This window comes from Melitaea cinxia, chromosome 6 (genome assembly GCF_905220565.1).
Source record: "Melitaea cinxia chromosome 6, ilMelCinx1.1, whole genome shotgun sequence".
Classification (NCBI taxonomy): Eukaryota; Metazoa; Arthropoda; class Insecta; order Lepidoptera; family Nymphalidae; genus Melitaea; species Melitaea cinxia.
This window is the reverse complement of record NC_059399.1, coordinates 7,313,337-7,385,425: the sequence shown is the minus strand read 5'-3', so window position 1 is coordinate 7,385,425 and position 72,089 is coordinate 7,313,337. Positions and strand designations below refer to the sequence as shown.

The following is a 72,089-nucleotide window of genomic DNA, read 5'->3' as shown; positions in this document are numbered from 1 at the left end:
GTAGTTCAACGTGTAGTTTGGAATATTTTCAAGGGTTAATGACATCTTATATTGAAAGTGAATATATAAATATGTCAGCGCTTGATTATCTAAATAATATATCAGTAAACTTAATTACTGTCGAAATGAAACATTTTTAATTCTAAACATATAGTTCAAATTCTATTAAAATATTGTAAAACGAAAAACTAAAATTGAATAGTTGATATTTCAAAACAATTTAATGATAGCTATTGTTTCGCAATACAAAATTTATTCCTTCCCTCACATAAAACAATAACATTGCTTATCAAACATTCCCCTTATTTTTCTACCAATCTCTTCTAAATATGTCTACCCTATACAGTAAAGGCAATAAAAGATATATCTTCTATAATAAATAAACTATCACGTCCAGAGTGACAGCAGATAGGGTGGAAAGTGGCTTCAAAGACTAGGGTCCCTGGCATATCTTGATACAAGTGTCAGTAAACAGAACTAAATAAACAGTGGAAGAAATAAAGCTTATTCAAAATGTATGAATGTTATGTACGATTAAGAATTCGTCATACTTTTGCAATAACAAAAACTTTGCTGTTTATTTTTAGTAATAAAGTGACGCATTTTAACTTTGAAATGTTGGCAATTGTGTTCACTATTAATTTTATAATCTTAGTCATGTAGTCCTAATTTCATTCCTTGAGTAATAATAATTCTTATTTTAATTAAGTTGAAACACACTGAAAACATAAAAACGCAAAATATACTTGTAATAAAACTGTAACAGGATACTGTACAATAAATATTCGTGATAAAGTATAATTATGTGGAAGACATTCTGTGATCAACACCAAAGCTAAATTAGTAATTTCTTCGTCTGTATTATACCCGCGCATCACGGTAATATTATTGGCTGAATTGAAGTGAAACTAGGCATGAATGTAGTTCATTCCATTTTGTACACTAGATACTTTTTACCCCGAATTATCAACACGGTTCACGAGGATTTCGAATTGTTAGTTCAGAAAATACAGACATTATAACCTTTAGTAACAAGTCCAAAATAAATTGAAACCCAGGATCAAGACTAACCTTCGACCGTACGGTTTAACTTAAGCCGGCATTTTAGCCTTATCTTCCAGGCTCAATGAAAGAGCTGGCAGGAATAGTAGCCATAAATGTAAATGTGGGGTCGTCTTATAAAAAACCGATATAGGTAAGTACAACGTGCGAAAGAAACTTACATATTATCGTTATTATTTGACCCTTGGTTTTTATGCACTTCACTAGGGACTTAGAGCTTAAAATGCAGAAAATTATGGTTTATACATATTCTACTTCTGAAAATTGTCTTTGTTATTTGAAGTATCAAAATTTTCTATATTAAATGTTTGCATGTGAGTATGTATTACAAAGAAATGTTAACTTAACAAACAATATTATGACAGAAATTGTTTCATTGGAAATTACCAGTAGTAGTTTACATAAAAATGCTTCATACTGCATAATAACCTAAATTAATTGCATACAGTTTGCGTCAATAATGACTAAAGAAAGGAAAATAATTATTTATTCGTGTACAGTCACATTATTTTTATATTTTATTTCACCAATTCTAACTGTATACCATAAGTTTAGTGGGGAACTTTTTTCTATTTATATTAAAAGTTTCTACATTTACCACTTTGATATCCTCGAGAATGGGACGATTCAGTTCGAACGAGCCTGGAAACGTAGTAAGATAACAATCGAGACAGGATGCTGCAATCGCTTTGTAACGACCCTAGCACAGTGCATTATAAAAACTGTCAGCTCACAATTTCAGAGAGAAAATAATGAATATTTCGAAACGATAACCCTTTAGAAATAAGCAATAGATTTTATTGAACATTTTTATGTCTATTCGATTTAAAATTGGAATGTTCGTTATTCTTCTCTATATACTTGGATAAAATTATTGTGAATCAAAAATAAATTAGTATAAATATAAATATGAATAGATAACTCAACTCGCTTGGAATAGACAGAATTGACGGTAAACGTTTTTGCTTCTAATGGTCGTAGCTTTATGCTTTATATCCTGTTATATTATTCAAAAAACATAGTAGGTGTATATTTTCGGTAGGAGGACGATGTTCTAATAAAATGGCTATTACAGTAATCACTACACTATATTTAAATACAGTACAATCGTTTAAGTTCACAAAATGATAATAATCACAAAAATTAATTTAAAAGGTAACGATACCAAAAACGTAGTTGCGTGCGCACTGCTTGCAAACATTATTCTCTGTTATTTTCATAATGTGCCTAGCCAGTATTCGGTGTTCGTTATGGTTTATTATATAATTCTGACGTTTGTATATGATGAGACATTTAAAGAGGTGAGGAATTTAAATTATTTTTGTAGACGCACTACAAAAATAATTTAAATTCAGAAAGCAAGTTTAAAAATCGAATTTCTAAACCTTTGTATAACGTACTTAAATAAATAAATTAAATCAATAAAAAGATGTACCTAACATCTCTATTATATGAATTCTGATTTTTTATTTAAAAAAGCTCTCATTGATATTTCATTTATTTGTATACATTTTGCTAGCCCAAAATTTTTTTTCTCAAATTATGATAAACTAAAACTCTATTGCTAATATTGGATTAGGTGTAAGCGCACTCATGTAAGATATCGCGTCTGCTCCATTAAAGCTCATTCGCTCGAAAAATTTCCATTACCTACAAACTGTATTGCGTGTGTTTTATCACTCTTCGACCTGAGACTGGGGTGTGAGTTTTACAAGTTTTTAACTTTACTCCTAAATTTTCTGTATCAGCTCGTACAATGCTTTAAGGGGAACTTATTCAAATTAAAAGACTAAGTGTAAATTAGATTATCATAATTTTTTTTATTTTCTGTTAATTTTTTTATCTCCAACCAATCAAATACCAATCCAATACCAATTTTTCAAAAAAGTAATTATTACTACTTCCGCTTATTTAGTATTTTGATGCTTTAGCTTGAAATATACTTCTAATAATTAAAATTTCCATATGAATGGAGCGAACTTCCTAGAATTCCTAGATGAAAAGTTTTTCTATGATTTTTTTATTATTTTCTTTTATATTTTATAAGAACGATGCCTGTGTATAGTAATTGAAGTTTATGTACAAGCAGAAGTACCTTTGCTAAGTCGTCAATTATACTTCGAGTATCATATAGGTACTATCATATACTAAGGTTTATATTGTTTGTATGTAATTCACATACTTAATGCTGTAATCTATAGTCAAAGTAAGATTATCGACTTACTAAGTTATATTATTACCATTGCTTATTTCTTCTGCCAAAAGTCATGTTTCGTGAAACATGAAATATTTTTAACCGACTTCCAAAAAAGTAAAATTTTCTTAATGCGATTTTTTTTTCATGTTCATGCTCAGAACCTGACTGGGTGGACCGATTTTGATATTTTTTTAATCGAAAGGTGGTGCATGTATTTGGTCTAAATTTAAATTTAATTGAGATCTTATAAGTACTTTTATAGGTATATTTAATAATGCGTTTTTACTTGACTATTTTTCGACTATGTTGTCGACCTATGTTGTATTATACCGCATAACTTTTCACTGGGTGTACCAATTTTGATGATTATTATCTTAATCGAAAGCTATTTTTTCATGTACCTACGTTGTATTTCTTGTCGATGTAATTAAAGTCGGTTTTTTTTCGTTTACGAGCAAAAACAAAAATATATTAAGAAGGTAGCAAAAAAGCGTACGTTCCGCCTGATGGTAAGCCAATACCATAGCCTATGGATGCCTGCAATACTAGAACCATTGCAAACATGTTGCCGTCCCCGACCAGGACCCTGGACCCACCACTCACCACAGGAACAAAACACTACTGGAGAATTTGAGGTACTTCCTTAGTCAGCCTACTCCAAATTTCGAGCAAGATATTTCCTACTATATCCTACCTACCTTTATAAAAATATATTTATGTAATCTCCAATCGCTTTTTTGTTGTAATTTAATCTGGATGGCATCATGATCATGCAAATATCGCACACGCACACGCAGGGGTCGACAGTTTCCCGGTCATTCTACGCAAAAAAGCAAGCTCACTTTTAAGGCGAGTGCGCGGCAGCCGCACCAATGTCTCGAGAGTCATCGCCTATAGCGGGGACTCTCCGCTAGTCGAGCATACGTGTTACATTACGAGGTCACTTTTAGTTATTAAATACTAACACTAGTTATCAAACTTTTATTTTTAACTTTTTATTTTTATTAACATTTATGATTCTTTTGCTATCCGAGTAATAAACATTTCTATTTTTTTTAATATATATAATTATAGAGTTCGATTAGCATCAACAAACTGGTATAAGAGAATATTTTTTTAATATAGTTTAAAAACATGACAAGACAAGTTTAAATTAATATTTCTTAACGTACCTATAATTTAAAAAGTATCCCGACTCTTCTAATTGTTAAAAATCATATATCATTTCATCGTATCATAATTATCATATCATTTCATCTTTATATAACTTCCCTGATTTATTTGTTGTTTATTATATATATATATATATATATATATATATATATATATATATATGTATATATATAAACAACGTAACTTGAGCAATGTAACGGATATTATTTGCGTCAAAAAAATAATAATCTGCCTTTATATATTAATTAATAAACAATTGAGGAAAGTTTCCCCAGAAAAGTACCTCACCTTTCTTGGAACATATATAAAGATAAGTTACGTTACAAAATATCAAATTTCATAGCAAGACTTCGAGGTAATGTTCGATGTTTTCCGAAATTAAATAACTATATAATATGGTGAAACCTTACTTCAATATCTGATTGAAATTTTAGACTCTTATATGTACGTACTAAAAACTACTTCAATAAGTAATAAAACAAAATAATCATGAAACATTTTTTAGTTTATGATTAATATTATAAGGTGTGTAAACGGAGAAGCATGGTTATACAATTACTAACCAAATAGCGTTAAAAATGAAACTTGCAAAACTTGGAAGGCACTAAAGTTATTTTATATTTACACCTATGTGTATGTTTGTTCAATTCCTAATATATATTTTTAATATTAATAAATTGTTTTGTTATATTCCTTTTACAAAATGTAACTTTTGAATTGGTTAAATATAACTTTAAACTTAGTTGCAATTTAAAAAAAGCTATTACAAAAATAACTCGATTATACAAACGTTGCGAATTTTTGTATCTTTGTTTTATTGTAATAAAATTGCTTGAGCTGATATTTTTAATAATTTATGCCTTTTTATGTTTATTTTGTTACAAATATTGAAAATAAGTTGTATTGTTTATTTTCTTTTATTAAAAAAGATGTTTAAATTCTATATAATAAGACGAGTTGATGAAATGAAATTATTTTCTCAATGTTACAAAATAACATCAATCGTATTACTGATATTGTTAATTAAAAGTTCACAATTAATAGTCTACATTTAATCGAAATATAAAGTTAAAGTTTACATCTTAGCAGCTATTTCGAGGAGATTCCACTTTTAAGAGGGCGGCAATCAAGCTGAACTTGAGATGAACGGTGCGGCTGAAACGTGATGTGACACAATAATTATTTGATTTAAATATACGGACGATGTTAGTTCTAGTTGCGGTAAAAATATTTTATAAATTTACATTTCTTCAACAAGTGGGGCAAACAATTAATTAACAAATATAATTTTTTTTAATATATTTTACATTACGTCCACATGAGTAAGAGTGCTTGAAAATGGGTTTCACTCAGCATGCTACCATACATTATCGTCATAAGGATTTTTTTTCATTTTATAACAAAATATATCAATAACTCACTAACCGCAGCCTATCGCAGTCCACTGCTGAACATAGGCCTCCACAAGTTCGCGCCAAAAATGTCACGAACTCATGTGCGTTGCGCATAGTCACCATGCTGAGTAGGCGGGTTGGTGACCGCAGAGCTGGCTTTGTCTCACCGAAGACGCTGCTGCCCGTCTTCGGCCTGTGTTTTCAAAGCCAGGAGTTGGATGGTTACCCCGCCATCGGTCGGCTTTCTAAGTTCCAAGGTGGTAGTAGAAGTGTGCCCTTAATTGCCTATTACGAAATCCACGGGAAGAGAGGGGTTGGCTATATTCTTCACTGTCGTAACCACACAACAAATTATATGTAAATATTTCACACACTTCAGCCTATCGCAGTCCACTGCTGGACATAGGCCTCCCCAAGTTCGCGCCACACATCCCGGTCTTCCGCAATCCTCATCCAGCCTACACCGGCAATTTTACGTAGATCGTCGGTCCAACGGGCCGGAGGACGTCCCACACTGCGTTTGCCAAGACGCGGTCTCCACTCTAGGACCCGTCTACTCCAACGGCCATCGGTCCTGCGACACAGATGACCAGCCCACTGCCACTTCAACTTGCTAATTCTGTGGGCTATGTCGGTTACTTTCGTTCTCTCGCGGATAGTCTCATTTCTAATCCTGTCTTTGAGAGAGACCCCAAGCATAGCCCGTTCCATTGCACGTTGTGCGACTTTAAACTTGTGGACCAGTCCCTTGGTCAGTGTCCACGTCTCGGCTCCGTATGTTAACACAGGCAGGACGCATTGCTCGAAAACTTTTGTCTTCAAGCATTGCGGAATCTTCGAAGTGAAGACTCGACGGAGTCTGCCAAACGCCGCCCAGCCCAACCGAATCCTCCTATCGGCCTCCTTCTCGAAGTTGTTGCGGCCTAGTTGGATAGTATGGCCTAGGTAAATATAATCCTGAACAACTTCGAGAAGGGTACCATCGACCGATACCGGTATCGGTATGACTTGGTTGTTAAACATAACTTTCGTCTTATCCAAGTTCATACAGAGACCGACACGTCGGGAGGACTCGTTTAGGCCGGCCAGCATTTGGCCTAACTCATCCAGCGTCTCCGCAAAGATGACAATATCGTCGGCGAAACGAAGGTGAGAGATGAATTCACCGTTGACGTTGATGCCCCGTTCCCCCCAATCCAAGGTCTTAAAAACATCCTCTAGCGCAGTGGTAAACAGTTTCGGTGATATTACATCCCCCTGTCTTACCCCGCGCCGGAGGGAAATAGGTCTTGTTCTTTGGTCATTGACATGAACGGTCATCGTCGCCGCGTCGTACATAGATTTTAGTACTTCGATATATCGCCAGTCGATATGACATCTCTGCAGAGAGTCCAGGACAGCCCAGGTCTCGACGGAGTCGAAGGCTTTCTCGTAGTCCACAAATGCCATACACAGCGGTTGATTATATTCTTCCGTCTTTTGGATAATCTGACGAACAGTATGGATGTGGTCCACGGTGCTGTAGCCATTTCGAAACCCAGCCTGCTCTGGTGGTTGGAATTCGTCGAGTCTTCTGGCGAGACGATTCGTAACAACCCTCGAAAACAGCTTATAGACGTGGCTCAGAAGTGAGATCGGTCTGTAATTCTTTAACAGAGACTTATCGCCTCTCTTAAAGAACAGCACCACCACACTCCTGGACCACGCCTCCGGCGTGGTACCTCGGTGGATGACGGCGTTAAATAGTCTTGCCAAGGCTTTCAGGACAGGTCGCCCTGCGGCTTTAAGGAGTTCAGTGGTAACTCCGTCATCCCCCGGGGCCCTTCCGTTTTTAAGCTGCCCGAGCGCTGCACCAATCTCATCCTCTTCGAAGTCCGGGATACACTCCGAATAATGGCGCAACAATGGTGCCCGTGGATCTTCGGTGTCCCAAGTCGCAGGCTTGCGTGCGCTCGACGAGTACAGCTGTCCATAAAAATTCTCAACCTCTTCTCGGACCTGAGGGCGAGAGCAGACGGTTCTGCCATCTGCTGTTTTAAGCTTCGCAAGAAGGCTTCTCCCCAATGGTCTTTGGAAAACTTTGGACCCCCTATTCTGCTCAATCAGAGTAGCAACCTCTCTCGTATTTGAGCAGCGGAGGTCTCGGCGAATAATTTTCCGTACCCTCTTGGAAAGAGCCCTCTGTTCTGGCGAAGCAGCCGGCAACTCGCGCCTCTGCCGCATCAGATCCAAGGCTTCGGGAGAAAGTTTGGACTGCTTCGTTGGCTTTGTTGGTGGAAAGTGCCTGCGACCCAGTGTACACACCGTCTTCACCACGTTGTCGGTTATCTCGTCCACGTCGCTAGTAGTTTCCAGCGAATCGAATCGGTTTTGGAGTTCCAACTGAAACTGCTCGGAGCCACATAGTATTTGGGGCAGCGTAGGTCGGAGAGTAGATTTCATCAAGCGGGTCCGCTCCTTTCGGAGACATATATTCAGAGTGCCCCGTACTAGCCGGTGGTCGCTGCCGGTGTTAAGCCTGTTAACCACTGAGACATCTCTGAATATATGCCTTTTATCCGCTATGATGAAATCTATCTCGTTCCTCGTCACAGTATCGGGGCTTTGCCATGTCCACCTCCTTTGGGGCTTCTTCTCAAAAAATGAGTTCATCAAGAAGAGCCCCTCCGATTCGAGGAAGTTGACAAGCGTCTGCCCCCTGTGATTCCTGTGCCCCAATCCGTGTGGTCCGATGCTCGATCCGTCGCGGCCTTGTACTCCCACTTTAGCGTTGAAGTCTCCCATAACAACGCTGTAGAAGGTCGAAGTAGTGCCATGTATGGCCCTTGTAATATCTTCATACAAGGCTTCGACTTCATCGTCAGAGTGTGCCGAGGTCGGCGCATATACCTGTATCACTTTCAGGGAGTACCTGTCGGTGAGCTTAAGTACAAGGTACGCTACCCGGGTCGACACACTACTGACTTCCACAACGTTGTTAGTGAGAGTCTTGTGAACCAGAAAACCGACGCCACCTTGGGAAAGCCCATCACCTTCACGGAAGTAGAACAAGTGCCCGGAGTCCAGGATCATCGTGTCCTCTCCCTCTCTTCGGACTTCAGACAACCCCAGTATGCTCCACTTAATGTGACTAAGTTCTACCTCAAGTTCGGTGAGGTGATGGTCCAACCGTAGCGTGCGTCCATTATACGTAGCCAGGAATATTTTTCTATGGCAGCCTCCCGTACCCCGGTGATTCTTAGCACCCTCTATGTAAATATTTAACGAAATAATTTTATTAATAATAATTTCTTGGTGTAAAATATCGTTATTATAAAATTATATTCATTCGTATCAAGTTGACTTACTCTTATATAAAATCCCACGAGCTCACTCGGGATATAAGTTTAAATTTCACGCCTGCGGCATTTGAGCAGACTAATTAACTCATGTCGCATTAGCTTTTAATTTATATTTATTAATTGATGAATGTATATCACTGCATAGCATGCTACAAAAAGGCTTTATACATAAATACATTTTTATATATCAACTATTTTTTTTTTCATATATTAATTCTTTTACATATACTAATACTATAGTATTAGTAGATATAAATATAATATATATTATATTTATTATATTTATATCTACTAATACTATAGTATTAGTAGATATAAATATAATAAATATAATATATTATAGATTATAGAACAATAAAATAAAACTAATTTTAAAAACTGGTAATTTTTATTTCACGATCCTTATTTTGTAGTAACAGTTACTTAAATTATGTTTTCTGAAGCAAAATGCTACTAACTTCTTAGATATATAATAATTTTAAAAACTATGTATAATTTATATACAAGTACAAAATTTACTACTTTTAATCACTTCACTGATAAAATCGTTTCACCTGTCGAAATTCTTGATACTAATACCCAAAAATATAGTGGAGTATGAGACATCTATACAAAATTAATATATAATACTTATGCCATTATTTCTTTGAAACATTATTATTTATAAATGACAGTACGCTTACGTAAACCGAGTGTTGGTAAAATTCGCCATTACGTATATGCTGAAATATACGTAATATGATGATGATGATGATGAAGTGACTCGGTAAGGTGAAATGGTGTATTTGTTGAACAATGAAGAACATATACTCAACTATAAATATGGGCGTATATAAGTCTAACACCGACTTTATATAAGAAAATTGAACTTATAATTTGAAGTATTTGAACTTATAATTATTCCTCATCGGCCTTCCATCATCGGATTATCCTGAAAAGAAACATTTTTTATAGCATCAATAAATATTAATTTTATAACTTAATGTCAATGTATTAATGCTACTTAATTTCTAACCATTTAATTTTAATTTTTATATTTTTTTGTTATTATACAAAATATAATAACAAACTATTTTAATATATTTCATTTATTTAAGTAGTCACGACAAAATAAAATTTCAAGTTGTATGATTTGTATCTCGTACTACGTTATCCTATAAAAAATGACTGGAATAATATTTTTATTATTATTAATTGATTTTACTCGTATGAAATGCCTAAACACCCACATTGCTATTGCTGGTAAATTTTAAAATAAACCCATCGGAACTAGTGCTTTTTAACTGTAGACTTTTAAAATTTAAAAAAGGGTATTTAGTAGAAGCAGTCAAAACAGTCATTTTTTAATTGCTGAATTTCAATACTCAAATAAACTCACTGGTCGGAGCTCTACAGTATTATACATAAAAGTCTAGCTGTCGCGATAGTAGAGAATTTTAAATTGCCAGTTTGCGTTAAAAAGACTTGTTTTTTCATTATTTCTATCCGGTAGAATACGTTGCCGAATTCTATCGGTATTTGCGAATTGTTAATCTTTTTGACAAAAATTCTGCGTTGCTAATATAAAAATTCTCTTTTATGTTATAAATCAGGTTCAATTTTATACTACTTTTATGATTATTATTGAAAAAGAAAGAAAAAAAAACAAGGTGTCTGGGGGGTTTTTTTTTTGACGATTTTTTTATTTCGCCAGTTCTTTTTTCTACATACTTGATGAGATATCTATTTCCCTTTTCAAATCAATTACTATCTAGCTCATTTTTACAAAGTAATTTATTTAAGTACTAAATGCATTTCTGTTACGTAAGCTGGTAATTACTGATCGATAAATTATCACCTTGACGTCAGATTCAAGCAAATGGTACAAAAGATCGATATTGAAAATAATATTTTCTTAATTATAGCAAGAAAATATACTAATACTGAAAATAGAACAACAAAGTTGTCATATGTCGTCTTAAATATAAAACTGGGTGTATATCGAATTAAAAACTACTTTCTTTCTCGTATTTTAGTAATAGATGTTTATATACTTTAAAAATATCAAAATATTTGATAGTTTTTAAGATCAACTAAAAAATACGCAAAACTATTTAATGAAAAAAGATTTTAAATGATAAATAAATTGAAGTAAACGAACATAATTGAACAATTCTACTTTGTTTTTTATAATATAAAACGAAAACTGACAATTGAAAATAGAAGATGACGGTCATTAAATTGTTTTGTACTCAAATGATAGTTTAAATATCATAGAGAAAAAAAAATAAGCAATCTAATTGTGGTTTAGATGAGAGTAAGCTTATGAATATAAAATAAATTTTCATTTACATGTTATTTACATATACTCGAACTTTATTTATTTTGATGTGTTCAATATTTTTAATTCGAATTCTTACCACGTAATACTGAAGATTTAATATACACTAACCAAAAATATTTTGGAGATGAGTCAGAAATATGTTCACATTCATTAAATAAATTTTTATAAGCTTACTTAGCAACGAAAACGGATAAATTTTGTGAAGAATAAAATATAAACTATATGATTGTATTAAAGCGAAGAACAATATATACACATATTATTTACGAAATTTCAAATTCTTTACAAGCTAGAGGACTTTAATAAATGTGCCAAATTTCGTATATATGTAAATCAAATATTTAACTAATTGTGAAGGGTTTAAAAGTAGCTTGAAATGTTAATGTTAAAATGTTAAAATGTCAGTTCCTTTTTTTGACTAATCTATATTTTAAAGTTATAGTACTGCAATTATTCTTCTAGATGCCATGGATTTGATTTTATAGATTGATTTTGTGTCCATTTATTATTTTAGGTAATATCAAAGAGTTAATAATATTAAAACAAAGTAATAAATTAAAAGCGTCCTTTTCATGTTGAAGAAATAAAATTAAGAAAAAGGTTATTTTGAAACAAAATACATTCCCAATTACACACAAATACGAGTACAGGTAGTATTTAAAAAGGAACTTTTCAAACTTTTAAACAGACTGTCCTATATTCGTTTTCAACACCGCTAGTTGTCTGTTTTCCCAAAGTTTACGAATACGGCTTTCGTATGCACATAACTTATGCACTAAACTTGAAACGAGAGCAGTTCTCACCAGTGCTTATACAGTAAATAGTTTAAAAGCGCCAAGACGTGTGATGTGGAACAACGAGGACCTGAAACAATGAAGATATGTTTCAAAAACCCACTTTCATTAATTTCTAGACACACTAAAATTGAAATAAGAAAACTGATTGTTGTTTGCGATATCAAGATTTTTTTTGTTTCAAGATGACATTACTAACTTTACTTATTACTTTCTTATTTATATAAATATATATTACTAAATGAACTTACGTCATGTACGATCATATTCTAAGAAAAGCTTATTTATACATTAATGTTACTCATAAATAATATCGCAGCTATATTATAAAATTGTAATATTAATTTACCGTCTTACAATAATTAGTTTGAATGAAATTGTTTTATGATCATTTTAAATAAGATTATAACAAAAGAAAAGATATTTTTCTAATAATCGTTCGTCAATCACTACCGCCTTATTTACATAATCGGAAAACGTAATTGTAATGTAATAATATAATACATTCAATTCGGTCATCATCCCGCCTGCCCAGTGTGGTGACTATAGGCAAAACACATGAGTTCGGGCTATTTTTGGCGTGAACTTGCGGAGACCTGTGTCCAGCAGTGGACTTTGTAAGGCTGAAATGATGATGATGATACATTCAATTACAAAATTAATGAAAATGTATGTGTTTATTGTTATTTAACAAAAGGCATGTATGTGTGTAGGTATTAGCTATAATTGTCCAAAAATATTTATTACATATTAAACAAAATTATCATTACTGCCAAAGATAACTTTTAAAATTTAAAAATAGTGCGTAAAAAGTACACAAGTCAGAAATGAAACTTCTTTGGCAAACTAATTTTTAAGTCTCGTTTATATTTATACAAATATAATGCTTTGAATCCGTTCCAGCGCCATCGACAAAAACGTTGCCGTTTCGTCAAAACGTTGCCGTTTCATCCGTAAAAAATTTACCCTCATGCGCCTAAAGACATTGTAAAAATATTTATTTAAATAATATACAAGGATGAGCAATTTATTAGCTCATCCTAATTTCTCAAGAGCAAACAATTCAGAATTCCCTGTTAAATTAATTAATCTGTAGGAGTGATTTTGCGCACAGATAGTTTTAGAATCTCGTGTTATCGCTTACTTGGCAGAACTAAAGCTTCTTACAAATTATACGAAATGTATATGGAGCGGGTCGAGGTGGAACTTTTGTAGATAGTCCTTACACTCACACCTTCGTCCGTATGGTTTATTAAACGTATATTATATGAATAGCTGTGCCCGCGACTTTGTCTGCGTGGAATTTAACAAGAAAGTTATTGTTCATTTCGCAGAGATATAAAATAAATAAATTTCTAAAATAAAAGTATTAAAAATTTTATACTTAAATTATTAATTAAATCGGTCCAGCCGTTACAGAGATTAACCAGAACAAACAGACAGACAAAAATACTAAAAATATTATTTTGGTATATGTACCATGTATACATCCATATTGCATTTAGTAAAAAGCATTTATTTTAATATTACAAACAGACACTCCAATTTTATTTATTTGTATAGATTTAATTAAATTAGTGTTAAGCGTCGGTCATTGTCATGGACTAGTGTTTCTGCACTTAATTTGGTTGTTTAGTCTCATTTTATTAATATTTTGAGTAAATTTTTCAGTTATTTTTTTCTAAAATAACTGAAAAATCTACTCAAAAATCTGTATACATGCATTCAGCGTCGTATCTACTAGTGGTCGTTAAATAAATACAATCGGGAATGGTCACAAAGTGTATACCAAACACCTTTTGCTGTTAGTGTGTCTTGTTATGGCCACTAATGAATTTAGTGGATTAACTGCAGTTGTTGAATTATGTACAGAAACATGTCGAATTAGTGATAATGTCAGTTTAAACATTTTTTTTTTTGTAAGTTAGACGCAACGCTAGCAAACATTAATGAGTGAATTCGGGAAATGAGAAACATTGAAGATAGTAAATCTGACACATTTGTCAGCTAAAGAGTGTCCTCTTTATTTGATAAATGTAAGGGTTGGAGAGATTCTCGGTTCAAAGTCCTTAAGACTTTGGAACTGATCAAGAAGAGCTTGTAACGTGAAGAGATGAGGCGGGAATACATTTGAATTAAAAACTAGAAACAGTTTTAATGGTCGTTGTTGTGGTCTTTTTTATTTCTAACCATATAATATTTAAACATTTATACCCTTAACTTCACTGCTTATGCGTTCCTAGGGCTTAGTTTTTTAAATACAATTAAAAGTAATAGAGTAAAGTATAAATAAATTATTTTCTTGAGATAGATACTTAAATTAATAGTAAAATATATCTTAAACTAAACTATGTCAAAATAAGATGCATTTGTGTATGTAACAAAAGGTATAAACTACTTGTTATTTCATTTCTAGTCTTCAAACACGTTCTGAGAAACGTATACTTAGGTATGACTTCAGAAACTTCTTACCGGAGTTCGTATCCCGACTGCCCATGACAGGAGCTATTTGGGGACGCTCCTCGTCTAGTAAAAGCACTGTGCTCGCCGACCAAACTGTCAATATGCGAGCCACGCACGTTACATTCATTCGCCCCTGTGCAGAAATTTCGAAATTTGAAATTATAGTTTAAACATTTTCCTATAAAATTCCTATAAACTTCAACGTATTTATATTCTTACTTCTGATCTCTAGCAATTTGATAAATAAATAAAAAAGTGTGTGTGTCAGCTCCGACGTACGACTGGAGTTAACTCCTTCAGCTGGACTGACTAAATAGGCACAAAAAAGGCTTACTAGTCTAAGAAAAAGATTAATACCTTATCAAATGGTCAATAAACGAATCAAATAACGCCATCTATCTATCTAAGATAGCGTTATTAGAAAACGTCGTTACACCATCAATCGTAACCCTATTGGTTCCGATAGATGGCGTTACGAGAAACGTAACGAGGTCATCCGTTCAGTAGATTTTACTCCTCATATTTTTTTATACCGGGGACCTTATATGAAAATCGATTCTTATGGTTTAAACAAATTTTCATTAAACGGCTCTACAAAATATCCTGACCACGATAAACAAATAATATGTTGCCTATATAAATATTCAGCATGTGTTAAATATTTCAATTATGATGTATTCATTATTAATATTAATATTTCAACTATGATATATTCAAACTATGATGTATGATGTATTAATTTTTTTTTCAAATAATAATGTGAATCGTAAAATATATATATATATATATATATATATATATATATATATATATATATATATATATATATATATACATATATATATAAATCATTACTGTTGACATTTGTCACTGCAGTATACCTACTGCAATTTATTAATTATATACCTACTTCAAAATATCTAATAAACGAAATTTTCCGATTTTTTTTTGACTGCGTATCGGATAGGTCTGAGAATCGGCCAACATATATTTTCCTTTCCTCCTAAATGTAAGGGAAGCTCACCGCAAAATATTTTTTAATTATATTTCATTTTTTCAATAAAAATACATACAACCCTAAATTTTCACCTTTCTACCACCAACCTCAATTTTTTAATAGCGTTTATTATTATTATAAAATAAAATTAATTCCGGGTATCGCCTGTTAACAGTTCTCTGCGGGTGCACTTATTTAAATATTAATATTCAACTGTCTAGATGTCACTTGTTTAATATTTAAAATGCGTAAATCCTGAATAAGTGTTTATTATTATTTTTTTATTAATTTAAGTTTTTTATGAAATATATATTTTTTAAAAGAGCGTAAATAATGTATTCTACGACACAGTATTATTCTTGAAAAAGAAAAAATATAGTTATTTCATCAGTCGAAATGCAAATATTTTCAAGATTCAAATAAATGCACATACCTTATGAAAATGTGAATTCTGCACTCGTATAACGAGTTGACTGAAGGAGGAAGACTTATTACATTTATCTTCTTCCGCGCTAATATTTTTGCTTGCAATTTGTTCTAGTCTAAGGGGTCCTCGCGTCGAGCTCTCGAGCTTCTTGTAAGAATTTGAACCAAGTGAATCTTCAATGTCACCTGGGATGTCTATGACGTCAGTCGCAGTTTCTTCGTAACCAGATATTGCGTCCCATGGACTGAAAATAATTCTATTCGCGTCTTCTAGTGACGTATCGCTTATATCAGACTGTCCCCTCGAGAACGCTGTATCCGGTGGCGGGATATCGAGGCCTTTTAACTTTTGACAAATTAGGCACATTGATTATAGCTTTTAGGTCATTTAGAACATAAAGAATAAAAAATAATAACTCAATGATAAATAATTACGACCGCTCTGGTGTAACGGCGCGTGTGCCGTATCAGCAGAGTCTAAACACCGATGGTCGTGGGTTCGATTTCCGCTCGGAGTGGATATTTGTGTTTATACAAATATTTATTTCCGGTCTGGTTGTTGGTCCTTGTGGGTCTCCCCACCGTGCCTCGGAAAGCACGTTAAGCTGTCTGTCCCGGTTGTTATCATGTACACCTGATAGCGATCGTTACTCATAGTAGTGGTGGATCTGATCCTTTTTCTTCAAAGATAAATAGGCCTATCCCCAGCAGTGGGACCTTAGAGGCTGAAGCGTAAATAATGATTATTTATTAGTTTAGTCAGTCGGTTTCCTTAAATTAGCATCTCTTAATTTGTTTGTATATTTTTTTTGTGTAATACCCACACATGGGGATATTCTAAACATTTTTAATATCATATCAAAATACTGACCGTTCCAGCGGGGAATGTCAACGGACCTGACACGGTGAGTCGGGGATGCGGGTTTGAGCCCTGCTGGAACGATCGGTATTTTTGATATGATATTAAAAATGTTTAGCATCGCTTACAAATTTTATACAGCAAATGTTGTGTTGTAGGTATGTAAATTTTATCTATTCGATGCAAGTGTAAAAAATAACAAACTGAAAATAAATATCCACTAACCTCATATCCATTGACTAGCCATGTCAGATTCGCCGGCGGGTCTGCAGCAGGTGACGTGCAATTAACCCTTAGCATATCGCCTACAGTATACCAACTCTTCTGTGCGCGCACCAAAGGAACACCCTCTGGTAATTCTAGAATTAAAAATACAATTTTATTAATTCTATTAACATAAAAAATTCTAGACATAAAATTAAATCATATTTCACACTCCAAACGGCCCTAAAACGATGACAAGTCGTTTTTGCTAAACCATTGAAGTAAAATCAAACCTTTATTAAGCTATAGAATAACGGATAACGAATTTAAATTAACATATTTGAATAGATAATGCCTGCCAAGAGCGTACGTTTTTTTTTCAACGAGGCTACGGGAACGTCGGTATTGTATATTCATCTTGCATATACGTCCGTCCATCAAGGTTCATGTCGGAATTTTCTCGTATCGGTTGAAACGTCGATCGAGGGGAACGGCCGAAATAAACTCAACGTGTTTCGTTTGTCCGTAACACCCTCTATTATGGCAGAATGGTTGAACTTGGTACAGAGTAAAATTTATAAGTGTTTAACGCTAAATAGTTTTTAATACTAAAAAAAGGGTAATGATTGACCAATTGACCCCGATACATTCTGTAACAATTCTACCGTTGCAAATACTTTCTCTATGTAGGAGAATTATCGGAGCTTATTCCATCACGCAGCTCCTCTGAGGGCTGGCGCACATATTTTCTACTATGAGATCGCTACCAGGTGTATGTATATGATAACAACCGGGACCAATAGCTTAACGTGCTCTCCGAGGCACGATGGGGAGACCCACAAGCACAGAGGTCCAAACCAGAAACAAATATTTGTACAAAAACAAATATAGCGATGGCGCTAGCGGGAATCGAACCCACAAACCGTCATTGTTTTGGCGTCTACAAACACCACTCCAACAGATTGACTATTAAAAAGAGTAAATCGTAAATTAATTTTATTTCACGCATAAGGATACTAGGATTACTTTATCAAAACAGAAAAAAATAATAATTTAATCGCTTTACTTAATAGTTAAATAGATTCAAACATTTTATGACGTGTTTCAAAATGCAAGCTACTTTATACTTTATTATAAAGTATATTGATTTACAGATTAAATTATTTTTAATCTCATTTACGCATCAAATTTATTTTTATAATATTATTGTATCTTCTATATACCCTGCCCAATACTTTATATTTTATATATTTAATTTTGAGTTTTAAGCTATAGATTATTGTAAGGTTGTGACTAACTTCTCCGCAAACCTCGTTAGCAAAGTTCTCCTTTAAGTACAGTATACATTGTTGTTACTGTTATATACGTAGCCCAGCCAAGGAGTTCGTAGACAAAGAAACATTGCGACAACTTGTTTACAGTCTCCATTATACGTACAATATAAATCGTATAACAAAAATTAACACACTATTAGAACGTTATTTAAATTGTTAGCTTATTTATATAGGTAAAAATATATTTTATTATTATTATTTATAAAATTAAAAATATATTATATTATTTTAATTTTTATATTTGTTCACGAATTTTAAATATGTTTTACACCTAATAAGATATGTTAATATGTACGATTTTATTTTTGTGTTACCCACACATTAGGAATTCTAAACATTTTTCAATATCATTTCACAAAGATTCATCACAAAGATTTTCATTGTAATATGAAACTTTGAATAGTTACGGGTTTCTGTAAAGAGCTCACTATAGACGGCGCCACGGTTCGCTTAAATGAAAATAAAAATCATCATATCAAATATTTCGATCTAGCGGGTACATCGTTCCATAGGCCATATATATATATATAATTGGCTAAAGCGCCGACACGGTCAGTCGGAGACGCGGGTTCGAACCCCGCTGGAGCAGTCAATTTTTGATATGATATTCAAAAATGTTAAGATATGTTAAATATGAACGACTACGAATGAATTTTCCATTTGAAGAAACTTTTCAATAATATATATATATATATATATATATATATATATATATATATATAATGTTTATGTATATTTTTGAAATGATTAATATGCCATAGTTTATCTACATCAAAAAATACCACAAGCCGAATCGGTCATAAATTCACCTAATACGCAAACTTAGCACACCTTGAAGCTATCGAATTGCTGAACAATAACCGTAAATTAAACAAGATAAACCTTAATCAAACATCCCCTGTGTTCTCCGCGTTTATTGCTGAACAATAGTTCTGATTTACGATTTAGAATTCCACGACATAGTAATAGGATTATACATATTATTTAGGTAGACGTTTAAAATAGTCAACAAAATTCCAGTACACCATTCATACATGTTAATGAAGACAGATTGCAGATGCAAATTTTGTGATGCTAAAATCAAAGTAAACCTGATTGACTCACCTATATTGTTAGCTTACTAAATTGCCAAACAAACTTTTAATTACGTTTACGCAATCAATAACCAATCTCCGAGTAAGCAAACGGCAAGTTCATTGTTTATTAGTTTGTAGGTAAACTAATTTTATTAAAGGAGTTTTATCCTAATTGCAGAAGCTGATTACACTAATACTTTTCTCTAGATAGCAATAAAAACTAGCTAGATGTAATTACTTCAATGTAATAATGGCCTTATGAGTAGGTACTTCTTATCGCTAGTAATATACATAGGACGCGATAAATGAATAAAGTTATATTCTGAATGCATGTAAAATTTTACTTTTTGGATATTTTATAAAACAATATGTTCTAAATCACTGATTGATTGACCTAATAAATACCACTACTCCTAAACTCTTGAACCTACAAAATTAATTTAGCAAGTAAGGCTCTTCGTATATTTGTTTGTCTTTGTAAATGTACAATATGTAGGATATCCGTGCAAGAAGATTTTTATATAGTTTTCAAAATCAATAGATGCGCATTTCACTATGTGTGTTGTTTTTTTACCCAAGATAACTTTACCTGACTAATTAATTATAACTGACTGTATTTTTTCATGTGTACGGATTGAATGGTTCTTTTAATATTTGAAAGCTTGTGCTAGTGGTTTGGTTTTATTTAAATTTAAACGACATCTGTCGTACAGTTTTTGAGTTACCCGTAATAATTTGTATTGTACTATACCTGTTCGTGTAAACTGAAGTCAGATTTTTTTGTTTGAAACCAGAGACAGTTATTGTAAATGAATAGGTATAATGATCACTTGCTACGTGACTGGCATCAAGTACGTGGATAATAACTGTATAGCTTGATAGTGAATTGTACTTGTTTACTCACCAATGACGCGCATGTAAGCACTTTTGTACACGGTATGGAAAAACGGCGCATCAGCTGACACCTCGCATCGATACCGGCCGCTCAGGGTTTTTGAAGCACCACGCAATACAACTTGATGAGCGCCCGAACGTGACACCTAAATAAAAATAAAGACATTTTAATCGACAGTATTTTTTAAATTTTCTGGTGATCTAAAACTTCTTTAAGCACGCTTGACTCAGGGAGTGAGCCGGTGAATGCGTGACGAAAGCGTTATGAAATATTTTGATCGGACGAGGCAAACGAAGAAAGAGATAGGGGTGCGAGCAAACATTTTCTTACTCTCTTTCTCTCATAGCCGTTAGTTACGTTTCGTATATCTAAGACACAGTGTAAGCCTATTGTGTAGGCCTAGTGCTAAAGAAGCTTTACTTCAGTCGTGTGGTCTAAAGCACACTCGTTTTTCTTTAACTGCTTATACCAAATTATAACAAGATATTTATACGTAAATATTTTTCAATTTATACATACTTTACGTATAAAAATATATACTTTTTACGTATAAAAACTTTAATAATATTTTTCTTAATTTCTGACGTATATCGCTAACGTACTCCGTGTACGTTACAGGTATGAAACAAATCTGACGATGCGTATTGTTCATAATAAGTCTATATCATATAGTCATATAAGTTAGCTAATTAGGATCATACTTTGACTTAAAAACATCTGAAATATTTGCTAGCTTACAAAACATACATTTATACTAGTTTATTATTAATAATATAGATTTTACAATGTTTAGAGTTATTTGCTATGTTGTCTTTATTTATTAATTTTTCAAAATTATATAAATGTAAATAACAATAACTAAAAACTCTTAATAACAAATTCTTGTTCATATTATAAATTACAAAGAAAAAAAAAGAAAAGAAAGACATTTTTTTTAATGTTTTCAAGACATCTATAAAAAAATAACAACTTAACATCAGCTATACATTGTTCAAAAGAAAGTTTATATACAAAATATAAAGTATAAACTGTCAATTGAAAAAACATATAAAGCATGATCGATATTGAAGGACATTTACATTTAGTGTCAAGATACAGGAGAAATATAGCTTGCAATACATACCTATTTATAACATACATACACGGTCATCTGTTCCTAAAGTAAACAACTTAATGCTTGTGTTATAGGTAACAGCCAACACTAGTTAGCTATAGCAATAGCTACATATTTTTCTTCGATAAACATACATATAAATAATACATATATAAATAAACATATATATTACAGCCAGACTTGGGGTGGGAATCTAACCCACAACGCCCCGAGCACAAAGTAGGGTCACTACAAACTGGTCCAACGGGCTAGTCAAGTAGTAGTAACTTTGATTTTAAATTTTGGTAGGCTGTCTGAGGAAAATCCACATCAATTTCTGTGTTTTTTGTTATTACGTTATATTCTTTAAATAATCTATTTTAGTGGCGTTCTAACCCAATTTTTTTTTGAACGTGGAATCGAAAATAACATATTTACTTGAACGGGGAAATCTTGACGGCTCATTTATTTTTATTTTTTCTTCAAGATTGGGGCTGTCTTATATTAATATTACTGTCGAATTACTGTCGCACGGGTACAAAGTAAAAAAATAGCAATTTAGCGCAATTATTTCAGTTGGCCGAAGTGATAATAGTACTTGCATTTATTCTTTCTTTACCTAGTAGCTAATAACTTTTCTTTTTAACCCTATCGCTACATATCTAGTTACAAAATCTATTATAGATAAAAGCAATGATTATTCATACTATATTTTCAAAGTTGAGTTGCAATCACCAATCGTTAAAGTGCAAATCTCATTTGGTGTTCGAGATAGAAGTAATAACATAGCTTTGAGAAATTAGTTTTTTAAAGCATTACATAGTATAAAATAAAGTCGCTTCCCGCTATATACGTATATACTTAGATCTTTAAAACTACGCAACGGATTTTGATGCGGTTTTCGTCAGTAAATAGAGTGACTCCAGAGGAAGGTTCATATATATAATACATGCATAATATATTAAAGGGAAACTGATAGTTTTTGCAACCGTGCAAAGCCAGGCGGGTCGCTAGTTATAAGAATAATTTTACGAAACTAAAATACTTTAAATAAAAAGGCGGTCAAGTGCTTGTCGGAGCTTGCGAAATGATCTTTGTATTAATTTGTACAGAATTCTGAAACTAGATTAAAATTTAGGCTAATATAACACGATCTCATTTCATTCGCCATGAACTTTATATACACGCGAAAATACAGAACCGATTTCTTTGAAACAAAAACAGAGTTTTTTCAGCCTGAGCTTTCCACGTAGCTATATCATCCGTTAGCAAAAGCTTTGCATTTATGACTGTTCCGTAGAGTTAATAAGATACTTACAGTATTTTTTTTAATTAAAAAGTTAAGTACATTATTTATTTATTTCATTTATCTAACTTTATTACATAACTATACAAAATAAGTTGTGCAAAAGGAGACTTGAAGTCATCACTTCACTTCAGCCTATGGCAGTCCACTGCTGGACATAGGCCTCCCCAAGTTCGCGCCAGACATCCCGGTTTTCCGCAATCCTGATCCAGCCTACACCGGTAATCTTACGTAGATCGTCGGTCCAACGGGCCGTAGGATGTCCCACACTGCGTTTGCCAAGACGCGGTTTCTGCTCCAGGACCCGTCTACTCCAACGACCATCGGTCCTGCGACACAGATGACCAGCCCACTGCCACTTCAACTTACTAATTCTGTGGGCTATGTCGGTTACTTTCGTTCTCTCGCGAATAGTCTCATTTCTAATCCTATCTTTGAGAGAAACCCCAAGCATAGCCCGTCCCATTGCACGTTGAGCACCTTTAAATCTGTGGACCAGTCCCTTCGTCAATGTCCACGTCTCGGCTCCGTATGTTAACACAGGCAGGACGCATTGCTCGAAGACTTTTGTCTTCAAGCATTGCGGGACTTGAAGTTAAAGATATGTATATATTATTTAATATAGAGAAAATTTTCTGCGTTTATCATACCTAAGTAATTAATACTAATAAAGCTAGTTGTCATTTTTGCCTATTTGATCAATATTTAGTACAATAATAACTAGTTAAATAATACCTTTATTTTGGAGTGTCAGCATTCGAAAGTGTAAGTATTATTGTACTAATCGTTCCATTTTATAGTATACTAGCTGTGCCCGCGGCTTCGCTCGCGTTGAAATCAGTGTGTCACAAAAACTTCGCGGCAAACTTTCAGTGAAACTCTCATCAAAATCGGCTTAGCCGCTCCGTAAACCTTCCTCTTGAAGCCCTCTCTCTATTGGTGAAACCACATGAAAATCCGTTCAGTAGATTTTGAGGGAATCGATTACACACACTTTTGGGGACTTTGTTTTATTATACACTAACCGTTGCCCGCGACTACGTCCGAGTGGTTATAAAGATATGCGTTTCTATTAAGATGTTTAACGCAAATTACTTTTTTATTTCAGTCACTTGAAATGCTTATCAGACTGAGTAACTTTTTAAAAGGCACAATTTAGTATAATTTAAAAGTTGTTTTTATAAAACCTCTCTATATACCACATTTTTAGTTTTATTTTACGGCTGCAGTATAAATAACCTATCAGGCGAACATATAGCTGCTGCATATGTTTTATACAAACTCGCAAAAACACAACAATCACAATATCGCAAAATCCGCTCTTAGCGGACGTCTACTAACAATCATCTACCTCCTTGCCAAATTTCATCTTTGTCCATCCTTGATGGATCGACCATCCAGCGGTTTTTGAGTTCTCGTGATGAGTGAGTCAGTAACCTTTCTCTTTATATAGATTACGATGCATTATTTGGACATCTCCTTACCAAGTTTGTAGCTGTTATAGTTTCGGAGATTTCGTGATGAGTGAGTCAACCTACCATCCCCCGTTTTAACCCCAAAAGGGAATTGATTTCTAAATATACATTATTTGGACACCTTTTCACCATCTATAGAGCTTACATTTTAAATTTCAAGTCTCTTACTTCAAAAACATAGGACATTAATACAAAACTTCCAACCCCCAAACCTACCTGCCAAATTCCAAGTTTGTGTTATAGTTTCGGAGATTTCGTGATGAGTGTCCTTTCGCTTTTATATATATATAGATGTATATATATGTTATCTGTATCTATAATATAAAAATGAGTCGCTGAATGTGTTGCTAAGCGCAAAACTCGAGAACGGTTGGACCGATTTCGCTAATTCTTTTTTTAAAATATTCCTTGAAGTACGAGGATGGTTCTTACGGAGAGAAAAATTCTAAAAAAAAAAAAATTGAATTTCCTGAAAAAGTCTAAAAACAACACTTCTATACTCCCATACAAAAGATTTGTGATAATACTTAAAAGTCAATTTGAACTTTAATACCATACGATAAAGTTTGTGTTAGGCGATACGAAGTTCGCCGGGTCAGCTAGTATAATATGTAATAATAAATTCTGTTCTATTCTATTCTGTTGTTATTCTGTTCTATTCTATTCTATTCTTTTCTATTCTGTTCTGTTCTATTCTGTTATATTCATTTCTTATTCTGTTCTGTTCTATTCTCTATTCTGTTAAGTTTTGTTCTATTCTATTCTATTCTACTCTGTTCTATTCTATTCTGTTCTATTCTATTCTGTTCTGTTCTATTCTATTCCATTCTGTTCTATTCTATTCTGTTCTGTTCTGTTCGTCTCCTGTTCTATTCTGTTCTAATCTGTTCGACTCTATTTTATTCATTTCTTATTCTGTTCTGTTCTATTCTATTCTGTTCTGTTCTATTCTGTTTTATTCTGTTCTATTCTATTCTGTTCTATTCTATTCTGTTATGTTCTGTTTTGTTCTATTCTTTTCTATTCTGTTCTGTTCTATTCTGTTCTGTTTTGTTCTATTCTTTTCTATTCTGTTCTATTCTGTTCTGTTCTTATTCTGCTATATTCTCTTTTTTCCTTATTCTGTTCTATTCTATTCTGTTCCGTTCTGTTCTGTTCTATTCTGTTCCATTCTGTTCTGTTCTATTCTGTTCTATTCTATTCTGTTCTATTCTCTTTTTTCCTTATTCTCTTCTATTCTATTTTATTCTGTTCTGTTCTATTCTATTCTGTGTGTTGAGTTTCGTAAAATCGTTTCCTAACGGATGTCTACGTCCTATAAGGATCTACCTGCCAAATTTCAAGTTTATAGCTGTTATAGTTTTGGAGATTTCGTTATAAGTGAGTCAACCTACCATCCGACGTTTTAACCCTAAAAGGGAGTTGATTTCTAAAGGTACATTATTTGGACACCTTTTCACCATCTACAGAGCGTACATTTTAAATTTCAAGTCTCTTACTTCAAAAACATAGGACTTTCATACAAACTTGCAACCCCCATTTTACCTCTTTAGGGGTCGAGTTTCGTAAAATCCGTTCTTAGCGGATGTCTATGTCCTATAAGGAGCCTACTTGCCAAATTTCAACTTTGTAGGTGTTACAGTTTCGGAGATTTCGTGATGAGTGACCTTTCGCTTTTATATATATTATAGATTGACGAACTCAAGAGAATTCGTCAACAGTTTACAGTTTCATTTCTGCGTTTATAAAAATGTTTCGTAAAATAAAATTGACCGACGTTTAAACTCATCAAGATAAGGCAATTTTTTATGAATACGAATGCAGTATTTAATATTTTCAACTGGGGTGCAATGTCTTAAAAAGGTGCAATATTCATTCTTTTATATATTTGATTTAATAAAAGTAATTATAATATGTTAAACGGTAACGTATTTGCTGTTTATATTAAAAACAGACTAAAATAAATAAGTCTTATTTATCTCGGCAATATGAAACTTAAATAACAGCACTATGATTTAATATGTGAGCATCTTAAAGATATTACTATCACGTACAATATTCTAAAACGATAACTCCTATAAAGTGTCTCAGACGCGCGAAGCGCACTTATGCGCTCGCAGCTGGTGTCAAATGTGCTAAAAGCTTTCATCCATATTAGACATCGAATTGATAGATTTTATTTTATGTGTCCCTTAAAAAAGCGTAATCTCTACTGTAATCTGCACTTTAAAGAAGATTTTCGACGGATTTAAGAAATTGGTGAAAGATTCATGTTCCTATTGATCACTAACTAAGTTTGCATATACGTTATTCTCCGAAAAGGTTTTTTAATGTATTATTTTGGCACAATTTTATGACTCTCTCATGGCATTTTGCCAACTGGTAAAGGTTTAACGTGCCTGCTCGGCGAGTTTCTTAAGTGATTTTTTTTGTTGTATACTCGCTAAAGGCAGTTTAACGAACTAGCAAGATGTCGCAAAGCAATTGACCCATATGTAATTACAGCCGTGGCGTTGTTTATTGTCGCACTATAAGTGATTTATTTACGCTACAAATTTTATTAGAATATTTTTTATTGCGGATTTCAGTTCAAAAAGTATATATATATATATATACTCCTCCCGGCCGATTACGGCCACGGCGACTGCATTCAACTCCGTTTTTTTTTCTTTGGTGTGCTCGTGCGTGGCTTATGTAGCCAATTTTGTGTGTAAAAGTCCTCGCACACAGCGGGCACGCTAGCACACCGTTAACATAGTTATAGCTAAAGGTCGCTGGTGGTCGAACCTTTAGTTCATCTCGCTTGGCGTCCAGCTCATAGAGCCGCCTATCCTCAAAGTTCTGGACGCTAGCTTTAACTAGCGCCCTCCACTCTGGCCGTCCGGCTGCCTGCTGCTCCCATTGCAGCGGGTCGATGCTGCAATTTTTCATGTGTCGCTTGAGCACATCTTTGTACCTGAGGAGTTGACCGCCATGCTTACGCTTGCCTTCCTCAAGTTCCGAGTAGAAGATGCGCTTAGCGACTCTTTGCTCCGCCATGCGCGACACGTGTCCGCACCACCGAAGCTGACGCCGCATAAGATAAGCCTCAATGCCATCCACATTGGCTCTTCGCAGCACTTCAGTGTTCCGTACACGATCAGACCATCGAATATTGAGTATTTTACGAAGACAATTGAGGTGGAATCGGTCGAGCGTTTGTATATGACGGCGGTACACGGTCCATGTTTCGGCAGCGTAAAGGATATTAGGCAGCACAACAGCCATGTAGACGGAGATCTTAGTCGCCAGCCTCAGATCATGGGAGCTGAAGACTTTCGCATCCAACTTGCCGAACGATGCAGCAGCAGCGCCGATTCTGCTGTTGATTTCCGCATCTAGGTCACATTTAGATGAAATTGTGCTCCCCAGATAACGGAACTTGTCGACCTGCTTCAGCTCCTCCCCACCGAGTTTTATAACCAGTGTCTCGTGACCTTGTATATCTAAAGACATTATTTCCGTCTTTTTGACACTGATTTTTAAGCCGAATTTTCGGCACGACTCGTCGAAAACGGACATCAGCAGCTGCAGGCCGTCTGGGGACTCTGCAACAAAGCATAGGTCATCGGCGTACATCATTTCGGTGATCAGAGCATGCGACACTTTGGTGCGGGCCTTCAGTCGAGTCAGATTAAATATACCGCCGTCCGTACGGAAACGGATGCGGACCCCTTCAGAGGTTACTTGTATGACCTCCTGTACTACAGCTGCAAAGTACAGCGCAAACAGTGTGGGTGCTAAGACGCATCCCTGTTTCACCCCACAGGTAACTGTGAAAAAATCGGACTGGTCATCGTTGACAGCGACACAGCACTCCATGTCGTCATGTAGAAGTCTCAGGAGCCTCACAAACTTCTCTGTACACCCGATCTTCGCAAGTACAATCCAGAGGGCTTCTCGAGGCACACTGTCAAAGGCCTTCTCAAGGTCAACGAAGCAGAGGTATAAATTACGACCTTGCTCTCTGCTCTTCTCCTGCAGTTGACGTACAGAGAAAATGGCTTCACACGTACCTCGTTCAGGTCGGAAGCCAAACTGGGTCTCGGGCAAAAGTTGTTCAGAAAGCTTCATAAGACGGTTAAGTAGTACACGGGCAAAAACCTTTCCGGGGACCGACAGAAGTGAAACACCACGGTACGAATCGCAATCGGACCTGTCACCCTTGTTCTTATATATGGCCCTTATGCGTGATACTTTAAAAGTAGATGGGACCTGTTCTTCTTTCCACATACGATCAAAGTGTTCCCAGATAGCCAATTGCAACTCATCACCACCGTGCTTAAGCAGTTCTCCTGGTATAAAGTCAATGCCCACCGCACGCCTATTTTGCTGTTGATTAATGGCAAGAGCAATCTCCTCACACGATAATGGCTTATCCAGCTCAGTAAATATTGGGAGTTGAGGTAACGAACGAATGTGTTCTAAGTCAGCAGCCCTGTCTACATTCAGCAGAGTGCTGAAGTGTGCCGCCCAACGTTCGAGTATTTCCCCTTTGCTTTTGAGAAGACCTTTGCCACTAGCAGGCTTAATAGGTACTTTTGCAAAAGGGGTCTTACCTATTAGCTTTCGAACCTCACCATAAAACTCTCCAACCTGGTTAGTGTCAGCGAGCCACTGAATGTGATAAGCCTTCTCCCGCCACCATTTATCCTTTGTTTCCCGAGATAGTCGCCTAAGCTCCAGGTCACTTTGTCTGATCTCCTTAGTGCTCGCACATCGGTTTGCTCCACGGTGTTGTCGGAGAAAACGTCGGTGTTTGCCGATCGCCGCCATCAGGACTCCGTCATTCTCATCAAACCAGTCCTCGGACTTTCGGACTTTTTGACCTAAAGTAGATGTAGCGGTATCTAGAATATGAGAAGACAGAGCATTCCAGTCATAATCAACTCGGCGAACATCTTTGCTGAGAGATGGTAATCCAGCGGCCAAAGTGCGAGCATACTTCTCCCTCGTCACAGGATCCTTTAGCCCGTCCACGTTAAAACTCGCATACGGCTTAGGTTTTCCAGATCGACGAGGATGCTGGAGTCGGAGACGCAGCTTAGTAACAACAAGCCTATGATCAGTCCAGCAGTGGGCACCACGCATTGCGCGGGTGACTTGGACCTGGGAAACATCTCGCTGCCGCACGATAGCGTAATCAATTAGATGCCAGTGTTTAGACCTTGGGTGCATCCAGGTGTTCTTATATTTAGCGGGAAGCCTGAACATTGTACTAGTGATGGCAAGTTGGAATTGTGCGCAAAGACTCAGTAATAGCTGTCCGTTGCTGTTCATGCACCCGACCCCACGCCTACCCAAAACCTTGGGCCATGCATCGTAGTCCCGTCCGACTCTGGCATTAAAGTCGCCCAACAGAAGAATCTGCTCTCTAGGCCTTACGCTTTTGATGCATTTTGCAAGTTCCTCATAAAACTTATCTTTAATATCATCAGACTTGTCTAAGGTAGGTGCATAGACGCTGATGACATTCAGATATTTGTTATTTCTAAGATGTAGACGCAGTGTGGTAACGCGATCCGAGATGTGAATAGGACATTCTTCGAGTTGCTTGACAAGCCTGTTTTTGATCGCAAATCCAACGCCTGACCGTCTCGGTTCTGAGGCAGCGAGTCCTTTCCAGAAGAAAGTGTACCCGCCACCGTGTTCCACCAGTTCCCCTTCTTCCGCTAAATGTGTCTCGCTGAGGGCTGCCACATCTACATCGTAGCGAAGAAGTTCTCGGGCAACAATTGCGGTTTTCCGTTCTGGGCAGATATTTATATCGCGATCAAGGAGTGTACGCACGTTCCACGCGCCGAAAGTCATATTTGCTGTTTTTATATTCTGGTTGCGACGTCGACCGCGAATTTATCGATGCGGAGGCAGCCACGGCTGCTGCCGTCCTCAAGTGGTAGGGAGAGCAATTTTTAGGGCACCTTTTCTAGCCCCCTCCCAGGCTGAGCAGGGAAAGCAGTGCTTCCCTGAATAGGGCTGCTTTGTCACTCCAGGTGCTGCCGAGCTTCCTCTGTCTCCCTAAGTCAGAAGCAGAGCGACCACGATGTTTTAGAAACACCCCTGGAGCCGCCCATGTGCAGGTCTCAGACAAAGCCCGCTCTGCATCAAACCGGACCTCTCTACTTCGACCCATCGCCATGGGACTTTACGAAAATCAGAGTCCTTACTTCCGGAAGCAGTCAAGTGCGCAGGAGATATTTAGGTGCACAAACGTTTGCGCAAACGCAGGTGCACACACTCGTCTTCCCCCTTCTTTGTCCGGTGGAACGGAGAGACCGATACGACCGGAGAAGGGTTCCGATGATGTGTCTGGCCAATGGTAACTCTACGCCCTCTACCATCGCCCTAAGCCGTCCACCAGGCTTTGCTATCCCGCCGGGTCCACCTGTCTCGTTGCATATCTGCTGTAAGTTGCGTTCCCCACCGAGATAGTCTTTGTATGTCGAGCGGGAGGGAGCCGCTGCAAGGAAATCAGGAAGGAACGGTTTGGATCTTTGTAGTGGATAAAGGAAGGGATACTACTGCCTCGGATGAATGCGATTAAGACAGTAGCAGCTCGGGGAGCCGGGGTCGCGTACCCGTATAACATACCACAACTGCCGGGCAGGCCAATTGGGATGAGTATCCCCTGACTACGTGACTACGTACAAAAAGTATCGTATCATAAAACCTTAAATTAAAGTAGTTTAACGTCATCAACAATCCAGATTTTAATTACTTCATATACGACGCCTTTGAAATCTCACGAAAAGTCTCTTTCATATACTCACATGTGGGTTGGTATACCTATTCATTTTTAATTAACTACTCTGTTCTCAATTTGTCTATTGATACGGCTTTTAGGGCAACCAGAGTATATTTATTATGCTAAAAACATTAAAAAAGCACACACACACACCATTTTCTTAATAAGTACAACAAATAAAAGTAAATAGCTAAAGTACACACATATGAAACGAAAAGGTATATTTTTATTAAATTATTGTATATTTTGACAGCTGTACCCTGCGCGTGTTGCTATGCTTTTTTGGGACGTACCAACTCAAAAACCTTTTTGAGCTCATGCACAACACTTTGCTGAAGATCATAATATGATCAAATGCATAGTTTACGATTCTATAAAGGACATATAGACAAACAGTCGTTTATATTAATGATAACAATGGATCAATAACATGAATAATAACCCGTATGACGTAGTTTGTAGTGGCCCTACTTTTCTGCTCCAGGAGTTCTGGGTTCAAAATATTTTAGTTCTAATTTACACGATCTAAGCGAGTGAATAAACACCAGCCTTCTGTCCCTTAAATCCACACAATTTTTGTCTAAACGGACAGTTAATAAATATTTTCGACTGCTCAAAATCAATCAATCGTCGATATCGAATACTAAAACTAGGAAAATTTTCTATACTTACATCAACACTAATACCCGTTTGCGAAAACACCCTTGTATTGGGCAGCTCTTTTGGTACAAATCGGAAAAACTCCTGCGCGCCGTGGTACCACTTTACAGTGTATAGTGTCTCGCCGGTGTCCAACGACCATCGACAGCCGAGTGTCGCACTAGTACCCAAACCTACCGCCTCTGGGACGTTTAGATGTATGTCTCGAAGGCCGAATGCACCTGTAAAAGATAATTGTATTAACAAAAAACCAAACAAAACGCTATCTATATATTACGACCAATTTCTGAAATTTCCGCTTATTATTAAGAAATCAGTTAAGTAGAAGTAATATAAGTTACCGTTACGAAGTTGTGACCTCAATTAATACTCTAAATCAATTCGAATAACACCTTTTAAAGATAAACTGGTGTAGATTTCACAAAGTTTACCAAAACGTTTAGTCAAAGCATCGTTAAACCACATGACCAATATGAAAATTACTCCAATGAAGCCCGTTCGTTAACAAGTTCAAACGGAATCTTTAAATATTAGATACAAATTACGAGTCTGGTTAAATCTATTTATTTTGTAGATATATATAGATAAACGTTTCGTTTTATTGTTCCAGGAAGTCCTTTAAATATAAATGTCTATTAAAGTTTCTGTAATAGCTACTAATAATAAGATGGTGTTTATTTTTAAACGTTTGGTTCATTTCAATCGAAAAACGGTTGGGTAGTACTATAACGATTCCAGTTCCGTTTCCATTTATTGCTTTTACAGTTGTTTGCATTACCTATAAAACGTGACAACGTGTAGATAATGTGATTGCAACCTTTATGTAGGTATTTGGCATGTATAGTTACGACTTTATTCAACATAATTCGACACAGCTTTTGTATGTTACTATTATAAATTAAATCGAATTAAATTAAAATTAGGGAGAGGTTACATGAAAGGTACACGTATTGAAAGGGACAATTTGAACTCTCCGCAATATGAAAACAATTTCGAATCAACACCATATTTACGAGTATTGTATAGCTGCACCAACGCATTCTTTCACTCCGAACTTTATAACTTCTAATATTTATGAAAGGACACAAGAAATGTTTATGAAAGGGACATACTAAATAACTGGTACCTATAAACTTGTTTTTGAAACCGATTTTAATATTTTAATTAGATGTATCTTATATCCTTACAGTCAAAAAAATACCTAAAAATCTGACGATGCACACAAAAAAGGAGGCATAAAAATTGATAAAAAAATAAATAACAGCAAAACTGAAAATATCTTTCCAAGTACCTTTCACCCTTCTAATACGAACCTTTCTAATGCACTAAATATGCACTAAATGTAATTTTAGAGTAATTTTGTGTGATATTACGTTTTGATTCTTTTTAATGAAACAAATTTATGAGTGAAACAAAATCCATATTTTTTGAATGCCCTTAATAATTCTGAAAGAATTAATAAAGAATAATTACAACATTGTTTTTTGTTTGCTTTATGTAGCAAGGTTTGCTTTTTGGTGCGAAGGTTTTATTATGAGGTCCTATCAATTTAAAAAAGTGCCGTGTTTATTTTCTAGGGCATGTAAAACGAAAATGTCCCTTTTATTTGACCTCTCCCCTAGTTATCTCTGATAAACCAGTTTGCGCCACCATAACCTAACGTATAACTGGGATGTCTGGGTATTTATATTGTGCACTTAAGTTTCTCAGGTAAATTTTCCTTGAAATGAATTCTATATATAAATTATTTTCCATATGGAAAAGTTGTTTTTTTTGTTGGGCAAGTTTGGACCGATCTGTTAACGGACTGCTGAGCCGAATTTCACCCCGATGTAAGTAATCAAATCTTGCCCTTCAGCAATACTAAAGGTGGTCGGAATACATAAATCAAGTGAAAGCTACGTGATTGAATTTAAGATCAAACTCAGTATACAATTCTCGACAAGAACTCATTATAATGTAACCAAATTCAATTTACTTTTTCTGCCACATCATAATATATCGTCATGATTGCTTTCGATGAACTCATATACTATGTATTATTTTGCTAAAACTCGTAGTGAGGAGTTCAATATAAATAAATGTGTGTCGAGATATGTATGATTGTGTTGAAATAATTTATTTGCATAGTTGCATATTTCGAATCCGATATTCAATAGTCGCATAATAACCCGCTACTATTCATACAAACATTGTACGTTTTAGTGAAATTTATTTACATTTTAATCGCAAAATGAATGCTATTCAAATTTTGTTACTTAGAATAAACAATCAATTTTATTAAAATATTAGTAATAATACTGACACATATAGCTTTTTGCGTAATGAATTAGAAAAACAAAACATTAACGGAATTAACGTTATTACTGCTTTATATACACGTATTTATATAGTAGTTAAGATATCATTAACTCTGCTATACATACCTTAGTAACTCATAATGCGTCAAAACGATCGAACCTTCTCTACCGCATTATTATATTAACTAGCTATGCTCTGCGGTTAAACCCGCGTTAATTTGAGAAAAACGTACTAATATATTCTTAAACCTTGTTTTAATTGATTTTACATTATCACCTTAATTATGCGACTAATTTGAATTCTAAAAAGGCTGTATTTTTCATGTGTAAGGATCCATATGCCTGGCTAATAATAATACTATAATATCACCTTTTCATTTTGTGTGATTTTTAAATCGTTGCAGAGTTATTTTAAAACTATCATATCTTCTAAAATATTAATTGAAATCAAATGATTTCAGAGACAATTTCTTTAAAAATAAATACTTGAAATGTACCCTTACGCGTTACGCTTTAGCCTGTAATGTCTCATCGCAGGCATAGACCTCTTTCCCCATGTAGGAGAAGAATCAAACCTTAATCCAACACACTGCTCCAATACAGGTTGGCGGATATGTTCCCTACTATAACTAATGATCACTATCAGATGTACATAATAACAACTGGGACCGACAGCTTATCGCGCTCTCCGAGGCATGGTGGGTCCCACAAGGACTAACAACAAGACCAGAAATAAATATTTATACAAAAACAAATATCCACTCCAATTGGAAATCGAACCCTCAACCTTCGATGTTTAGGCGCCGCCGACACGACATACGCACCATTACACTAGAGCGGTCGTCACTTGATGTACAAAGTATTTATTCATATAAGGATTTATGTACTGTCTGTAAAACTACTTTCGCAAATAATATAACCTAAAGATAGACACATGATGTGCGGATTTTTGGAACTTTTAATGGTGATCAACTCCGTCTTACATATAATTTTTGGGTAGCTTTAACTGTTGACACAGCCCTCTCAACGGAAGCTCTTAAAAAAGAATATTGTTTCTCGTTTTCGTAACCTTTTTTTTTCAGCTCTTATTAGTCGAAGCATGATATTATATAGCCTAATAGCCTTCCCCAGTAAATAGAATATCCGACACAAAAATATTTTTTAAACCAGTAGTTCCTAATATTAGCGCGTTTACAACTTTTGTACAAACAAACTTTTCAGCTTTATAATATTGGTATAGATATATGCATGTATACGTAATAAGATTAGATTATGCAACATAAAATCAATACATTTTTTAAATAGTAAACCATTTTAAAAATGGTAAAACCATTTAAAAATGTATTGGTTTTATATTAATCTTAAGGTATCATTATTTGTTAAATTTGTTATCAAATATTTTTAACAATTCTTCTGTTGCTGTGCACAAACGATAATTATCGTTTTAGCTATTACTGAGTTGTTTTGTCCGTAACTATTGAGTAGCAACGACGTCATTCATTTTTACGGCCCAAACTTTTTCATTGAATTTATCGCGTCCCTAACCCTTCCGCTATAAATCTCACGCAAAAAAATAGTTTTATGTGTAAGTTGTTCCGGTACCATCAACAATCGTATCGAAATTCGGTAACTTAATTTCCAAAAATGTTTTCCGTAGTTGGAAGTAATTCAATAACTTAGCTAATAATAAACCTTCTTATAGCGAGCAAAATATATTGTATTTTATAATAATGATCTAGCTAACTCGACAGCAGTTTCCGTTCATCGTCTCTTGTAAACTGTCAAATCGATCAATAAATGGAGTTAAAAGAATCGTTAAATTTTCTATTTATCTGCAAATTTTTATTTTTATTTTATTTTTCGCAAAAAAAGATTTACAGTGTTAGGAAACAATAAAGGCTAGAATTGGTCTATCCGTTCTCGCGTTTAGCACTTATTTACACTTTTAACAATTAATTTTTATTTATATCGATAAACAAAACATAATTTTGGCCAACGATAAAAGTCAGGTAGAGATCGTGTATAATAAATGAACAATGTTGCTTGTTCCGAAGCAGCTCCGTCTCGCAGTTTGAGAAACGTACAACAAGATTGGCACTTTACACAAATTTTGGTACTACGAACCTTCGGATATTCCAATAATCAGCTTTACTTTAGGGATTGGATTCTAAACCCGATTGTATCGAAGTGATTTTAATAACTCAACGCGTTATATAGACACGGGGTTCGACCTCTTATTTTAATAAGATTAACTTTATTTTTAAATACGAATAAGCAATAGAAATTAAGTAATATTATGAACGCCCATAATTTTTTTTCTTGAAATAGAAGATGATGAAGAGGTCGCTACTGTAAAGATGAATCCTAAAAAGCTGCTTAACAGCATCACAAAAGAGGTCGAAAAAGCTATTAAAAATTAAATGAGGGAATTAAGGAGTGAGGCGATTCAATTTCATAGTGCAAAGCTAGAAAAGGTTATTGAACGCTTTGGCGCTTTCAAACAAACAATAAAAGTACTAAAACAGTAAAATTTAGAGCTCATGAACAAGAATATCAATTAACAAACTCGAGTTGGTGCCTTCGAACAGCGATTTGAGAAAATTGAACAACAAAATCTTGTAAATTACATCGAAATCCCGGAACTAATAACGTATCAAAGCAAAGCAAATGAAAGTAAAGTAGTAAAAAATGTGGCACTAAAACTTAAGCAGCCCATAGAAACCATAAAAAGTGTGAGAAGACTTCCAGGGAAAAAAGAACAACAAGCGAAAATCAAAGTTGAAATAAAGGATAAGTCCCTAGAAGAAAAATTGATATTAGCAGCTAAATCAAGTAAGATCATTTGTAGCTGACATTTGTCCTTTAGAGAACAAAAACCATAATAATATTTTCATACGAGAAGCTATGACCAAATATACTAAAACTATACTACAGGCAATAGGCAGGCAAAACAGGAACTTAAAAGTATGGATTCCGATAGATGGCGTTATTTAATTCGTTTATTTACCATTTAATACGTTATTAATCTTTTTTTTAGACTAGTAAGCCTTTTTTTAGCCTATTTAGCCAGTCGAACTGAAGGAATGAACTGCAGTTGTGCGGCGGAGCTAACACACACACACTTTTTTATTTTTATCATATTTTTTAGTCTGTATTACAAGAAAAGTCTTTTGTTTACATTTCACAGCACGGCATTGATACAAAGAGCAATGTTTACATATAAAGTATGATTTTATTAAGTTAAGCTATGAGTAATTATTTAATAGTATATAATATATCCGCCAACCCGCATTGCAGCAGCGTGGTGGATTAAGCTCTGATCCTTCTCCTACATGGGGAAAGAGGCCTATGCCCAGTAGTGGGATATTACAGGCTGAAGCGTAATTATTTAATAATACATAAAAAAATTGTTAGTATTTAACATTTTTAACTGACTTCCAAAAAAGGAGGAGGTTCTCAATTCGACTGTATTTTTTTTTTAATGTATGTTACATCAGAACTTTTGACCGGGTGGACCGATTTCAACAATTTTTTTTTAACCGAAAGGTGGTGTGTGTCAATTGTTCCCATTTAAATTTATTTGAGATCTAAAAACTGCTTTTCGAGTTATATCTAATAATGCGTTTATACTTGACGCTTTTTTCGTCGACCTACGTTGTATTATACCGCATAACTTTCTACTGGATATACCGATTTGAATAATTCTTTTTCTGTTAGAAAGGGGATATCCCTAGTTTAATACCATGATAAGGAAACCAGGATCTGATGATGGGATCCCAGAGAAATCGAGGAAAACTCTCGAAAATCTACAATAACTTTTTACTGGGTGTACCGATTTTGATAATTTTTAATTTAATGAAAAGCTGATGCTCATTATGTGGTCACATTTAAATTTTATCGAGATCTGATAACTACTTTTTGAGTAATCTTTGATAACGCGTAGTTACTTGACTATTTTTTCGTCTATCTACGTTGTATTACTTGTCGATGTAATTGAAGTCGGTTTTTTTTCGTTTGTCAGCAAGCACAATTATTAATGGTAATAATTTCTTTAATATTCTTAGGGAGTTGATATTTAGGTGATTGAAGTTTTACGCTATTTTGTCTTCTCTGTCTACATGAAAAAAGTGTAGAGTTTCATTAAAATTCTGAAATGATGAATGAATTTTTCATAATATTCTGAAATTAGCAGAGCTAATTCAGTTTTTTCGTGAATGGGTATTATATTACAAAATCAAAATAATTTAAGTTAATCATTGTTAATCCACTTCGGGTCGCTGAGCCAGAGAAGTAAGTAAGTAATCATTGTTAATACTTGTTTTTAGTTTATTCTCAATTTTTAGAGTACCTGACAATCAAATAATGTCGTTTGTTAGCTTATTATTGCTTTTTAATTAGGGCATACAGATCCTCTAAGATTCGTGAGGAGTAAATTTTTTATTCATCCTCTTTCTTTCATTCTCTTCTTTTTATGTATCACTTATTGTCTTACTTATTGTTGATGTGTGTGTGCGGAAAAACACTTTTGATTTTATATTTACGCCCTAAAACATAAAACTGATATATATATAATTTTGTTGTGTTATAAATAAATAAAAAATTTAAACTTGGATCTTAAACTGCGTCGATACAAGCTGCAATTTAACACAAAAATGCTGCAAATAACACAAGAATTGAAAGTATTAGTTTATAAAAAGAGCTTACAATTGCTTATGAAATCCTTCAATCAGTTTTCTAATGTTGACAATATCCTTTACTCTGTTGAGGCCCATTGCCATATCAATGGGTTCGAAAACCTTACTTTTTTGTGGCGATACCTCAAACACACAATTCTACAGTAATTACATCAGCATTACTGGATAGAGTTTTCAATAAATAATTTCTCTTTACGGTTTGAGGATCACTGTCGTAGAGATAATCATCTTTAAAAAATAAAATTCAAACATTACTTTACAATTCCTTAGTTTTATTTTAACTATACCTTTTTAATTTCTTTTTTAATCTATTTTTAAATATGCAGGTTCTAATCCGCCATTTTGTACTTAGAAATCTCTTCTCTTTAGAAATTAAAAGTATTTCATTGCTTTAGCAATAAAAGATTGTCTAAATACACATCGAATTAAATTATTATTTTTTCAAGAGCCAAAAATATGAACTAAATTTGATAGTCACATATAATAGAGCCACGAATTTTTACTTTCCTTATTATGTATTTATTAAAATCCGCACACGTTATATGCATGAAGTAAAAGCATACGATTTTATTTGTTTTAATCAACGATAAAAGTACGTAATAAGTGTTATCAAAAATTCCGTATATCATTTATTTTAATAAAAAGTTTCTAAAGTTTACTGTTATAACATTTTAGTCCAGTTGTAATTGATTCACGGTAAATGTGTTTAATGTGCTTTTTAGACTATTTATTTACATAACAATTCTTATATTCTTATATTAAATAAGACATACATCACAATTCATGTAGTAGTAGTCCTAGCACGCTATGTAATACAATCTTAGATTCGTAATTCACAAACTATTCAGTTCCATAATATTAATGTAGAATTATTATGAATATTTTAACTTACTTCCACCAAGCCATAATAAGATCGTTACTAGTTGTAAAGCCATTCTTCGTATCTCGCAGGCCGCATCTACATCAAGTCACAAGCGTTCTATGACGACTGTCACGCTTCATTCTTGAAATCATCACAATTATTAAATAGGCCAAGGTAAGCTGTAGTTTCGTTTCATTCCAAATCAACTATTTTTCAACAACTTTAATAGAACATTTTTCTTCTTCTTCAAGTTACCATGAAAATCTGAAACAAAGTTAAATTAAAAATTATTTTTATATGCCATCAAGTAGAATACTTTTATGTTATATTGTGTATTTTTTCAATTTAAAAGGATTACCAGCAGATAATATATAAAATATTACAAAATAATACAGAAAAACGTTCGGTCACTGTCCATCGTTTTTTTTTCTTTTATTGTCTTATCTGATATCGCTAAACAATGTAATTAAATGCAAATGGTTTTTAGGCACTGTTTTTAGTGAACTTGCTCTTGGCTCGTTGGACAAATGTAAAGGACACGCTCGTAGCTCGTTTCGCTCTTTACCTCACTAGTTGCTATTGACTACGTTTAAATACTCGCATTGAATGAATTTGGGTCAACAAAATTGTACTAAATATAATTATTAGTTATTTATAGTTTCTATTATCAAATTCGTTTAAAACCAATTTCATTAGCTACTGATAAGAAATTCAGATATTTATCTCATATATTTATAATAGTATCAAACGTATAATAGGTTTTAATAAATTTTTCTGTTTAAGAATTTAAATCCACTTTACATCTATTTTATTTCTGTTTTCCAATTCTTGAAACCAGTCATTGGTTAACATGGTGTTAAAGTAAGTTCTAAGTTGGTGATTTTATTTTGTCGCGTGAAGGTAATAACGTTTTGCAATAGAAAACGTTTAAGCTCTTTAAACTCTCAATCCGAAACTGTGAAATAACAACACATACGCGGTTCTACTATTGCGGAGTATGTGCGCAATCAATATTAAGTAACTTGCACGTGCATGGATAATCAATCGAAAACAAATCGGCTTCAAATTACTTTGTGATACGTTCAGGGCGAATCAATGAACAATTAGTCGTTTCCGACTATTAGTTAAAACCGTTATATATTAATAAGTACAATACTATACAAGTATAAAATTTAATAGGAATTCGGACCATTTTTAATATTTTAACAGGTATAATAATAATCTCCGTACAGATTTATATCCCCAGAATCTATAAAATCTAATTAAATTTGATATGCTTTTGGTTTTATAAGCTGTGACAAATCAAGGTCTCACATTTAGTAAAGGTACCAAAATCATAGTCAATCATCAAAAAGTAATAATTACGACTTTTTATGTGCATAATGTGGTGACCTTATGGGAATTGCAATTAAGTAAAGACAATTAGTGCTGGGATAAAGATAATATAAATATATATAAACTGCGGCGGTGGAGCTGAAATCCGTATGAACAGTACTTGCCAAAGACAAGTTTGGACAGTTATTTATTATTTAGTTTTGGTAATATTGAAACCTTCTGAAGATGTTACTCCTTATGTTTCGGTCTTGTTTGAATACAATCAAGTTGATTGTTTTAACTTACGTTGTTGTAATTCGAACTACGAGATCGGCTGGAAGTAATTCCACTATTACAGTTTGTAAAGTGTCGTAATTACACTCCAGCTTTAAGTAATTATAGGTATATTTCGACACGTGTCACGCATTTATATATATTAATTTTACGGGTTTTAAAATAATTAATGGGAGACGGGTCAAATTTATTCCTGTCATGTCCAATTAGGGGACTGTAACGGTTTCAGGGTAAAATGGTGAATTCCCTTCATAGGTTGTGATCTTTTTGCATAGTTGTTAATATTTTAGGAGTTGTAATTTAAGTAAGGTGCTTCAAAGGTTTTTAACGGCTAAAATGGAGACTGGCTGGAATAAGCGAACCTGTGTGTAATACAATTCGAAGACCTGTTCGGGTGTAAAGTATCGTTTTATTTTGTGTGAAATCTCCAGATTTATATCTTTTTAACCGACTAAAAAAGGAGGTATAACTAGAAGTTATTAAAGATGAAAATAATTCATAAAGTCTGGAGCCCGTATGTTTCAAATCATTCTGCACAGTTAAAAAAGCTCGGTTATCGATGATATTCCTAAAATAATTGGCTTCAACTGAACCGAACTAAACATTTAAAAAAGGCCATAAGTCTCCGTCTGCTGAGAATGGGCTTTTTCTCTTATAAGAAAAGTCGTAACTTGATCGGCTATATGTATTGCTATATGGCTATTAAGCGGATAAAATATTTGTGTTTACGAGGATAATGTATATAAATGATCATTGAGTTGAAATATAAATGTTAAAGCTTTGAAAGAAAGTTAGTAGCAATGGTAACACCTGAAAAATGTTTGATATTTTGCTTTCTAATTTTGTTTTCAATTATCATTATCGTTCTTGTTTTATTTTTAAACCAAATAAATATCAGATAGCACAAATCAATGAAAAATTGATAAATTAATTTGGAAACAATATCACAAAATTTTAGTCCACTTACATTTATTAAAGTAAATTTTCAGTAACTTAATCGGATAGGTTATTCCGAACGCATTAATCATGAAACTCTGTGATTGATAAAACTGAGAAGAATTTACGAAACCTCTATTTATAACAAGGAAATTATGTAATAGACCAGTGCCGATAATTTTTGAAACCAAAAAAAAAATTATAGTAGGATGAAACCTACTATAATTTTTTTCACTTTTTACCATTTTCAAAAGCGACTAAACGTGTTGCTTTATACGATAACGTCACGTTTTTAAATAAACCACGATAACTCTCGATTGACTCAACGTTTCTGAGCTATTTTTGTAAGTATTTATTTGTGGTAAAATTTACTAGGAATTATTCACATCAAAAATAGTTTAACGCAATTGTCTGAAACAGAATCATTAGGAAAGACCCATTATGAGATTTGTAAACACTTTGTAATGTATAATACTAAAATTTTATGTAGTGATACTTATAAAACCTTAATTGAGTTCCTTGCTTATAAAAAGTTTTACAAATAATCTAACTATTCTTAAATTATTGGAATATTTTCATTCTAACACTATATTTAATACTAGCGCATGCATGCCCTTGCATTTGTTCGCGATTGTTGTCCTCTTTATTCAGCCTATTAGATAAAATACGTACAATCGAACCGTATGTTCAAAGGTTCCTTCCTTGTACATTGCAGGTTTTAAGTCATATGGATCTAATGTTAAAGGTAATGATGGTCTGTAATTGCTTAAGCACTAATAACCCGAAAATTTTAAATATTTACGGAACACTTTTCAAATTATCTCCTTTGTAACAAAAGAAAAAGGGTTGAATAAAGTCAGATTGTGCATTAACGAATAACAAATAAGTACGCATTTTAACTTTGATCCTCTTCTCTCAAGAGAATCGTCCTGGATTTTAATATTAGCAAAAAATATACTGTATTCAGAAATATGAACACATTTTGTGTCCAATTTCATTTACAGTTTCGTTTTAAATCAGGACTACAGTTAGATTATTTAAATGTAATATCCAAACCAATTCTATTTTAGTTTTTGACATTAAATTTTTCTTACATTTATCTATCCTTACTTCATTCTTAATCTAGTAAAGAATGTTGTCAAGAAATCCAATAAAAAGTTTTTCTAAGAACGTACAATGTAATTTAACATATCGTGGATACGTTATTTATTGCCTCGCGAGACACTCCATTCGACGTGCGTTCTGTTATCTAAAGATCGATTGGAACCAAATAAAATACGTTCAGCAATTGAATAGCGTACCCCCTGCCTAATGTTTCAGCGAAAGCGACACTTTTTCAAGCGAACGCCAGGACTAATGGCTTCACGCGTTGGCTCCCGACTTTCAATAAATGGTTCGCTCGCGCCCCAACACGGCTAATCTATCCGTTGGCAGGTTTTTCCAATTTCAAGGCTTTTTGCTGGATTTAAGCAGCACCCTATTTCATCTGCTCCAAAATTACGATGGTTTTTCTCGTGTCGTTGTGAGCTCCTTATGAGGACCTTCTTTTTTGACTAGTTCTCCAAAATTTATGAAAATTGTCTCCACACTGTTTTATGGCTAGTTAATATTACGTAATAGCTTCGTATTTTTTTACAAAAACTGTTCAACTATATCTACCTACTCTAACCATACCTAATTTTAAGTGCTATTATCTAAAAATGAGAAATGGCAGCTGACTGAATACATGATTAATTTACTTTGTTACTGAGATATTATATCATTAATTTACTTTGTTTTATGAAAATAAAGACTACCACTCTGGTGTAATGGTGCTTTTGCCGTGTCACCGGTGCCTAAACACCGACGGTCGCGGGTTCGGTTCCAGCTCAGAGTGGATATTTGTGTTTATACAAATATTTATTCCCAGTCTGGTTGTTTGGAGAAAGGAGAAAGAGGCCCAGCAGTGGGATATTACAGGCTGAAGCGTGAAGCGTATCAAAATAATTAATTTTATATCATTAATTCCTTGAAAAATACTTTTGAGAGTCCAAATATGCAGAGAACAAAATCATTATAAAAGTAACTTTTTATGTGGGTATCAAAAAATATCATTCCCTCATTTTTTTTATTAACACTTGAATTAGATCGTATGTTGCGCTTATGAATTTTTATAGATGGAAATTAGCATTGTTGCACGTCGCGAAGAAATTTGTTGAATTTTTAGATATCATACCTTCACTTCAAATTCATCATCATCATCATTACAGCCTATACAGTCCACTGCTGGACATAGGCCTCCACAAGTTTACGCCAAAAATAACGTGAACTTATGTGTTTTGCCCATAGTCACTTCAAATTAGCACAAGGTAATTATTTTCTTTTGTAATAATTTTTATATTGTTTTACATACACATTTTGACGTGCAAAACTTGACTTAAGTGGAAATTTAATTACATGTATATATAGATGTATGCATTTTTTGCAGGTTATGTTCGATTTTATCATCCCTTCATCTAATTTTGTTTGTCATGACAATACTATCTCCAATTAAATTGAAAAAAGTTGGGGATCATGTCGTCAGTAGTGGTAAGGCACTTGTGTAATATATATTTTATACAAAAAAATTGTCAGATAAAACATATTAAATTTCTTTTATTTTTAAAATTCATTTATCGTAAATTTGTGAGAGCTAGTCTTTTATGAATTTCCTATATACATTTTAAAGAAAAAAGTTAAGATTTTGCTGACTGACTCCATCAAATAAAAAATAATATCACAAAAAGTCAAAATACTATTTTTGTATTGAGCTAGCATTCTTTGCGTGAGTGTTGACAATCTCACTCTCCTCCTCTACGAAGATTATCGAAATATATATATATCGAAATATATAAATATATATATACCTCTGATTATAGGGTTTTTGACAATTGTTATTCAGTTCACTGAAGCTTAAAAGTTATTACCGTGATACGTATTTAAAAATATAATTATTTAAAATAAAAATAAATTTGTCTTTTTTCGCAAGAGATTACATTATATATTAAAAGTTACGTGTGAACGTAATAGAGATAGCCTAAATCTATCATCTAATAGCATCTATCTATTAATAGTATGCGATATGCTTTTTAGAGAGGTAAAAGTATTGATTACTACGTATTTCATTGTAAACGTGACTATATTATTTTTTAGATCATAGTTATTTAGCTTCAACTAAATAATAGCGATAATCTAAAATGCAAATTGCGACTTTATTTAACTTTATTACTAACATTTTTTTAGCTAACTCAATTACGTGTAAAAGGTTTAAACTACAAGCTCAATGCAATGTTAGCATAAGAAATAGTTAACAAAGAGCATTTACGTAACTAGAATATAGGTTTAGGTACAAAATCGAGACTTGCAGCAAGCAGCCAAGTAATCCTCATGTTCGCTTGTGACATTGTTTGCTAAACTGTTCAATTGTTTGTCTTATTATGTGTTAAAAGTGGTGTTATTTATTATTTAGACACTACGCAGTTTTTTTCATTCTTTACTTTCAAACTGACATTACTGATTTTTCAAAGCTAGAAATATCGTTCTCAGTGATTAAGAAAAATGTCGTGATTAATTGCTTGTTTCGGTAGGCAGTTAAAAAATAAAATATTTAATGTTTAAAGACAACATAGTTATTTTAAGTGAAACACACAAAATTATATTAAGTTGCGTGTTACTCAAATGTAATGTATAAAAGTAAACATCGAAGGAAAAGCGCATATAACAATATAATACAGCTACCATCAAAATGTCGCTACTGTATTACATGCCAACTATCATCAACTATAATTGTTGTTCAATCAACTTTTCTCTCGATTTTGTGAAATTTTACTTTTATTGCAATAGTATTATACTGAAATATAGTGGGATGAATTTTGTGGTTCTGTTCGCAATGTATTTTAATATACATATATTGATAAAGTACCTGTGCCCGCGACTTCGTCCGTGTGGAACTAAATAAAAAATTAGTGTTCAGCTCGCAGAGTTACAAAATAAATAAATTTCTAAAATAAAAGTAGCTTAAGTTAATCATTATTTATATAAAATTGGTCCAGCCGATTCAGAGATTAGTCGGAACAAACAGACAGACAGACAGACAAAAATTGTAAAAAATCTTATTTTGGTATATGTACCGTGTATACCATATGCATTTAATAAAAAGTGAAAAATTTTAATATTACAAACGGACACTCCAATTTTATTTATTTGTATAGATATAGTAAACGTTTATTTTTTTTGAAACGATCTTTATTAAGATAGTAATTGGAACCTGCACTGAATAAGTCGAAAATATGAAATTAGGATACATTCATAGAATGTTTTGTCGATGATACATTTAACCGGATCACTACTTTAACGTTTTAAACCGTACACGCTACCGAATTACTTTGAGAATTCCAAATGTTATTCGAAGAGAATATATTCGAGAGTTATGTAAGAAAGTTGCTTTTCGAAGAATCGCGTATATTCTTCGACGGTTATACTAACATCTCGCGTTCCAAAGTTTCGCTATTGGCGCCCGGGGGAATGTTTCAATGGAACAATTGAAGCTACATTCACCGTCTCAACCGTGCATTTTACAGCTTGGAAAATCCACAGCTGTCTTCATAAATGTGGGCAATTAGAACTAACGAAAGTAGTGTATTTAAAACTTCCACGTGGTATGTTTCAACACCTATTTTATCAAAAACTTTCCTTATAATCATTTTCTAAAACTTCCACAGTGCTGTCTTACAAATGCGATTAACAAGTCGATAAACTATTTGTTATGACAGTTGATATTCCCATTTTTATATATAAGTACTGTTACATAGCTATGACTGATAACACGATGTTTTAAGGCTTACGCTTCAGCCTGTAATATCCCTCTGGTGGGCATAGGCCTCTTTCCCCATGTAGCAAAAGGATCAGAGCTTAATCTATCACGCTGCTCCAATGCGGGTCGGCGGATATATTTCCTACTATGAGCAACGAACGTTATCAGGTGTACATGATAACAATCGAAACCAATGCTTACCGTGCTTTCTAAGGCACGGTGGGGAGACCCACAAGGACTGAACACATACCCAGATCAAGGCAAATATCTGTATAGCCAATAAAATACTTGTCATGTGCGGGGATCGAACCCGCAACCGTCAGCGGAACAGGCACAAACCAGTGCTGTAACCGTTGTGCCAAAGCTTACGTTATGTGTTAATCAGGGTCTGAAAAGTATTTGTGATACTTCTGATATTTTGTGGTATTGCAGGCGTTCATAAGCTGTGGTCAAGTGTGGGCTAGGATTTCTCCCGAAAGCTACACCGAGCTAGTGCTGATAGAAAAAAGAAATTTAACTGCAGACAAATATGTCACTGAAATTCTGAATGATTACGTTAGTCCATTTTTAGTAGACATGAGCGATAAAGCCATTTTTACGCAAGGCGATTCCCGCCCACATACAGCTCAGATAGTGTTTGTCTATTTTCAAGAAGTTAAAGCCCGTTGAGCATGCATGGGACGAACTTTGTCGACGTGTACATCAGCGGAATCCACCGCCAATCACTATACGTGAAAAAGAGAAGTTCTAATAGAGGAATGGCAGAATATTTATATTGGCCACACATATGTTTCCTGTGGTCTGGGTTTTTGTGCAGTCCTTGTGGATCTCGGAAAGTACGTCAAGCCGTCGGTTCCGGTTGTTATCATGCACACGTGATAGCGATCGTTACTCATAGTAATATATCCGCCAATCCGTATTGGAGCAGCGTTGTGGATTAAGCTCTGATCCTTCTCATACATCGAGAAAGAGGCCTATGCCCAGCAGTGGGATATTATAGGTTGAAGCGTAGAGTATAATCAATATTCTCAAACATTAATACAGAGTTTACATCTTAAGTCATTAATTCAAAACATATAATTAGCAGTATCAGCTTTTCATGACAACCATTGCAGTAAACAAGCTTGATCCTTTTTAATTGAGACTTGTTAGGTTACGTACTAACCCATAGTTCCGTAATAATATTCCCCTTGAGCATAGCGTAAATCCTACTACTCCTTAGTCTCTACACAATAAGCACTATAATAACACGCTATCCTAGAGAACGGAGTTATGAAAGCAGTTTAACCTTTAAATAATTAATTATATAGTTATTCTAGCAAAATAACGGTTATTACACGTTTTAATGTATTATGTAACATGATACAAGATGCGACGTATACATTCTTTATCGGAAGATTTAGCGAGCTCGCTATCATTACGCCAGCATTAATGTCATCTACTATCTAGTCATGGAATATTAAGCATACTAAACTCTCTCATAATTATTATGAAGTCATAAACATATCTATCAGGCTGTTCTTTTATGAATTGAATAAGACAAAGATATCGGTAAAAGCAAATTTTGTAGATTTATGATTTGTAAAATAAGATATAAATAGTTATATTTGGCGTCAAAACAATTTCCTCGTTATAACTATAAATAATTTACAAAATAAAATGGTGTCCTCTAACCACATCACACTTAATTTTGCATCGTAGAACAGGTTAATCCTTAGTCAGGGTCTAGAAACTTAAATAATCCATTCACTGATGTCCTGACATGAACAACCATATTGCCTATAGGCACCATATGCAAACATTCGTCATTTTCGCAAATCAAACCCGCGAACGCTAACATTAGCCAGTGCAGTGTCCACTAATGTACTTTTAAATTTCCACAGCCCGATACAACGATCGGATAGTATTTAACAGTTGAAATCATCCAGTAAAAATAAAATTGATTTGTTGTATTAAGTGAATACCTAATAAATAAATAACAAACGATGTGCTAGACAAGAAAATACTAACCTTTATTCTGTATATATATATATAATCTGAATCTCGGAAACGGCTCCAATGATTTTCATAAAATTTTGTCTACAGGGGATTTCGGGGGAGATAAATCCATTTAGCTAGGATTCATTTTTAGAAAATATCGTTTTATCCCTGTTTTTACGGAGTGAAAAAATATCGTTCACCAGTCCGGACCACGGATCAAATCCCCGTGTCTAGGTCGAAGATTTTTTTTTTCTTTTCTAATTACACTCGTAATTTTTTATTTAATTAACCAGTTCATATTTTTTATTATTGTCGGTTAAGTCGAAAAATATTAGTTAGTATTAAATATGATTACCAAAAAACACGATTTACTATATTATAATTAAAACAAATAATTTAAATTTTACACAAATCGTATCTTTGTGGAATGGTACCAAGAATGTCATTAGAATTTTATCGTTGAATCAAAATTCCATTTTCTTAAATGAAACAATAATCGAATCAACCTTTTACAATATATTGGCATTGAGTTCTCTTATTCAAGTTAATTGAGATAAATGGTAAATATTTACACCGTTTAGATAATTCTCTTCAACAATAGTCTCTTCAAGTATAGTCCTAAATTTGTTCTCGATACTACCTACTTACTACCATTTGGGAGCAGATTGTGCCTCACAAAAAACAAGGCACTTTGACAAGGAATGAGCATCACTCTTTTAATTCTTTTGTAATCATCACAATAAAATCTAGCAATATGTGTGCTAGAATGTCAATTGTAGCTAGAGCTCTTTAAGTAGTTTTTTGGAATTCATGAAACTTAAAAATAAAAAGTGATACCGTGACTCAAAGAATGACCTCTTTTCCATGTACACACTTCTGCTTTAAGCATAGCGGTATTGATCGCTGAAGATAAACGGTGTTATGGTAGCTTTTTATCTTAATTTATTAATTTAAATGTATCCCAAAAATTTAAACTAAGTGATGAAGTAAATCCAAGCACTCAGCTTATCACTTCCTTCATTTTGCACCACATCTTTATGCCAAATTCAACCAGTGTCTAATATCCTGGCTTGCGAGTATCATTATCAGCAATCTCTATGGCATCTGTAAAGTGGTAAGAATTTGACTGTATAACTTCAGTTTTTGTACTACGTACTGCACTGCGCACTAAAGTAAGAAAAATGAGAGTTATTAAAAAATAATCATGGCGATGGTTCCGTCTTTATTTCGTTAAGTATAACTTTATGTAAGTACCAACTAGTGCACGTACTACGAAATATTATTGTATTAAATTATTATGTTTAATAAGTGTAGCTCAGCTCTGCATTAAATGTTAACTAGCAGCTAACTTAGTTTTCTATAGTTTCTATTTTTTGAAATTTATAAATATTTAAATATTTATCGCGTTATCATCATCTAGGATTCAATTCATGATTTATTTCTTAATAGATAAATTAAGAATTGTTCTTTAAAATTGAAAGATATAGTGTCCCAAGTGACAGCATGGTTTATCCATGCTGAATACAAAAATAAATAAACTCAAAATTGTTTGAAATTTATGGGGCCTAATTGGAAGATTTGTTATTAACAACCCAAGCTTCCTATTATTTTATTTAGTTTTTTAACCTTGTATATACAATGTAATGTTACGAGTAAAAAAAGCTGTAACAAATAACTTTATTCCATAAATAAGTATTTAATATATAGCGAGGGCAGTATATAATAGAAAATAAATTTCATTTCCAAAAAATACTTTCAACATTAATCACTTTTTGGTGAAGCACATACTGTAAGGAATGCATAAACATTGCGGCATCGCATCGTCTCCGTTTTATCGTTAGCAAGAGAAATGGCTGACAGTCGCGACCCCTGCCTAGATGTCGATACGTCAAAGCGATACGCTTGACACTTTAGTTTATTGGTCCATTCGCATGTCATTGAACCGACGAGATGAACCGACGATTGACGAGAAGTATACTTCTTGAAATGTAAGAATATGTGTATATTGTATGTAAATACCCTTCAGACTATATATCACTGCTGGGAATAGGCCTTTTCCCCATATAGGAGAATGGATCTGGATGGAGAAAGGATAAGAGCGTAATCCACCACGCTGCTTCACCACAATGCTGGTTGGTGGATATATTCCCTACTATGAGTAACGATCATTATCAGGTGTACATGATAACAACCCGACCGACGAAGGCAAAACGTGCTCTCCGAGGCACGATGGGGAGACCCACAAGGACTGCACAAACACCCAGACCACAGCAAACATCTGTATGGCCAACACAAATGTTTGTCATGTGCTCGTAATCGAACTCGTAACCACCAGCGCAACAGCCACAACCCAGTGATGTGACTTTTGCACCAATCTATTTGAAAATCGTATGTAACTGATCTTCTAATGTTGTGGACCAATAAGTCGAAAAAAAGGGTATATGACATCTGATAATGATAGGTTTTTATGGTCACACACACTTTTCGTTTATTTTTTTGTAAACCCCCATCAAAAAATGTCACGAGTCGCCTCTGAAAGAAACATTGATGGACAATTGCATACTTTTATGAATTTAATTGAATTATGATCACTGAATTATCATTATTCTGTATAAAACAAAAAAGGAGCTAGTTGATAATTGTGTTTGCTTGCAAACGAAAAAAAACTGACTTCAATTACATTGACAAGGAATGCAACATAAGTAGACGTAAAAATAGTCAAGTAAATACTCGCTATTATTGATTACTCAAGAAGTAGATATCAAATCTAAATTAAATTTAAATGGTACCACAAGACAAGCATCCTCTTTCAATTAAAATAAGAATCATCAAAATTATTTATAAAGAATAAACTGCAACCTTAACTAATACAAGCTCACTACGTCATAGTAGATCTGGCCACGTAACATCCTTTGATCGATATTTACTAAGTAGTTTTACCTAATTGAGATAGATGGCGTTGTGAAAAAATACACACCGTCTCATAAATACCCGGCATCAAAGATTACTCAAAAAGTACTCATTATAATATATCTCGATAATATTTAATAGGGGCCACAAGGCAACACCCGCTTTCGATTAAAATAAGACTCATCGAAATTATTTAAAAAGAATAAACTGGTAACGTAGCTAATAAAGCTCAATAGGTTATAGTAGATATTTGCGGCCACGTAACATCTTTGATCGATATTCACTGAAGAAGTTTTAACTAATTCCGATACATGGTGTTGTGACAAAATACGCATCGTCTCATAAATACGCGTCATCAAAGATCACTCAAAAAGTACCCTCATTATATTTCAATTATATTTAAATGGAACCACATGAAAAAGATTTGCTTTTGATTTATAAAATAAAACATCAAAATCGGTGCACCCTGTAAAAAGTTATGAGATATAATACAAAAAACAGTCAACGCGACGCACTTTCGCTCAGGCTCAGGCGGAACGTGACACTTTTTCGTGCGTGCGGCCGGTGTTTATCGATTTATAAGACGTTATCACGTCAAAATTTAACCTAAAAATATTTAAAAGCACATAATTAGTGAATATTTTCAGGATTCTTATTTAGTTTGTGAAATCCTAAATTAATGTAAAAAGTTAATTTTGAGTTGCCAGCGAATAATTAATGAATCTTATATCGTTCATCATATTTAATGTCCAGGTGGAGATAATATTCCATATTGTTTGTAAATTGGGTTATGGATATCAAAAAAGCTTATTTAACTTTTATAGAATATACTAGCTGTGCCCGCGGCTTCGCCCGCGTTGAAATCAGTGTGTCACTAAGTTATCCCAGCAAACTTCAGTGAAACTCTCATCCAAATCGGGTTAGCCGTTCCGTAAACCTTCCTCTTGAACCGCATGAAAATCTTTTCAGTAGATTTTGAGGGAATCGATCACATACACTTTTGGAGACTTTGTTTTATAATACATTAACTGTTGCCCGCGACTACATCCGCGTGATTATAAAGATATGCATTACTATTAAGATGTTTAACGCAAATTATTGTTTTATTTCAGTCACTTGAAATGCTTATCACACTGAGTAACTTTTCAAAAGGCACATTTCATCTTTGTCCATCCTGGATGGATTAAAAACCACTGGATGGTCGCAGCGGTTTTTGAGTTCTCGTGATGAGTGAGTCAGTGACCTTTCCATCCATAGAGCACACATTCTAAATTTCAAGTCTCTTACTCAAAAACATGTAAAAGCCGGTCTTAACAGATGTTTACACCCTATAAGGAATCTACCTGCCAAACTTCAAGTTTATGGCTATTATAGTTTCGGAGATTTCGTGATGAGTGAGTCAACCTACCATCGGGGGATCGGATTTTCCAAAAAGGAAGTTGATTTCTAAAGATAAGTTATTTGGACACTTCCTCACTATCTATAGAGCACACATTTTAAATTTCAAGTCTCTTACTTCAAAAACATAGGGCTTTCATATAAACTTCCAACCCCCGTTTTACCCCTTTAGGGGTCCATTTCCGTAAAATCCGTTCTTAGCGGATGTTTACACTCTATAAGGAGCCTTCCTGCCAAATTTCAAGTTTGTAGGTGTTATAGTTTCAGAGATTTCGTTATGAGTGAGTCAACCTACCATCCCCCGATTCAACCCCAAAAGGGAGTTGATTTCTAAAGATATATTATTTGAACACCTTCTCGTCATCTATAGAGCATACATTTCAAATTTCAAGTCTCTTACTTCAAAATCATAGGACGTTCATACAAACTTGCAACCCCCATTTCACCCCCTTAGGGGTCGAGTTTCGTAAAATCCGTTCTTAGCGGATGCCTACGTCTTATAAGGAGCCTACCTGCCAAATTTCAAGTTTGTAGGTGTTATAGTTTCGGAGATTTCGTGATGAATGACCTTTCGCCTTTATATATATTATAGATTTAGTTTTATTGTTTCTTTTTCAATTTATTTAAAAGCAAAACTTCTTTTAAAAAAATTATCTTATATCCCTATTTTGATCATCATCATCATCATCACATTAGCCTATTGCAGTTCACTTTGATGCCATAAAACAGATCTAAAATGCCTAAAAAGTAAATACCGATATAGAGCCCTAAAATAGAGTAGCGGGGGTAAATGTTTATATTTATACAGTCCTTCCTTGTAAAAATAACAAACGTTCACCAACAATCTATCAATTATGTCCCATAAACTGAGGAACATAACGTATACACATACGTTATTAGCACAAATTGTTGTCTTTTGTCGCAAAAATAAAACAATACATTCAAAAGTAAATTAATACCTTAGAGTTTGTAATTGCAAAATTGCGCCTGAATTCTAAATTCATGTAATATAGCTTGAAAGTTTCAGTTTGTTATTAAGGTGGTGAACTTTAATGGAATTTCAATGTTACCAACCAATAGGTCTTCCGTAGATCTGTGAATCATTAGTTTAATCAAGTTACTTTTAAGAAGGAAAAAAGAATTTCAATCAAATAAAAAAGAAAAGTAATTTAATAGATCCCTTCCTTTATGAAATAAAGTATTGAATAAAAATCTAAAAATTAAATCTTTTTACCTCTATATTGATACTTATCATGGATTTTTTTTAATTAAAGATAATACTTTAGCGGCAGTAAAAATATAAAGCATATTTTTATAACTTTTATGAAAAATATGTCTTCCTGCAGAATTTTTTTTATATCGTATTAAAAAAGTCGGCATTATAGTTTCTAACTAAAACTTTTAATTTTGTATTTTTTATAAACTTTTCTTATGTATTTAATTAACTTTCAACCAAATTATCATTTAGCCACGACAGCCAACGATCGAAAATTAGAAAAAGGTAACACCAACAAGAGTTTGTAATAAAAACAAGACCATTTAACCAAAAATAAATTCAGAATCACATATTTTTAAAATCTGTAAAATATAATAATAATACCTTATGACAGTTTTTTACTGTAATGAAACATTTGGAACAAAAAAGCTTACATAAAGTTCAGTATTATTTTATGTCTATGGAAACGACAGGATTTTCAACGGTAATTCACCAACTGTTAAATTATATATGTCTACATCAACTTAAAGGTCATAGCCATAATAGTAACCGTAACTTACATGTACTAACTTAATTATATTTCACCAAAAGCAAAAATAGTTTTAAAAAACTAAACAATATACTAACTATAATTAAGCCAAGTTAGTTTATTGGATGAGAAACATAAATCGCTATCAGACGATTTTAAATCCAGACTAAGGAAGCGAGAGATCGAGAGGTATTTATAGGATAGAAATTATCGTCTTACTTTTAATAAGCGACTTACTATCAATTTCTATTTCAATAATGTAACGAATATGACCAACCAGTTGACTCAACTAAACACACATTTGATTATAAAGTATGCTAATAATTATTTTCTTTCTAGATTTACCATATATATGTGTAAACGCTTAAACCTGTAATATCCCACAGTTGGACATAGGATTCTTTCCCCATGTAGGAGAAGGATCAAAGCTTAATCCACTACGCCACTCCAATAAGGGTTGGCAGATATTCCCTACTATGAGTAACATTCGCTATCAGGGTATCATAACAAACGAGACCGACGGCTTAACGTGCTCTGCGAGGCTCGATGGAAGACCCACAAGGACTGCACAAACAAACAGACTACGACAAACATCTGTATGGCCAACACAAATGTTTGTCATGTGCGGGGATCGAACCAGCAACCGCCAGTGCAACAGCCACAAACACGATCAACGAAGATCCACGACAAGGACTACTATTTTAGGATCGACTAAATTGACTATACATATATTTTTGATTGAAAATCACAATTTTTTCATTGTTATGAAGCTTAAACTTAAACAACAAACAATAACTTCACAAAATTAAGTTGTGACAAAGAGAAACAACAAGTTGAAGAACACAACAATCTCATTTAATCTCTTCTGTGTTAAATTTATATCAGATAACATATCTGCTGAGTTATTACATAATGAAACAATCCGTTTTCATAATTCATTTTATCAAACAAGTTATGTCTAACATTAACGGATAAAATTATTTTCTCTAACAAATCTCACAACATTTTTTCTACTATTGAAAACATTACATATTTAAAGAACTTCTGGTATTTTAATTAATTCAGGCTCCACAGACAAAGTATTAATTACAAATTAAAATTAAAAAAACTGAACGTTCTATTAAAATTATTTTGTTAAAATTCTTCAAAAATTGGCGAATTTTCCTAAAATAGAATATTCAGTGGCTGTACTTTTCTTTGATTTCCATATATAATGCTTATGGAGGTAGGTGTGTATTTATGCATATATGTACTGTATGTATGTCGTATACAACTGTACAACGAAGTTAACATATAAATAAAAAAGTACAGTACCCGGCCATAAATAATTCATATCGACCTTTATGAAATGAATTGAAATGGAAATATTTATTTCGCCATAAGTTGATTACATACACTTAGCGAACGTCAAAAATAATATCATTTACAAAAAAAAACAAAAGTAAAGGAAAGTTAAGGTAGAAAAATATCAATCAATAAAATATGTTTTTATAGAAAGAGACAACTGACTAATTTCAACTTCACAGACCGTTGTCTCTGAGACCCATTACCACTAGTCTTTGATATACCCTGTGTACTTGTACATGTACTAGAAATGCTCAATGTTAATAATTTTACATATTTACAATTAACAACTTAAGAACTAATTATTTACAGATAGTTATGGTACAAATTATGTCCGCGCGGAATGGTGCCAAGAATGCTGGCAGCATTTCCCCGTTTGAATCGCTATGCCGATTCTCTGAGCAAAAATACACCAGCCTTCTTGTCACCAAGTTAAGGTGGAGGCAATAAAGCGAGGAGTTCTCGCTTTAAAAAAAATAGCACTGCTATGCTATATGCTCCAAGTTCCAAGTGTTACTACTGCAAACGACACAAAAACATAATTTGGAATTGGTGACGGGCTATCCAAAACTAAGCACACTATCAAAGGGTGTTCCCTTAAAAATACTAAACTTGTTAAAATTGTATTACTTCGGGAAAAAGTTGTTAAATTAATTTCATGGTTTATATTACACTTGTTTATTGAGTGTATATTGCACCAGAAACACGGGTGAACGAAAATTAAAAAAAAGCATTTAATATTTTTACACGCTCGATAAAAAACGATTGAATATTAAATTTTAAATTTAATACATACATTAAGAGAAATTAATAATAATAATAATAAATACTCTTTATTGTACACTACAAAGAAATGTTACAAAAAGGGATACATACGAAGAAAGATGTACAAAGGCGGTCTTATCGCTAAGAGCGATTTCTTCCAGACAACCTTAGGGTATAGGACAGGGCATATAAAATGAGAAGCGGTAGGGAAGTGTACAAATAGTTGATAAAGAATTGGCAAGGAGTTTACAAGCTATATGATATAAAAATAAGTAAATATACTACATATAATACATATATATACACATATATATATATACACATAATTATACATTTACATAAACACTACATATACATAACTTCATACATACACCATATATACTACATACACAAATACTACATAATATATTGCGAAGATGATATTTAACAATTATTTAGGGACAAAAAATGAGCCTTTAGATATTTTTTAAAACAGAATAGAGATTGAGCTTGCCTAATAGAAAGAGGAAGATTGTTCCAAAGCTGTACAGCTTTAACAGAGAAAGAGTTTGAATAAAAGGAAGTAGTATGGGAAGGAGTTTTGAGTATTAAGGTTGAAGATGACCTGAGTGAACGCTCATGAGTGTCACAGAGAAACTCGAAGCGATTTTTTAGGTAAAGAGGAGTATTTGGATGGAAAAGCACACAATAAAGCAAAGAGAGGATGTGAGTATTCCTGCGAGAGCGGATAGGCAGCCACTTGAGTTGATTACGAAAATCGGAAATTGAACATATCATGCTCATGTTTCATGGATTGAAATTGATATTAAACATTTTTATTACATTCGTATATTGTATGAAAACAAAAGTGTTGAAACTAATTTCCTGCTAACAAAATTATTTTTAGATTTCTTTCGAGGTAACAAATGGTTAGCAATGATTTGTTTTTTTTTTTCGAATTGTTCATTCATTCGTATGTCCGTCTGTGAAATACGACTCCGTTAAACAGATTGATTGATTCAATCTGTAACACCTCAAATCTCAGCAAAGCTCTATTGGAGGAGATATTGAACGGACAGTTGTAATTTACTATGCACTGCAATATCTACGTAAAACGCACACACACACATACATTACAGCCTATACAGTCCACTGCTGGACATAGGCCTCCACAAGTTGACGCCAAAAATAACGTGAACTCATGTGTTTAAAACGCATTATAATAATAATAATGACGACATCAATAATCTCATCGATAAGTAATGTTTTTATTAAATTTAGTCTGAAAGTGTTGCTTCGTTAGCAATGTGTTACATTAATCAATTGTAGCTTGAAGCGAGAGCTTTCGAAGAAGAAAAATTGATTACAATTTTCTCAAAAAGTGTTCAAATTTTTCTTTGATTAGAAAAACTTAAAATTTGATATAGGTACCTTTAATAGGATGTTTATCACTAAATCCATCATTTTCATGCATATCAATAAATCTCACATTAACTTGCACAAAAGAAATGGTCAATAACTATTATATTCATTACTTACCATTTTCTTCACTCTATGTTTTGTAACGTCACATTTTGTCATTAAACTTTTTACAAAAATATGAAATATGATTAATTTTAAAATTAAGTAAAACCTTACCTTTGAAGAATTAAATTGAAATCCAAAAAAAACTTAAAAACGTTTCACAAGAATTACACTATTATGTAGATAAGTGTTAATATCCACTGATTTTTAGCATTATCTTAGAGATAGTAGTATCGTAGCGATAGTAGTATCGTAGCGCGGTAACGTTACATCTGCGTAGCGGCGTAGCACACGTTTACACAACGGGCTCTCGAAGGCGACTAAGCCGCGCGCCGGCCGCTGCATAACTCAATCACAACCTAGTCACAGAGATGAAGGCTTCCGGTTCCCGTTGTTTACTGGCAAGTAATATAATATGTTATGCAAACGACTTTTTAATTTTTAAAAGTTAAGCTGTTTTCATTTGAAATTGTTTTACACTTCAGTTTTAAATCACTTGATATTTTACTACAGGAATTTCTACTACATGTTTTTTTATATTCCACAGAAGAAGTTTGTAGTTAGTGTGTTTATGTGTATCAGTTGATTTAATGCGTTTTATAAACATAAATATTATCGTTATTCCTACAACAAAGATTTTAAATTAGGTTAAATACATAACAACAGTCTATTCGACACTACGTTGAACCAAGACAAATGAAATTCCATTACTGTATTAAACCAAACCTCAAAGCTATGGTTTGCTTTATAAGGAATTTAATAATAAAGAACAGAATATTATTCAATTTTTCCTAAAAACAAAGATGGAGCGAGAAGAAATCCTGTTTCCACCTGGGGCCTTGGGGGTTAGTCGAATTTATTAGCATTCAAATGATTTATAACTAGCGAGTGGCGGCTGAATATTTTCTGATTCGTCTTAAATTAAATTCTTTCTTCCCTTTGACTGGATTTCATTAAATGTAACTAAATGCTTCAAAGATGAAAAACATAATCGTAGATACCTTAAAGGTGTGACGTCATTTATTCAGATAATGTTATTACTTATGAATTATACATAATATCGTGCAACCAAAACGCTTTTATATTTCGAAACTTTCGCTTAAATGTGCATTACTTATCGTGTAAAAAATTGCCTTTAAAGCGTAATAGAAATAATTGCTATATCTGCTAAACAAAATAATAAATAAAATATATTTGAAAGTCAGTAACGTCCACTGAAATCTTAATTAAAGATTGACTAACTACTTAATGTCTTATGAATAAATTTAGATGAAAAATAAATTAGTTTTAAGGTTAGTTTAAAATAGTAGTTAGATATAACTCGTTTTGATGATATACAATCTACCGTGGCATTTCGTTATATATTTTCTGTTTGTATCCTTAATGACATAACTTACAAATCGTAAAAATAAATAGTAAATGAGTAAAAAAAATAGGTGCAATTTTAAGTTTCTAATTTTTAATATCCTGACAAAAGTCTTACAATAGTAAAATAAAAATATATTATAATAAACTAATTATTTTAGGCACACAAGCACAAAAAAATCACATTTACGTTCAATAATTTTAAGTTCCATTTCAAAATTTGTTAAACATACTCCGTGGTAAATTTCAGCCCATTTGAAATTAAATTAAGAACATACTAAAAAACACTATGTAACTACAAAAGAGTTGACTAAATTATAAGTTTTCAATTTTTTTTTGATTTTAATGATCTTTTTTTTAAGGTAATTTATTTTTAATATAAAAAATCAACTTTTTTTTAATATAATTTTGCATACTTACAGCCTGATGGCAAGCTGTTACCGTAGCTTCTGGAACCTCCAATTCAAGAAGTATCATCAGAAAATGACGACCTTACCTAAGGTAGTAATGTTGGTCAAAACTATGCTTTAACTTTAATTCTTGTGTATTATAGATATTTTCATTAAAATTTTATTTTCAATGTTCGAATTTAATTACTGTCGCAATGTTGTAAATAATACTATATTGTACGATCACAGTGCATAAATGTTCACTATTATATACAAAACTGAAAACGAGCGACTCTTTCGATAAATAATAATTGTGTTTGTGTGTTTGTGTGTTTCGCAAACGAATAAAATCCGACTTCAATTCGTCGTCAAGTAATACGGTTGCGTTTTACGTTGTAAGTAGACGAAAAAATAGTCAAGTAAATACGCGTTATCAAAAAGTAATTAAAAAGCAGTTATCAGATCTCAATTAAATTTAAATGGTACCACATTAGGAGAAACAGCTTTTAAATTTAACAAGAATAATCAAAATCGTTACGTTTAGTAAAAAGGTAACATACATAAAAAATCCATATGAATTAGTGTGTCTTAGGAATATAGTTACTTTACGGTTTTTACACTTTTTAAATAAGAAAGAAAAAGAAATTCAATTCCTTGAACGTAAGTTTTCATGAAAACCTTTGCAACAAACATTGTTTTATTACTAGTTTCCCTACAGCGATCTTTAACGTTTCCCTTTAAAAAATATAAGGATTTACTGTTGCATTTACATAGACGTTTTGTGAAAAGGCCGTTCGTTCAAGTTTAAATATTTAACGAGGGTCGCGTAAAAGAACAAAGCGCATACCGGATTTAGTGCTACCTGTCTATCGTACCTGTAAGGCTTAGTCATTAAATCCAGCCGCGCTTTATACCGACTGACTTCGTTAAAGCCACAGGACTTCTGTCAAAGGATTGCATAATAGTTGCAGCAAAGCAGTTCACACAGACTTAGAGCAGATATTGTAAAGTGTATAGTAATCTAACAAAAAAAAAACATAGTTGTTAGTTCAATAAACTCCGCTTTACCGTAGCATGTTTGATTCCCGCTCATAACAATCAATTGTATATAGACTATGTGAATATTTTCCGTGGTCGGGAAGTTTTTGCATGTGTATTGTGTTTGTTTCCTTACTTTGACTTTCATTGAAGAGTTATTTTGTATTTATATTTAAATTCATAGGTATGGCTAATTTTCAATGTACTTTTCACCGTTGTGTAAGAGAATTTTTACGAGTGTAGAAATAAATTTCAGTTCATAAAACAAACATGTACACAACGTACTGTGGCATCAGTTGAGACAGAGATACTAACAAGGCCCTAGTTAGCTGCACGTCTTAAATACTACATGAAGTTACAATGAATCGTGATGGATAGTGCATTACATTTAAATGGGCTATCATGTATTAAAAATATTAAGTAAAAGGGGTAATTACCGAGGGTCGTGTCTTTTCATTTCTTCGAATAAGAAACCTAAACTTTCAAGAACTTTCTTCAATCTCTTTCAAAACAAAAACGTTCATGATTAAAACCGTTGAAAACATTAACGGTTAAACAATCTGAATTTATGACAATTTTTACCGCTCAACCTTCGCAAATAAAATCATCACCGAAAGTTATTCTATTCATAAAAGGGAGTGGGATTTAATTGTAAAAATTTGTATTGAGATAATAGTCAGAATTTATTACTAAAGTTATATTACTTAACAGATTTTTGCTTAAAATTAACATATATTGTATAAAATTACGCAGATGTTAAAATTTATTTTAATTTTTTCCAGGATCTTATCCAAGAGTTGTAACATGTAGTTTTTTACTCTTAGGACTTGTGTAATGAGGCGCTTACAGAATCATGGTCTCGTTAAGAGAGGAGCGATGTATAGTTATTTTAAAAAATATTATTAAAAAGTATTTTAAATCATAAAACTAAATTTATTTTGTATGACTATGAACAATGTTAATGATTTTATACAATACCATACCGATTGATCGAAAGACATTTGATATCTATTGTTAATACTTGACATGTAAATAAAACTTACAATATAACATTCTATTTAGATACAGTTTTAATGAGTATTGAAGGCAATAATAAACCCAGCAATAACGTATGTGGGCACACATTATGTGCCTTTGTTTTACGCCGAGCGTCATCATTATAATATTTTCACTGCAACAATGTCTAATGAGTAAACTGTCTACATATAAACTGGTCAATTCCATGGTTTTATTGTGATTTTTTATGATATGCTTAAACAATTGTGAATAATGATATAAAAGTATCTTATGATATACAATTTATCAAATGATTTCATAGAATCTTCTAATATATAAAATTCTCGTGTCGCGGTGTTTGTACGTAAACTCCTCCGAAACGGCTTGACCGATTTTCATGAAATTTTGTGTGCATATTGATCTGAGAATCAAAAAACATCTATTTTTCATTCCCCTAAATGTTAAGGGAAGTCCACCCCAATTTTTTTTTAATTCTTAGATAAATTATTTATTTTTTATTTTTTTATGATACAACATTAAAAAATACACACAACCCAAAAATTTTAACCCTCTACGATCAACCCCTATATTTTTTTGTTAATTATAAACTTCGTGCGTTGGCGCAACGGTTACAGCCATGGATTGTACCTGTTGCGCTGGCGGTTGCGGGTTCGATCCCCGCATATGACAAACATTTGTATTGGCCATACAGGTGTTTGCCGTGGTCTGGGTGTTTGTGTAGTCCTTGTGGGTTTCCCCACCGTGCCTCGGACAGCACATTAAGCCGTCGGTACCGGTTGTTATCGTGTACACCTGATAGCAATCGTTACTCATAGTAGGGAATATATCCGCCAACCCGCATTGGAGCAGCGTGGTGGATTAAGCTCTGATCCTTCTCCTACATGGGGAAAGAGGCCTTTGCCCAGTAGTGGGATATTACAGGCTGAAGCGAAAAACTTTAATTTTATTTTGCAAGATTTTTATTATTATTTTGTCACGACTTAGAATAAAAAAAAATTATATTACTCTTAATTTTCGACCTGTCTACGATCAACCCCGATTTTTCCGTCGCAATTTTAATTTTTATTATTTTTAATAATTTCCTTTAATTATGATTTCTTTCTCAATTCAATTTGATCTCCTGCCTCGCCGGTCGATAACTATCAAGTAAATCCCCGCACACTTAACACGTGGTTCAATAAGTCCCGAGACTAAGTACTAAAAAAATGTCTTTTTTATAAAATTAATTTTTATTCATCAACATAGTCTCCTCCAAGAGCGATACAGCCCCTCCAACGCTTTTCTAACTTTTCTATCCCATGTGTGTAGAACGATTTGTCTTTGGCTTCAAAATAAGCCTCCGTTGCTGCGATAACTTCACTATTTGAGTCAAATTTCTTACCCTGAAGCATTTTTTTGAGGTCTGCAAACAGCCAATAATCGCTGGGGGCCAAGTCTGGCGAATAAGGGGGATGAGGAAGCAATTCGAAGCCCAATTCGTTAATTTTGGCCATCGTTCTCACGGACTTGTGACAAGGCGCGTTGTCCTGGTGAAACACCACTTTCTTTTTGTTCATGTGAGGCCGTTTATCTGCAATTTCGTACTTCAATCGCTCCAATAAGCACATGTAATAGTCACTATTTATAATTTGCCCCTTTTCAAGGTAGTCGATAAAAAGTATTCCATGCGCATCCCAAAATATAGACACCATAACCTTACCGGCCGATTTCTGAGTCTTTGGACGCTTCGGGCGGCTTTCACCAGCCGCTCTCCACTCCGCTGCCTGCCGATTGGATTCCGGAGTGAAATGGTATATCCAAGTTTCATCCATTGTTACATACCGACGTAAAAAATCCTTTTTATTATGATTCATCAGCGCCAAACATCGCTCTGAATCATTGATACGTTGTTCCTTTTGATTAGTTGTAAGCAAACGCGGCACCCACTTAGAAAAAAGCTTTTTCATGGCCAAATTTTTATGTAAAATAGTGAAAACACTACCAGCTGAAATCTTCACTATCTCGGCTATCTCTCGCACTTTTACCTTCCGATCTTCCAATACGATTTTGAGGACTTGGTTAATATTTTGTTGAGTCACTGCTTCATTTGGACGACCTGAGCGTTCCCCATCATTGGTGTCCATGCGACCGCGTTTGAAGTCGGCATACCACCGACAAATAGTTGCTTTAGAGGGAGCTGATCCTGCATAACATTTTATAAGCCATTGCTGTGCTTCAACGGTATTTTTTCCCATTAAAAAACAATGTTTTATCAACACACGAAACTCGTTTTTTTCCATTGTATCGAAATTACAACCGTAGCGTCACTTAAATGTTTCAAAATCAATAATTTTATTGTTCCATTTTTAAAAATTTGACAAATATTCTTGTATTGATTGCCAGTACTTTTTAAAAATCAAAAGAGTTTTTAATATATGCGCCATTTCCAGGTTAGTCTCGGGACTTATTGAACGATCTAGTATAGTAGATAGTTTATTGGCAAAACAACGTTTGCCGGGTCAGCTAGTAATAATATGAATATAATATTACATAGAATTTGTATGAAAGACTAATTAATATACTTTAAAATCAATTCATAATGGACTTTGGTTTGCTTTTGCAGAAAAAACCGTTTGTACGAAATACGAGGTACATATCATCTCAAGAGCCAGTTCTGCATGATTTCTGATAATATTAAAAATACCATTGGTATAAACGGCAGTTATAGGTAGAATCATTCGTATAAGAATTTCGGAGGTCAGCTAAACATTGACGAGTTCCATAGTAGAAAACATCCCAGGGCAGCGGAAATAATGACATCCGTTCTGTAATTGGAATGGACCGGAATACAAGAGCCAGCGACGCGTTCATACACACTAATGTTATTTTTATTTCACACACTATATTAGAAATGAAAATACTTACACTTTTTGATTCTTTCTAACAAATCTTTAAATCGGGTGTAAATACTGTTTATATTATTTTATGCACCGTAAATATATTTACATCGGTGTAAATAAAAGAGTTAGTAATTAATAAAATATGAACTAAATTTTAACGTTTCTTAAACTTTACATTTAAAAAAATGTTGAGTTTTCAAGTTATTATTGGAGAAGTTTTTCTTTTCATGCAAAAATCTTACTATGAATAATATGATGATCACTATTTTTAAGTAGAATCAAACTTACAAGAAAATTTCGAAGAAAAATTGGACACTACGGTGAACTCAGCATAAGCAGGAAATAATGACGTCCGGAGAACTACCCCGTAATTGAAACATGCCAGCCAAGGGCTGAAACCAGTAAATTACGACGGAAAACGAATACGTACAAGGGAAATCTTGTTTATTACTTATTTGACAGATTACCAACGCATCCATTTTTAAACTCAATTATATTGCTCTACAATAACATATACATATATATTCGTATCATGCATTAGGAAACTTTTTTAGCTCGATTGTTCGGTAACAACATCACCAACAACAGTCTGATTTCAATCATATTATTGTTCAGAAAATTGCTTTTTGTTACAACAATTTATCTGTCAGAAAATAAAACAACTTTGTTGCCAACTGAAATTGAGAAAATACTCGTGTGTCGCTATCGAAGTTTTAAGTCAACTTTGAACTGAAATAGTTTTTTGAGTTAAGCGGCGCATTTAAGCGACAAAAATAAAAATTTACATCAAGTATCATTTGTAAAGGCAAAGATAATTCTACCAAAAATAAATAAGTACAGATAGTCATTCGACAACTACTAGCCTTGTAATGATTATATGTAAGCAGATGAATATAATAGCACGTGTACATTTAATTATATTTCTGGTTTCAGTTTTAAAACATAGCCGCTAATTCTACCGAGATACTTCGTGCCTGAAATAATCACAGAACAGTCAAATAATTTTTGAACTGGACGATCATAAAAATAGCGAAATTCCTTGTAATTTGTATATTTTAATACAAAGAAAGGCCAAATATTTATAATTTTAGCTTTAGTATTATACACGGGCAGCAGCGTCTTCGGTGCAACAAAGCCAGCCCTGCGGTCACCAACACGCCTGCCCAGCGTGGTGACTATGGGCAATACACATGAGTTCACTCCATTTTTGGTGCGAACTTGTGGAGGCTTATGTCCAGCAGTGGACTGCGATAGGCTGAAGTGATTATATTATACAGTCTTTCTGTAGATATTGTTACAAAGGAAAAAAAAATTTTTTATTGCACCTAACATTTATAGACCAGCTTTTAGCCTTTGAAAATTGTAAAAAATGAAAAATAATTATAATAGGATGAAAACTATCGAAAAATGAAGAAAATACAACGAAAATCAAAGGAAAAATAAATTACGGGCGATCTGAGGTCGAGAAGTAGGAGGTGGGGGGGGGGGGTTGAAGGTAAAAAAACGGTTTATCTCGATTTCCGACTGAATTACAAGTCCTATGGAAAAAAAAATTAATAGCAAAGTTGTGGGTAGTAAAAAGATCTACAACTATTGTATTTATACTTATTTCATATAACCTCAAAGTTCATGTGAAAAATTCAAAAAACTAATTTTTGCTTTTTTGTTTTTATTTCTACCACTTAGCGAACTCAGATCGCCCGAAATTTATTTTTCCTTTCATTTTCGTTGTATTCTCTTTCTTTTACAATGAGTTTCATCCTACTATATATTTTTTTGGTTTCAAAAGTTATTAGCACTACTCTATTATTACTATTACAGTGTGCTAGTTTAATACATTAATATAAAACCATTAAAAATAAAGCTTATTCGAAGTGGTTTCCATTAGCTGCAATACAGTCAAAAGCACGCACTCTTTCCATGGGAAAATTCTTCACTCCCAATCGTCTGGATTGTTTTAGTGATTCCTAATTATCTTGGCATTTAGAGCTAGCCATACTCTCTAAAACTGACTAGACTATATGACGGCCAGTCTGTCTTGATTTTACAACCCTATTCTTTTTAAAATTATCAGTTAAGAAATGACCAGTGCGTCTCTTATGGGGTGCAAGTCTAAAGTCATCTTTTGAAATACGCGACATAGTTCTAGGTGCTATCATCATCTCCCGAAATAAAATCTTTTGCTTTCGGACAGGATTTCTTCGAATTCTTTCCCTTACTTCTTTGATCGTCTTTTTCGTACGAACGCTACGTAGACGGCCAGATCTTTTTCTGTCACAAGCAGAAGAGATTTCATTATACCTATCAATAGCCCGGTACATAAACATTTGACTAATACCAAGCGTACGGAAAGTTTTAAAAACTGTATTTGGCAAAGTAGGTATCTACTTTGTGAAATGCATCACAGCGATTCGCTTCTCTTTATCACCCCACTCCATTTTAATATCACAAAATATTTTACAATGTACCTAAAAAAAATATATAAAAACTTTAACTTACCTAGTGTCAGTTTCCAATTTCAAATGTAATATTTTGTTTATTTTTAATTGTAACAGTATTTATGGCCAGATTCAGAGTAATTGATATTCCAGTTCAAAAACCTTTGTCGAAAGCTATCAGTACTTTTAAGAAAATATTTGAATCGAGGCACGCTGGCTCATACAAGCTTAAGCTGAGTAAATTTTGTTTTAATAACATCAATGACATGCTACGTAACATTGACTAAGTTATGATACAATGAAAGCGGCTAGAATATACTACGTAGAATATCTCTTAATTAAATTAAACTTTATGTCTCAGAAGGTTCGTGACAATAGATTCAGCAGTTTTTACGTAAAATATAATAAATATCTATCCATAGGTCTATCGTCACAAATATCTGCATTTATATCAAAAGCCGTAAATAGAATATAAACATAGTAAATTGTACTTTTTATTTTATTGAGTTGTTGCTAACAAATTTAAACTATATATACATAATTATTTGTTTTAAATTTAGTAATTACAATCGTTAGAACGAAATTATTTAGAGGCGTCCCAAGTGAATAAAAATTGTAAATTAAGACTGAGAACGTAAAAAAAATCTTAAGTAAGTCAATTAGATATTTTAGAATTTCCAGATTTTTAATGAGTAAGTGCAGTATTTATGAAGGTACTCGTTATGCCACGTTTTATCGAGTTTCTCTCTTAATTAGTTTAAAACATCGTTAAAATGATAACTAGACTGTCGTAAATATCTTCGCAATTAAAAGAGTAGTTATGCTTCTATTACCTGCCATCAAAAACTTTAATTACTCACCCCTTCTAAGTTTATTTTACTGCTAACAACTTAAATGTGTCTTTTACCAATAACTACATTTTGATGACTACAAATTTAACTGTTATGAAATACATATAAATCTTTGATAGCTATTATGTGAGTTAACATTCGTTTTAATATTCATAGAGATGATGTTTTTCTGCAAAACAATTTATAATGTTAGTTAATAAGTTCATAAATGACTTGCTATTATAAAGTTGGCGGGCAATTTTCATTACTTTGCAACCTTTTTATGCAGTGCCATTTACACATACACACACAAACATCAGCCTATCGCAGTCCACTGCTGGACATAGGCCTCCACAAGTTCGCATCAAAAATGGCGTGAACTCGTGTGTTTTGCCCATAGTCACCACGCTGGTCGCTGGCTGGTCGCACCGAAGACGCTGCTACCCGTTTTTGGTCTGTGTATTTCAAAGCCAGCAGTTGGATGGTTATCCCGCCATCGGTCGGCTTTTTAAGTTCCAAGGTGGTAGTAGAACTGTGTTATCCCTTTAGTCGCCTTTTACGACATCCACGGGAAGAGAGTGGACGGCTATATTCTTTGCTGCCGTAACCACACAGCCTATTACACATGATTTACACATGTATAGTCTTATTTTAAGTATAGATCAACCAACTAAATTCGAACAGAAATGATACCATAATTTGCATAAAACTAAATAGTTGAAAAAATTAAATTTAGCAGCTTATTTTTAAGGCTTTACTCATTCGCAAACAGTTTATTGGATTCCTATCCTTCACTCCCAGAAAAGATTTATATACAGGATGTTGCAATAAATAATAGTGTGAATGGTTTTGAAAGCTACTAATTTTTATTTTAAAGTGACGTATCTATATATATATAATAATTTTCATGTGTTTTCTTCTGTTGGGATATCCAATCAATCTTTTGAATTATGATAGTGCAAGTGGAATTCTACCATAATTGTTACACCTAAGATTTAGTGATAGTACGATCCCCGGTGCGCAATCAACAATTATTCACGAATATAAACGTCATGTCACAATGGAATTAACTCTGTTAGCTCGTAAACATGTTCTGACATTGATTTATGGCATTAATTCCACAATTCCGCGCCATAATCGTTAAACACTTGTTTTAATAAATACACCATACATTACGTACAATTGTATGTGACATAAATCAAGATTCAAAATGTAACTGATGGCCCGCTAATGTTTTGTTTTAGAAAATGTCATTGAAATCGCAGTTACTGCTCTGATCACTTTAGTTATATTAATATCGTAGGTAGGTATCGTGGGTATCGTAGGTAATTCGTAATAAATTTTATTAAAGAAAATTATGTTTATAACGTTTTAGAATTTTCCACAAATGGTTCGAAAATTTTCAATGTTATTATATTTTTTGTGTTTATAATGATGTTATTCTATCAAAAGCATATTCTAAATGTAACAGGTAATTAAAGACTGTTTAAATAATTAAATTATGGGCTCAGGACCATATTTATGTGATATGAAAAGGTACGAATGCAAAATAGATGAGCCACTGACAATAGTTTGATCGCGGTTCACCTTGTAACTAATATAACATGTCAGTAGTAACAGTCTGACTGTACAGCTACTCTAGTCATTAAAAGCTGTGCTTCCCCAGAAACTAATATACATACAGGCTCTGCTCATTCAATCTAAAAGCACGGCCTTTAAATCTACAAAACGTACATGAAATTTTATATTTATGCGTATACAATAGTATAAAAATTTCAAGTAAGCAATGCGGAACAAACAACCGCTCTGGTGTAACCGCCTAAAGCACCGACTGTTAGCGGGTTCGATTCCCGCTTTGGATGTACATTTCTATTTGTACAAATATTTCTTTCCAGTTTGGATGATTCTTCTTGTTGTGGGTCTTCCTACCGTGCTACGGAGAGCATGTTACGCTGTCGGTCTCGGTTGTTATCATAAATACATGATAGCGGTCGTTATACGACAAGTAGAGAACATATCCTCTACCCCGCAGTGGAGCAGCGTGGTGTATTAAGCTCGAGTCCTTCTCCTATATGGAGAAAGAGGCATATGCCCAGCAGTAGGATGTTACAGGCTGAATGCTACAAATACAACAGTATCTATGATCGGCACCGCATATAAAAATCATCATATCAAAAAATTTCGATCTAGCGGGTACATCGTTCCATAGCTTAATTGGCTAGAGCGCCGACACGGTCAGTCGGAGACGCGGGTTCGAACCCCGCTGGAGCGGTCAATTTTTGATATGATATTCAAAAATTTTAGAATTCCTAATGTGTGGGTAACACAAAAAATAAAATCGTAGATATTACAAAATAGCACGGTGTCGTCTCCTGTCAAAGATTTTCATTGTAATATGAAACTTTGAATAGTTACGAGTTTCTGTAAAGAGCTCACTATAGACGGCGCCACGGTTCGCTTAAACCGAATATAAAAATCATCATATCAAAAAATTTCGATCTAGCGGGTACATCGTTCCATAGCTTAATTAGCTAGAGTGCCGACACGGTCAGTCGGAGACGCGGGTTCGAACCCCGCTGGAGCGGTCAATTTTTGATATGATATTCAAAAATGTTTAGAATTCCTAATGTGTGGGTAACACAAAAAATAAAATCGTAAATATACGGTATAAGTTATATAATTCGTGATATTTTTTAATTATCAAAATCACACTCTTTTATAATGTGTAATATAAATGTAACGGATTTTTAAATAAATGATTCAGATATTATGCTTACAAAGATGTAACTTGAAGATGTAACTTAAGAACAAACTTGAGCTTATCAGCGTACGCACTAATTACGGTAAAAAAAACCATATTGTTCGAAGGAGCACAGCTGTTCAATAGATTGCCGGCCGATATTAAAGAATGCGATAACGTGAATACATTTAAAAATAAGCTTAAGAAATATGTATGTACACACTGTAACTTCTAATACTCTAGAGGTAACTTTACTTTATTGTGTTATTATTTTTAACTTTGTATCTCATTATAAGTGGACTGTGAGTTCTTATGAGAAATAAATTTCTTTAAACCGAACTTTTATATTGTCAGTTTGTAATGTGATGTGAACATTAAAATAAACGCAACGGAAACGAAAAAAAAAACAACTTCAATTACTTCAACAAGTAAACGTAGGTAGACGTGAAAATAGTCGAGTAAATACGCGTTATCAAAGATCATTCAAAAAGTAGTCATCAGACCTCGATGAATTAAATTTAAATGGAACCACATTACACACACCTCCTTTCGATAAATAAAAACATCCACCCAGTAAAAATTTCTGGGCTGACATACATAGAAAAAAATACAATTGAATTGAGAACTTTTTCCTTTTTTGGAAGTCGGTTAAAAAGTTAAC

At 33.6% G+C, this 72,089-nt stretch overlaps 1 protein-coding gene across 1 annotated transcript; it reads right to left on the bottom strand.

Annotated features, from left to right (window-relative positions):
* Window positions 1–14,307: 14,307 nt before the first annotated feature.
* On the bottom strand, window positions 14,308–30,262 carry LOC123654541. The gene is made up of 6 exons (XM_045590440.1): window positions 27,029–30,262; window positions 20,548–20,683; window positions 17,255–17,388; window positions 16,178–16,516; window positions 14,757–14,880; window positions 14,308–14,426 (listed from the first exon to the last, which is right to left on the bottom strand). The coding sequence occupies exons 1-6, from the start codon at window positions 30,260–30,262 to the stop codon at window positions 14,308–14,310; spliced, it is 4,086 nt and encodes a 1,361-aa protein (XP_045446396.1).
* Window positions 30,263–72,089: the final 41,827 nt, after the last annotated feature.

Bases quoted from the DNA above. Each gene is read 5' to 3' on its own strand.
- LOC123654541 (XM_045590440.1), bottom strand. From the start codon at position 30,262: ATGACTTTCGGCGCGTGGAACGTGCGTACACTCCTTGATCGCGATATA. The intron at 20,684-27,028 runs GTATATATATAT...ATTTTTATTTAG, and splicing joins GCCGTAATCGGCCGGGAGGA to GTGTCACGTTCGGGCGCTCA. The intron at 14,881-16,177 runs GTATGTGCATTT...ATTTCTGCACAG, and splicing joins AGAATTCACATTTTCATAAG to GGGCGAATGAATGTAACGTG.